We start from the raw sequence: 72089 nt of genomic DNA, 5'->3' as shown, positions 1-72089 counted from the left end.
AACGTTTGCCTAAAGAGTTACCAAATTCTTATCTAATATTTTTAAAGCAAACATTTTAAGATCAAAATTTTGCCTTTCAGGATTACTGCTGTTAAGGTAGATTCGTCTGGTGTTGTAGAGTATTTTGTAACCGAGGGTGAGGAGCTTGAAGGTAATCCTCATGTTGATGTTGAGGCAGAATTGGTGTATCATGTCGTGGGTGATGTGGCTGTAGCAGGGGACATTGAAGATCAATCAGGTGGAGGTGCTTTGGATTGGTTGTAGTCGTTATAGGTGTTTGGCTGGAATTCTTCTGTAGAGTGTGTTGCCACAGTGTAGTCTGTTTCTTCTTGTTATCTTTAGGATGTACTTGTAAATGTTGTGGAGAATGTGGAGGGTGTTATCACAGTATGAGGAAATGCTGTAGACTTGTTTACACTTGTAGAGGGAGGAGTTCAATATGAATCATAGGTTGTGTATATGGTCAGTAGGTGTTGGTACTGTTCACAGTGTAGTTGACCAGCAGGAGTTATCTGAAGTTAAGGGGGTGAGTTTGAGGATGAATATCTTCATGTTGTGTGAATTCATGTTTAAAGAGCTGCTCCTTACCCACTTGGTGATGTCCTTAATTGTGTTGTGGAAGTCGTTTTTTTGTGGTATGTGGCTCCTTGGTGAGGAAGAGGATGAGCTGGGTGTCGTCGATGTAGGAGCTAATGTTGTGGTTGAGTAGGTGGGCCATTTGTGTAAGGATGGAAATGGAGATGTTGAATAGCGTTGGACTGAAGAATGAGCAGTGGAAGACGGTGCAAATGATGTCAGTGGTTTTCGATCTGAAGGCTGGGAGGCAGACGCTCAGAGTTTCTATTGAACAACTTTAAAACTAAGAATTTCACACATACTATTTGGCCATGGGGAAAAGTACGTGAAACTCTTAATGACTTTTTGTTGTAAATTTTGACTGCATATATGTGTAAGTAATATTATTTATAATGGAAGAAAATTAATGATGGTGTTTTGTTTTTTCAAGATTGTTTGCCAAATCTCATAGTTACGTAAGAAATTGGTCTTAGAAAAAAACATTTAAGATTGTTATTGAAATTGTTGTTTTTTAGATCATCTTCTTGATTGTATTTTTTGTGCCTGCTGTTATGTGATGAGTACTATTAAAGTCACTGTTTCTAGTGAATTTCAATATATTCTGAGAACAGCAAAAAAGCATCTGAAATGCTTTACATTGATTTTGTGTTGTAAAAGATAAATTGTAACTGTATTTTTTTGTCTTCTACAGATGCTAAATTTATAATATATATATTTTTTAATTTATTATTTTGAGTATAACTAACTGGTAAAAATAATCGATGGGATGTACTTCTACAGAGCTGATGTAAGAGAACGTCCATGGTGTACATACGTTTGTAAAGACGGTTTGTATCTTTTAAACATTTTTGAATAAATGTAATAAAATATATACTAAGTGTACCTGTATTCTTTGCATTTAACTATAACACATCAACTACTTTGGAACTGGTAAGGTGAATAGATATTTTGTACTTTTTTAGTACTGCATTTTATTATAATAGCCTTAGTTTTTTCTTATAGTGATAAGGAGTGACTGGTTTGAAAATGTAATAACATTTTATAACTAAAAAATCATATAAGCAATTTTATTAATATGGTCTTTTAAAGTAGTTGACAATGGTATTTGTAAAATATTTTTTCAAGGGAAAATTAGTTGATAAAGTTAGTTTTGTATTAAGTATTAGGAAAAACAATAACATAAAGTGTTTATGTTTTTGTACAAGGAACAACAACCTTTAAAAAAATTACTATGGAAGAAGAGCAGAACTATGTAGAAGAAAGTATTGAAATTTCTAACAGTTTGATAGAGGAGTTAAATGTACCTATTATTGATTGTGAAAAGGAAGATGGAAATATTGCTGGAGATATAAGCTGCAATTTCTTCGATAAAACAATGGATGAGGATTTTATTGAAGCTTTAGAGGACATTGAGTTACATGAAAAGACTTTTGAAAGTTATAATGAAGAAAATGAAATTCAGACGAAATGTTGTTAGAAGCTCTATTAAATTATGAAATGTTACAGGAATAAATTTATGATTTAAAATTAAAAATGGTTTGAGAGACTCTTCTTGTAGAATTGTAATTATTCAGGTAGTATCCAAGTACTTATGGTGCAAACTAGGCCTTAGGACATGGACTGCTTCAAAACTCTATAGATTATGTATGCACTCTTCTATGCACTAGCAAAGTTGTGTTTTATAGCTTTTCATTCCAGGTCTATATTGCTTTGTCTCCCTCCCTCTGTTTCCCTCACTCTCCCTTTCTATTTGTCTCCCACGGTTTCCCTCTTTCTCTGTCTCCCTCTCTCTGTTTCTTACCCTTCCTTTGTCTGTCACCATCTATCTTCATCTCTGTCTGTCCCTGTCTTCCACACTCTGTCTCCCTCTCTGTCTTTGTCTGTCTCTGCCTCTATCTCTCTGCCCCTATCCTTGTCTCTGTTTCTATCTGTCTGTCTCTGTCTTTATCTCTGTCTCCCTCCCTCTCTCTCTGTCTCTCTCCCTCCCTCGCTCTCTGTCTCTTTCTGTCTCCCTTTGTCTCTCTCTGTTTACCTTCCTCTCGCTTGCTCTCTATCTCGCTCTTACTCTCCCTCTGTCTGTGTCACTCACTCTCTCTGTCTCCCTCTCTCTCTGTTGCTACAAGGTCGCAGAGGGGGAAGCCAGCATGTTTTGCAATCTTGTTCCAGCAAGAAACCCTCCCTTAAACCCAAGTGAAGTTGAGTTCTATACTGGTTACTACCCTGAAAGGGGTTTACTAGAGCCCCTTGCAAGAGCAGATGTCTGCTGTGTAGAGACCACTAACAAGAAAAGCCAAGCCTTGTTCCATACGCAGAGCAGTTCTTGAATAGGGTTTACTCTTGCTAAATTGTGCATAGTTTTAACTTACAACACATCATGAATATTCTACCATCAATAAATGAGAGAGCAAGCAGAGAGAACGTGCCTTGAATTTTCAGAGAGCAGCCATGGAACGTCTCTCTAATGGTTCTATGCAGAATAGCTCTGGCATGCACCAAAAGTGAAGATAAACTATGAACGCATGGACACACATTTTTAACTTGGCATGCATACTGTACATCCAGCTTCTCTGCAAGAGGCTTCGCTGTGCGCAGGCCGCAGAGGCCAAGGTTAAGGCTTTGTTCTGCAACTTCAAGACACCAAAATAATTTCCACAAAAGGAATTGCAGAGCCCCCATTAGGGCAAGGAGTTCTTCAAACCCCTATAGACTATGCACACACTGTTCTATGCACCTGCATGTTTGCCTTTTATATGTTGAATTCCACAGTCTCTATCCTTACACTTCTACCAAACACTCTGTCAATCTTTGTATACTTTTATAGTGACTCATTGATCATTGTGTAGTAAGGTATTCACTACATTAAAACACTAATCAGTAGTTGTACAATAAGTGGTATATCCCCATAGATATGCCAGTTATTGTGCAGTGTATCATCTCCACCATGGATGCACCGTATTTACAATGTGTTGCACTATGGGGCAAAAACGGTACAGATATTTGATGTATCTGTGCTGTGAAGATGGCACAATGCCTGACTTGTGTTGCAAGTGCAATGCAGCTCCAGCAATGCTGTTGGGGCCCTATGCTCATAATGCTGTGTCAATCCTTACACCTGCTTCAAGCAGGTGCAGGGTTTTGATTCAGCTGTTTTATATACCGGCAAATTTGTGTTTTATACCATCAATTCCCTAGTCTCTCTCCTTACACTTGCAGCAAACACTCTGTCATTGCTGTTTTAGTATTGTACTGAGGGATTCATTGGAATGTCCTTATGTATGCACTGTGGTAAAAAGGAAGCCGTTATAAATTCATTCATGCAGAAGTGTAATTATACAGTCAGTACCCAAGTAAATATAGAGAAAAGTAGGCCTTAGGCCATGGAGTGCTTTAAAACACATATAGACTATGCATGCAGTCTTCTATGCACCGGCACACTTGTTTTTTATACCTTCAATTCCACACTCTATATCATTATACTTATAGCAAACACTCTGACATTGCTTTACTTATCTATACAGTGTTGTAAAAGTGAAGAGAAAGCACTTTTCTACGGCAAAATCTCATAAATGAGGCCTATGTGAGTAGTCAAGTATTCATGGTGCAAAGGCATAGAGTGTTTCAAACCCCTACAGACTGTGCATTTAGTGTTCTATGTACCTGCCTATTTGCCTTATTTATGTTGAATTTCACAGTTTCTATCTTTTCACTTCCACCAAACACTCTGTTACTCTTGGTATAGTTTTCTAGTGACTCATGGATCAGTGTGTAGTAAGGCATTCACTACAATTAAAACAGTAATTAGTAGTTGTACAATAAGTGGTATATCCCCAGAGATATGACAATTATTGTGCACTGTGACATCACCACCATGGATGCATCGTATTTACACTGTGGTGCACTAAGAGGCAAAAATGGCACAGATATGTGATGTATCTGTGCTGCGAAGATGGTGCATTGCTTGACTTGCATTGGAAGCGCAATGCAGCTCCAGAAATGCTCTTTGGGCCCTATGCTCATAATGCTGTGTCAATCCTTACACCTGCTTCAAACAGGTGCAGGGTTTTGACGCAGTATAAGCCCAAAGTGACTGGATCAAGTCTTTTAGATTTCACGTAGTCACTTTTAGGAGGCGTTCCTGCACCAGAACACCCCCACCTGCGCAGGAAAGCCTCCTTCTGGTGCAGGCCTTTAAAATGTGACGCACCTTCCAATTACGTTATATTGTAAATACCATACATTATGGCACATCCTTTGCACCACCACTGCATCACAAATGTCATGCAACGGTTGTGTAAAAGAGGCACAAGGGGGTTGTAAAACCGCCCTTAATACATACAAATTCATCCAGGCAGTTTCACCAATAGTGCAAATTGAAGCATAGACTTGTAACATATTTATATGCATATGTTACATTCAAGTGCTTCAGAGGAACTACAGTATACTATAGGTAAACACCTTATAGATTTATGCTGTAGCACATCCTTATAGTTCTGCACTTTCACATTCACCATACACTACTAATGTATTCATTCATTCATTTATGAACTACACATTCATTCTGACAAACTTTTACAGACTAACATAGAAATATAGTTCTTTTTTTTTTTACCAGTAGCGGTAGTTCTGAAAAGAAATGTTTTTTATGTCTTTGTTGTTTTATATTTTTTTGTGATTTTTTAAACAAGTTTTTTTTGTGTTTGTTTTTTTAACCAGAAAAATTGAACTTTTGAAACCAAAAAACTGTGCACCAGAAATAAAAAAGTTAAAAGAAATATATTTCTTAGGGCAACAACGGTGCTGCTCTTGCCTCTTCACAATCAGGTCCACAGATTGCTCACCATAGCAAAGCATTTCTTTGCAATGTTTGCAGTGGAAAGTGAGCTCAGAGAACTAGGGAACAATAATAGGATGTGGACTGCTTCCAGGAGGTGGTGGTGCACTTGAGGTGCTAGCCACTGGAGGTGGAGGATTCTCCTGTAGGCTGCGCGTTGCCTCCCTTGCATAATTGTTGGGATGCAAGTTCTTGACGTGACGGTCCATACTTGCAGTACCGAAAGAGTACTTTTTTGATGCGTCACCTCTGGATAATGTCACGGCACAAATTTTACACGTGACCTTAGGTGCATTCGCCTTTTTTTGTCCCTCTGGAAAACTAAAACATTTCCATATAAAGGCTTCTTTCCTCTTCTTCTGAGGAGGTTCATTCAAAAATTCATTATCATCAGATGAATAGTCAGAAGGTGTTTGAGGAACACCGGCCATATTTATGATAATTGTTCTAATGGACTTCAGCTCCCAAAAAAAAGATCCTGCTCCTGACAAAGTCCAAGTAGAATGATCAAAATGGGAGGGGTCTTTCAACAGTTGGAGTAGGAAGTGTTATGAACTAATGAAATCTCTTCTTTTAAAGTCACATGGCTGTGCGTACTCTTACAGTGCACTTACGGAGCTCTTACGCTGCGCTTACGTTGCTCCTACGGAGCAAGTACGTACGACGTACCGTCGCGATGTTCGTGATTGCTTTTAAAAGTAATATACGCTTATTAAAAGTAAAAAAAAACAATTTTCATGATTATCCCAGATAATGTCTACCTTTAAAATTTACAACAAATACATAGATATATCGTTTTAAACATTATAAAACGTTTGTGGGGTACGCGCACGGTGCGTCGTACAAGTGTAGATGACATCACACGGAAGCGCTGATGCGCCACGTAACGTCGAAACGTATTTGTGACGTATGCACGCGTACTCGCTGAGTACGACTTCCCGTACAAAGGACGGTGAGATTACCGTACGCGTACGGTGCGATTATCCCCCAAAAAAATTTTACAAAATTATAAATAATTTTCTTTTTATATTTAAAAAAAAAATGTGTATTAAAAAAATTTATTTAGCTTTATTATTTTTCATTAAAATATGAATTAAAAAAAAGATGTAAATATTGATTATAAAAATGAAGAAAAAATGTATAAAAAGAAAGAAATTTAACAATTAATACATTTAACAATTATCATTTACAAAACCTTTGAAATTCACTGAAAAAAAAACATAGGTCTCAGCCACGTTATAGTTAGGAATTAGCATTTAAAAAACCTTAGAAATTCACTGAAAAAAACATAGGTTTCACACAAGTTATAGTTAGCTGGACATTTCACTCGTACAAAACCATTGAAATTCCCCCGTTATAGTTAGTTCAGCTAACTATAACTGGCGAGCCCGCAATGCACTGCTGATGACGTCACATATTACATCACTCATGACATCACCGATGACATCTCAAATGACATCACTGATGACATCATCCTTGTGAAAGAGAGGCAGACCTCCTCTCACCCTAATATAACCTTTGATACACACATTCAAAAATAGAAACTAAAATTCTCAAAAAAATGGAGATACCAAAACCAGTTACAACAACCTATTAGGTAATTCTATCATCTACATACACATCCACTCATTCACCAACAGTTCTATATAGTCACTCATACATGTACTCACTCATCATATGTACTCATACACCTATACATCCTGTTACACACCGATACTCATCCATAGAATTACTCACACACATACTCACACATGCAAAAAAACTATCAAACATCCATTTACTTGCATATACAGCTATACACACACCACTACACTCACTTCTACAGAAACGTACACATACTTACTCTCTTAAACAATCACTTATAGAAACACATACATATTTATACAGGAACTCTTCCAATGTCTCACTCTCACATATACTCACTTATATACATCAATACTCACATATACTAGTTTAAAAGATATGTAGTTACTCATAAAGATAATATTGAGACAGTCATTCACTCACTAACACACCCATACACACACTCATCCACCCATACAGTCCTGCACACATTCTGTCTTCAAAACACAACAGTGAGTTAGTCATTCATGCATCTGTGCGTTAAGTAATACCCCCACCAAACCATACAGACACTCATTCTGATACTCAAAAAATCAACTAATAACCCATATAGACACTCATGTAGCTACTCACCAACCCATGCAGCCACTTATACACAAAGTGAGACCCTAATACAGATATTTATATATTTAAACATTACTCGCTAATACATGTATTCACTATGATATACTTAATAAGTCCATTATACAATCAATTTTACAAAAAAAATCCATTTAGACACTTATTTACCCATTTATTCTTCCATCAACCTTTAGATATACATATATAAATAATATTTATTTTTCAGAAAGACACACATTCACTGGATGATGTCATCAGCGATGTCATCATGGATGTCATTTGAGATGTCATCAGTGATGTCATGAGTGATGCCACTGACCATGTCATGAGTGATGTAATATGTGACGTCATCAGCAGTGCATTGCGGGCGCGCGAGTTATAGTTAGCTGAACTTACTATAATGGGGGAATTTCAATGGTTTTGTATGAGTGAAATGTACAGCTAACTATAACATGTGTGAAACCTATGTTTTTTTCAGTGAATTTCTAAGGTTTTTTAAATGCTAATTCCTAACTACAACGTGGCTGAAAGCTATGGTTTTTCAGTAAATATATATATATATATATATATATATATATATATATATATATATATATATATATATATATATTTTTATACACACATATATATATATATATCCATCAAACATCCTTTGAGCATCGGAGCCCCCAACCCTTCAGGGCGGCCTCTTTAAACAACGGGCACGAGGAAGCCCATCAATTCACTGCTGTGACACAAAAACACAGAGGCCCATTTCCGGAGTCAGCGCATTTTAATCAAGGTTTAAGCAGCACCACATGCTTCCTTTTACCCTACGCGTTTCAGCGTTCTGCCTTGATCACGGAAGGAAACAGTTGGCCAAGTGCATATGTGCATGCATTTAATAGTCCTGGGTCACATGACCTGTGTGCAATTCATCTCCCACAATGCATCTTAAAGTTCAAATAGATGCAAGTATTAGGAAAGTTCACATTTTGTTGGCATAAATCGTGTTATTGTTTCTTTTTACTTTAAAATGCATTCATGTGAATAAAATCCCAAAGGAACACAGTCATGAAAGTTCTTACTTTCAGCATAATGCGTGATTATTCCGGTTTCCTTGATAAATGCCTTTCCTCCGGAACGATTGGTACAGAAAGTCATTCTCACCAAATCCCTTCCAAGCTGCTGCTGTTTTCGCTATGTTAGCATCTCCCGGTAGGCAAGTCAGCAGCTAGTGGGTCATGCTCCTGTATTAAATCCATCAAACATCCTTCGAGCATCGGAGCCCCCAACCCTTCAGGGCAGCCTCTTTAAACAACGGGCAAGAAGAAGCCCATCGATTCACTGCTGTGACACAAAAACACAGAGGCCCATTTCCGGAGTCAGCGCATTTTTAATCAAGGTTTAAGCTATGGTTTTTCAGTAAAAATATATATATATTTTTATACACACATATATATATATATCCATCAAACATCCTTCGAGCATCGGAGCCCCCAACCCTTCAGGGCGGCCTCTTTAAACAACGGGCACGAGGAAGCCCATCAATTCACTGCTGTGACACAAAAACACGGAGGCCCATTTCTGGAGTCAGCGCATTTTTAATCAAGGTTTAAGCAGCACCACATGCTTCCTTTTACCCTACGCGTTTCAGCGTTCTGCCTTGATCACGGGAGGAAACAGTTGGCCAAGTGCATACGTGCATGCATTTAATAGTTCTGGGTCACATGACCTGTGTGCAATACATCTCCCACAATGCATCTTAAAGTTCAAATAGATGCAAGTATTAGGAAAGTTCACATTTTGTTGGCATAAATCGTGTTATTCTTTCTTTTTACTTTAAAATGCATTCATGTGAATAAAATCCCAATGGAACACAGTCATGAAAGTTCTTACTTTCAGCATAATGCGTGATTATTCCGGTTTCCTTGATAAATGCCTTTCCTCCGGAACGATTGGTACAGAAAGTCATTCTCACCAAATCCCTTCCAAGCTGCTGCTGTTTTCGCTATGTTAGCATCTCCCGGTAGGCAAGTCAGCAGCTAGTGGGTCATGCTCCTGTATTAAATCCATCAAACATCCTTCGAGCATCGGAGCCCCCAACCCTTCAGGGCAGCCTCTTTAAACAACGGGCAAGAAGAAGCCCATCGATTCACTGCTGTGACACAAAAACACAGAGGCCCATTTCCGGAGTCATCGCATTTTTAATCAAGGTTTAAGCAATATATATATATATATATATATATATACATATATACATATAATATCCAGATACAAATTGTGGTGTACTGGCTGATTGCCTGATCGCTGGTGGTGCACAAAAGGTAGCACTAGCGCTGAAAATGTTAGAAAATATTCCCCAAACTTCTATGATTGAAGAGCCGGCACTCGAAATCATGGGTATTCTCCCGTTTATTGTATGATTACAATCCACATACGGACACCGCAGGGACGCGTTTTGGCACTGCTTCAAGGTTTCAGGAGTGCTTCAAGGTTTTTTACTTTCTGTAAAAAACCTTGAAGCACCCTTATTGCTAGTTTTACTATGTTGTGACCCTGTTTTCCAGTATTCGTAACTTTGCAGCATGTTTGTATTTTACAAATGCATACCCTCGAAATGTTGAAAAGGCATTCTTTATTTCTATTTTTATGAAATGTTAAGCTTTAAAAGAAGCACCAATATGGCACATGGCAGGTTGAGAAAGGCAGTAAGACTGGCGAAAGGCGTCCCTGCGGTGTCTGTGTGTGGATTGTAATCATGCAATAAACTGGAGAATACCCATGATTTCGAGTGCCGGCTCTTCAATCATAGAAGATAGAGGGATATTTTGATATATATATATATATATATATATATATATATATATATATATATATATATATATATATATATTTATATACACAAAAGATAAACGCCATGCGACACCTCCAATCGTCCAGATCGGCGAAGCAAAGGAGAGACGGACCACAGGATCTGGCTTCAATAGATTTTAATGTGCAGGTGAGGCAACAACAGCACGACGCGTTTCGGACCCGTGGGCCCTTGGTCGCATGTAAAGTTGTTACTATTTTTTTCCTTTTTTATAAATGCTTGTGAAAAACCCCACGCCCACTAAATGCATTAGTCACAGCAATCACCTGATCATAGACATAGAAGATAGATTATGGTAAACTGTCATTCGATCAGCAAAATATTCATTTTCCTTAATACCAGAACAAAAGTTGTTCAAACAGAAAATTAGGGAATAAGAAATTGAACTGGATCAATATGCAATATTTCATATAACATATATATATATATATATATATATATATATATATATATATATATATATATATATATATATATATATATATATATTACATATATATTACCTAATATCAGTGGCTGCTGGTGACATGTGAAAGTGGTGAGGCGTAAAATGTGTGGTGTAGCGCACTGCGGAGTACGAGTGTAGCAAGCGACACCGAGCAACCTAAGGGGGGTTCTCCCTATGAGAACATTTTGAAAAGAGAGTGGGCAAATGGTGCATTTTTAAGCAAATTAAAGAAAGCAAGAAGGTTATTAAGGCAATTGTGAAAGTGCAGTTATCTCTAACAGCTCACCTTTTGCACTAGTTTACATAGGCATGCAATGATTAGAACTCGGGCCTGTGTGGTTCGCCTTCAACAATTTACTTTACCTACAATATATATTATTAGTAATTATTATTAATATTAGCCTTTAAATACCAATGAGCAATCCAACAAGGCAGTTCCACTGCAGTTACACAAACAAGCCTAAGCACTGAGATTGTGAACCATGAAAAGCATGCACTTAAACTCTTTCAAGTGCAGATACATCTGAAGCAAATGTTTCTGCAGATAGGCCCTGCTGGCACGCATTTCTGAGAAGCATTGGTAGCATTGTGTATGCTTCTCAGAGGTGCGTGCCAGCACTCCCTAGCTTCAGAAACATCTATCTACAAGATAAAAATGTTTCTGAAGCTAGGCCCCGTTTGGCACTTATCTCCAGGGACATCTTAAGGATTTTGGGGCCCTGGGCCAAACGTATTTAGGGAGCCCCTGTTAGGAACAGCTTTGAATATATGATCCAGTTTCAGCTGTTTCCTGCCTCTTTTATCAGGTAACTGACAATGCACTGTGCCACTCGTCCAAATTCTAAATGTGTTTAAATCTAATATTAATGGTTAGTGGTGTGATTTCAATATCGCAACACAACAGCAGTTCACTAATATTAATGCAAAAATCTCTGTGACACCCTCCCATTTCTCATATGTTAGGTCCTGTTTTGATCTAAAAGAAACTTTTTTTATGGATGTTGCAGGAAACAAACACAGTTCTTTGCAAAATGTCTGTGTTAGGCTCACACATCACCCACATTAACAATAAATGACAGGAAAACGGTATTTTAAGAAATCTGTTTAAGAATTATTAAAGGTCATCAGGGCAAGACTTTGCAGAACAAAGCAGGCTCTGTCAGGGTGCCCCTGAAAGGCTGGACACTCTTGTTCCCAGCTGTCTGAGGACTGCTCTTAATCGTTATGTCCCCCACCTATGTAGATTTATGTAATGTTTGGCAACATTTGCCGTTACCAGCTGTGGGATAACGGGCAACTATTTGGCATATAAAGTACCACAGCCATGAGAATTTAATAAAATAAGCAAACTCGCACATCGATAGCTGCTCGTGTAAAAACCTGAGCAGTAACAATTATACTGTAATAAATAAAGATGGGAAACTGTACAAACATCTTATGACTTTTTCTGCTGCTGTAGTGTTTTCTGATCCCTTTCACAGCCAAGTTCCATTCTCACTAACCTTCTGCTTCCAGTTCCAATCCATGATCACAACACCAACACACAAACCCAAAAGGTACTCTAAAAGTGAGTTGTCCTGATTTTCTGTTCCTAGTACGGACATGTTGAAAAATTAGGCTTTTTATAAAAAAAATTAATTGCTTTGTTCCCGGAGCGACAGCCTTTTTACCTATGACTTACATGGGTAAGAGTTGTCCCTTGGCCCATCAAGGTTTTGTCGGGCAGATTGCTACTACGTTTCGGGAAGAAATTAAAATACATTTATTTGCCTAAATGTAGCCTGTTTTAATTTTGTTTTAGGAACCAGCAGCGAGGACGCCAACAAATAAAGTATGCTCGTACAGTGTACACGTTGAAACTATGCAGGCTCGAGGCATAGCTTTTCAGGTCTGCCCGGTCTGAATATGCCTCTTTACACCGCATACCATTATCACGCATGCTGTCACACCGCGGTCGTAACGACGACCGCGTTGTGACAACACATACCATTACTTGCGGAGTAATGGGATGCGTTGTCACAACACAGTCGTTATAATGACCTCGTTGTGACAGCATGCGGGGTCACGAATGCGGGGTGATGGTTCTTTATCGCCCGGTCCTTTCAACCAGGCCCTTTGCTTCATGCAGTTCAAATGAGCATGACAAGGAAAGGACACAATAATCTTGTGTTGTTTTTGCATCTGGAAAAAAATACGAGTGTCTTACCCTGCCTTTGAATATTAACTCCAGAGTCACAAAATGAAATAAATTTTTGTTGGCACAGCCGCACGGGGAGATTAAGAGATTTACCCAGAATCACAGAAAGTTGAGTGACGACCATGGGCGTCCGCAGACATTTTTCCAGGGGGGGGCAAAATGTTAACGTCATCACCATCCTCCGACATGATGTGTGCCAGGTGGAGCACAAAAAACACTGGGGCGCAGAACTGGGATAGACTCAATTAAATGCCAGGAATCCAGGACATGTGACTGACCCTACCACAGGCCAACAAACACCACCTGTAGGGAAATTACTAAACTTTCTGACAAGGTGCTTTATCTCTGTCTGCTGGGTGTGCAGACTTCCAGGACCTCGATCCAACACCAATCAAAGCTGTCTTCAGCATGATTCGATTTTTATCAGAATACTTTAAAACAGCCTATGATTAAAGCACCAGATTAAATATACTGTATGCACAGTGTAAGTTAGGGATTATTTGTAGCACACATATTTACCAATATTGGCTTCTTGGTGCTAGAATTCATGATAACTTTTATCCAAAGTTAAAGCACAACGTCAAAGTTAGTAATAAATATTGCATCAATCACACACGCTAGTGATTCGCCAATGGGTGCTCCCTTTACTAGAATTCCCTGGGCATTGCTAAATTTTACACACATTCACTTAATTTATACAAAATAAAATGTTTTATCCCAAATGTTAGCTATATTTTTTAAAAGAAACTTAGAGTCCCTCTACGTGTAGTCAATGTCAAACTGACAACGTGCCCACATTTAGGGATACAATAATGGCCAGCTCCCTTATGCGGAAGCCCGGCACCGTAAATGTGTGGCACATGTGGCGCCCGCAGCGGCGGCACATCACAGGTCCAGGGATGTTGAGTCTTACACAGTGGTCGAAGTGGGGGAAAAAAACTAGGGGAACAGTGGGCGGAGAATCAAAGGGCGGGAATAACCCAAGGATTGGATCTGTGGGTGGAGCCAGAGGTGTGGCCAGAATGCGCAGACATCCCGATTTTTAGTATTTGTTTGGCATTTCACTGCCCAGTTTAATCAACCAATGGATACACATGATTATTTAAGGTTATAATGAGTTATTGACAATAAAATATATTCACAAAGTGGGATATGCTTCTAATCACAGAATGTACCAAATACGATAAAATGTGGAAACACAAGCCATTTGTCTCCGAGCCATGGAGTTTCTGTCAACAGCACTACTCCCTTTTTCCACAACAACAGTTCAAACATGAATGACAAAATATCCTAGTTTGCAAATGTTGTCTCTAAAATTATGGCTCTGCCATATTTGCCTCAAAATGCAAGATCTGCTGCATGATCTGATCATTTACTAATAAATTGTTTGTAGCTCAAACATATCAAAAGTTAATATAAAATGTGACTTGTGTTGCTGCGGAGTGGATGGCCTATTGTAAAGGTTGACTGGTCACCTTCTCACTGGTGCGTTTGTATGTTACACTGGTACTAATAAGGCAAAATCTTTCCAGAGACTGTTAGCATGTGTACACACGTCAAAATAATAAAATATCTGAAAATATACTGCATTACGCTGCAGCCTTTTTTTTAATGCATAATTTAGTCAACACTACGGCATAATGTTGTCATCCTTTGCTGCATATTCAATTCCAGTGACCCCACAGCAGGCAGCACATGTTAAAAATGCTTGTGAATGAAGCCGGGTGACTGTAAGTTCGCGAACTCAGTTTGGTGTACGTGCAAATCGTGCATTGCCAATCCCTGGTGAGTAGCCACTACTACTGCTGAAACAAGGCCAATGGAGGTACCTTTGGGTGAGGCAGACAGGCCTCAAGGGCAGGGCCAGCCATAGCACTGGTGGTGTCCTGTGCATTAATGTTTGTAAGCGCCCCCCCAATGACCACCTCTGCCATGAATTCCCTCACTACCACCCTTTAACTGTGCCTCCCAAGTTTCCATAACAACTCTCTCTCAGTTGCCTTTAATTTGATTACAGCGCCACTCTTTACATCACACACATTACACAGAGACAATCAATATGTGTGTAAATCACTGTATAGAAAATGTAACATAAGACTAAGGACTACAAGGTGTAGGAGTCACATGACAACCATACTAGTAGCCCGTATAGTTTTATATTATAGTGCTTGGTCTGGAGAAATACCCGGAATTTAAAATGTAATACCATGGTTGGGGGTTCTCCTTAATGATCAGAATTGATTTCTGTCCAAAATAACACTTTTTGGGACATTAGGATAATCAAAAACTGGGGGGGAGGGGTCATAACGCTCTAATTTGTACCTTTCAGTTTGTATGCAGCTCTTAGATGACATTTAAGAGCCCACTGTTCTAAGTTAGGATTTTAACTTATAAACTGAAAGTAACAAAAGGATCTCTCTGACAAACGCAGTAGCCCACTGACCTATTTACATTATGGCACTTTGTGATCTGCATGGCTCATGTTCTTTGCGTTTTTAAAACCATAATATACTTGCAAACATGTTGCCTCCACCTAAAGTCAGCACCCGGTGCCGTCACACTGGTTGCACCACCCTAGAGCTGGCCCTTATCAAGGGTCCTGTGACCTCAGTGACTGTTGTTCTAGGGTGTGCTGCTTCATAGGCCTTCCCGCAAGACTGAAGGTGAACTTCAGTATGGATAGTGGTGGACAAGCCTTGAAGGTTAACCTACACTTGGAATGCTAGGGTCTACCTGCTGGTGTGAAGACACCAGGGCTTCTAAGGTGTTGCGAAGCCTTCTAAGGTCTAGCATGTGATTGTGCTCTCGCAGGAGAGTGGCCTGGTGGACTGGTTATTAAGGCTCAACCACGTTCCCAGTTCCAAATTCAGCAGCTCTGACCATAGTGCCACATCTTCTCCCCCACTGAACACCATACTGCCCCACTGATAAAAACTCCCACTGTCTTCAACTACAACCCAATTGTTGCCCGCTATAAACACCTGGATGCGGCTCAATTTAAATTACGCACTAGACAAGAGCAATATGCGGCCTACAAAAATAAAAGTAACAACATCCTGGAAAAAGCAAACACTTATAGGGAATGCAAAATTTAGCAAACCATGGGAAATGTAAGCAGGAACAACATGGTTACCTTAATGCTTTTTCACTCACTATTCAGAAATCAGTGAGTGCTTTTGCCTGAAAAGTTAAGGACAGGACTACAGGGCCCTGAATGGACCCATTTCAATGGCCATTGCTTATAGCCTTACAAAACGTAAGCAGTATGGTAAAAAGACCACATCCCTGGACGCAGAGCCGCAGCACACATTTTGTTTTCCAATCCAAACATTGCAGTACCTCCAGGATTGGTGCACTAGTTCCAAGTCCAGGGAAAACAAAGTCAAGAAAACAAAAATAGCGCTCCACTGGCAAACTGTAAAAGTGGCGCTAATGTGTTTCAGTGTGAATAAAATCAGTTTGGCCAGTTTGCTACCACTCTGTCTTACTTTATTTAGTTATTTATCTATTTTTCATATTTTTAGCCTTTTATTCCCAATGCTGCACTTTGGAATTAAAATTTCTGAAAAATATGACATTTCCAGCAAAAGCGTCTTTCTTTTTTGGATCCATTTCACAGGGAAGCAAATAAAAGAAAGGAGAGGAAAGAGAGTGACAACCCCGTCTTGAAGTCACGGTTTTCATGGGCATCCGCAGGGGGGGCAAGGAGGGTCGCTCCAGGGGGGGGCAAGCGCCCCTCCTTGCCCCCCCCCTGTGGACACCCATGGTGACGCCGCCGAAACTCGAACCTGGTTCCCCTCGGGTGAAGCAGGTTTGATTTTCAGCATTGTCGGCTCAACAACCCCTCCATAGTTGGCAGCTCTGTTCTGCTGCTCTAACCCTTTCGAGAGTGAGGCTGTAAGGGAGGATGCGGAATCCTCTCCCTATTACCGGGACGGTCACTCACGATTCATGATTTTCACTATCAGTATTAATAGACCATCTGGTGAAAATCATGAACCGTGAGTGACCGTCCCCGGCATAGATTCACCGTCTGATTGAGATCACGTGGGGGCCAGGGAAGAGGAAGACAGATGGGGCTGGCTGAAAAGTTTGCCACCTAGTTGGATTTTTGTATGCAGTAGCTTTCACTTAAAAAGTAAGGTACAATAAAATACAACTGGGCGGCAGGCCAACGCAACTATGCAAGCAACGCGGTCATATACTTTACTCACTAGTCTCAGCCTGAATCCTTAACCTGTGATCTGTATGCGTCTGAGGCAGGCTCTCATCAGAAAGAGTAGGGGGACACACATTGCCAATGCCAAATTAATGAAGTTGTGCGCGAGGCCTCGATTCAACTTAGGGGGCCACCACCACGACGAGGTCAGGCCAGCAGCTGAGAGCTAACTCTCGACTCTCTCTTTCTCCATGCTCTCCTGTGTTTAATGGTGTAAGCCTCTGCCGAAAGAGAGGGGAGGCAGAGAGAGAAGCTGAGAGCTATGGCAGATTGACCAATCACGGCACAGCTTCACAATGAAGCTGTGCAGTGACTGGTGAATATGCTGCCCACGCTCCGGGCATGGACATGTCCAGTCACAGGCTCTGAGATGCTAAAGCAGCCAATCATGGTGCTGCTAAGCACCATGATTGGCTGCTTTAGCGTCTTGTTGGGCTGGCCAAGGAAAGACACCGACCTAACCCGACATGCGCAGTTATTGTCCAAACTGCTCCTAAACCCACCCCCACTCCCCCTAAGGCCCGGCAGACGTAATTGAGGTGCGTCATTGATGATGATTGAAAGGAACTGGCCGGCAGCTGAGACTGCTTTCTGCCACGGGCTGAGTAATTAATTGCAAGTAACACTACACTTATTCAACACATTTTTTGTTCACACAGCACACAGCTGCCTGGGGCAAACTAATAAGGCAGGAAATCTGCCCTCTCTTCCATGAAGTGAAGCAGATTTCCTTTTGGGCAAAGGGAGGTGCATGTCAGCAGCTCCCCTTGTCCAAAAGCAATGCCTGCTCCCGCAGGATGCGGGGAGCCGGCTGGGACCGCGGGGGCATTGGGGCTCCGCCACGATGATCAACAGTGAAGCCATGCCCCAGGAATGGGGTCCCCGGAACCAAATATGGCCCAGGAGGGGGGCCACAAGGCTACCCTCCCTTTAAAAAAACTAAAAAGAATTGGCCATGCCCTGGGTGATGGGGTGCCAGGGGCTACATTGGCCTCAGGAAGGTGGGCGCAAGGCCCCCCTCCAATTTAAAAATAAAATTTAAAAAAGGGCAGGCCCTGGGGGATGGGGTCCCAGGGAAGGGGAGCCACGCGGCCCTCTTTCATTAACAGAAATAATTTTTTTATTTTTAAACTCCAGGCCTTGGGGGAGAGGGTCCCTGGGGCCAAAATTGGCCTGGGGAGGGGAGGCACAAGGCCCACCTCCCCTCTACTGATTTAAAAAAAAGGAAAGGCATAGCCCCGTACACAGCCTTGGGAGGGGGGCCTTGTGCCTTCCTTTTCAATAAAAAAAAGAAAAACAATTGCTCATGCCAAAAAGGGTTAAGGAATTGGGGGCCACACAGCTCCCCTTCCTAAACTTAAAAAAACTGGCAACTCGCCAGAGGCCCCGCCCCCTTCCTACGCAACTCTGCAAATGCACCTCCTGGCACGTTCTGGGGTTGGGGGATTAAGTACCCTTGAATCCTAGGGATCCGTAGGGGCCAACTAGCCCACCAGGACCTCCAGTAAGCCCTACACTGTGGGATTGCTGAGAGGTGGTCCAAGACCAAGACCCTTTTTACACCACTCTGCAAACGCACCTCTTGACGCACTGCTGGTGGGGTGATGAGGTCCTCTTGTGTCCTGAGGACCTCAAGACTAAAGTGGACTTCATTCCACAAGCAATGGTGTGCCAGGTGGCACTTTTGCAGAGTGGTGTAAAAAGGGGGTGTGGACTCTGACCACATTCAGCAATCTAGCTGTGTGGGGCTTACTAGAAATTACAGGAGGGCTAGTTGGCCCCCAGAGCCCCTCAGGAGGCAAGGGGACTTCATACCCCAACCAAGATCGCGCCAGTAGGCACGTTTGCAGAGTGGTGGAGAAAGGGATCGTGGCCTGTGGCCACTTCTTAGCAATACCACTCTGTTGGGCTTACTGGGGGTAACAAGTAGGCTAGTTGGCCCCTAAGGACCACCAGCAGTGAAGGGGGCTTTAATCCCCATCCAAGAGTGTGCCTGGGAGCGCGTTTGCAGAGTGGTGGGCAAAGGGAGCATGGCCTGCTATGAGAACTTACCAATCCTGCTGTGTTGGACTTACTGGAGGTAATAGGAGGAGTAGTCAGCTCTAAGGATGTCCTTGGAGGCCAAATACCCTCTCCTGTTACCTCCACTTAGTTCCACACAGTCGATTTGCTAAGAGGTCTTCGGAGGCCACGCCCCTTTCTCTGCCGCTCTGCAAATGCACCTCCTGGCAAACTACTGGATGGGGGATGAAGTCCAATTTCCTCCTGAGGGACTTTGGAGGCCAAGAAGCCCTCCTGGTACCTCCACTAAGTCCTATGCAGGGAAATTCCTGAGCACCGGTCGGAGGCGCGCCCACTCTCCACCTCTCTGGAAATGTGACTACTAGTTAAAGAAGCATTTGCAATGTAATGGGTCTCACATTTGCGAAAGTTAAGGCTGTTGACGTTGTAAATGTAAATGTTTTTACTAATGTTTCGGAGTGGTAGTTTGTTGTGTGTAGTGGAATTATGTGGTGTGTTGTGAATTGAAATTATGCGGATAGAATGTATGTGGCATTTAGTGTATAGGATTTATGTAGAGTGGGATTATGTGTTATGGAGTGTACTTATGTGGTATGGTGGTCTGTGTTGTGGAGTAGTAACCTCAGGTTTAGTCTTCCTCATTTCCATATAAGCTACACTATAAACTCAATATGACAAAAAAAAGGAGCCACTAATGAGCACTTCTGGACCTAGTTAGAACTATGAGCAGGGCCACTGGAATTATGCGACTGTTCGGCTGTACTGATTTTCAAATAATTAGACATTTTCCGCCTTTGCACATAATCCATCATCTGCTGCATAATCTGCAGATTTGAACCAAAAAAAACTAGTTTCTAGCTTAAACGGTTCAAACGTTACCAAAAATGCAGTGACAAGTGTTACAGTGTGCGCTTCTTTCTACACCTCTCTACCTTCTTTCTGCACCCCTCTTGCCTATTTCTGCACCTCTGTTGCTTCTTTCTGCACCTCTTTCTTCTTTGTGCACCTCTATTGCTTCTTTCAGTACCTTTCTTGCCTGTCTTCACCCTGTTCCTTCTTTCTGCACATCGTTTGCCTGTTTCTGCAACTCTCTTGCCTCTTTCTTCAGTTCCCTTGCCTCTTTCTGCACCTTTGTTGCTTCTTTCTGCACTTCTCTTTCCTCTTTCCTCACCCTTCTTGCCTCTTTCTGCACCTCTGTTGCTTCTTTCTGCACTTCTCTTGATTTCTTCCGTACCCCTCTTGCGTCTTTCTGCACCCCTTGTACCTCTTTCTGCACCCCTTGTTCCTCTTTCTGCAACTCTCTTGCCTGTTTCTGCAGTTCTCTTGCCTCCTTCTGCACCTCTCTTGCTTCTTTCTGTACTTCTCTTGCTTCTTTCTGCACCCCTTATGCTTGTTTCTGCACCTCACTTGCCTATTTCGGCACATCTCTTGCCTGTTTCTGCACATCTCTTGTTTCTTTCTGCAACTCTCTTGTCTCTTTCATTACTTATTTTGCTTCTTTCTACACCTCTGTTGCTTCATTCACTACTTCTGTTGCCTCTTTCTGCATTTCTCTTGCCTGTTTCTGCACCTCTCTTGCTATTTTCTGCACCTAATGTGCTTCTTTCTGCACCCCCCTTGCCTCTCTCTGCACCCCTTCTCCCTCTTCCTGTACCTCTCTTGCCTCTTCCTGTACCTTGATCCCTCTTTCTGTACCTCTCTTGCCTGCTTCTGTACCTCTCTTGCCTCTTTCTGCATTTCTCTTGCCTCTTTCTGCACTTTCTGCACCTCTATTGATTATTTCTGCACTCTTTTGTCTCTTTCTGCACCCTTCTTCCCTATGTGTGCATCTTTCTTGCCTCTTTCTATACATCTCACATGTAAGAGTGAGGATTGTGAGAGTGACTATATGGATGAGAGTGTGCTTGTGTCAGTGATTGTATAAGAGAGTAAGTATGTGTTAATATCTGTCTGAATAAGTAAGGTGGTGTGTGTATAACTGTATAGGTGAGTAAAATGGCAATGTGATTGATTCTTTGCCTGGCTGACTAGTTGTATGAGTAACTCTATGGGTGAGGGGCAGTGTGTGATTGTCTGTATGGGTATATGATTGCATGTTGTGTGATCACTGTTAATTAAAGGGTCACAGTAACACAAACAGTGTCACATTATGATTGACATCTCGAGAAGTGGGCATAGCCGTCAGTGCGGTCACTTTCAGCTCCTCCCAATGCACTGAGCCATCACACACACAGTGTAAGCTATCTAAAATTGACCACTTGCACTTTGCAAATGGAGTGCTTCTGCCCTCAGCAGTCAATACCCATTCAATGCCATGCTTCCTCAAAGAATTTGTGCATTCCATTGCACATCGCAAGGCATTCCCCAGGCCCTTGCAACTTCATTCCACGTCCCCTAGGCATCCCCCAGGCCCTTGCATCTCACAAGGTGTTTCAATGTTTTCATTGCAATCCGTTGTAACATTTGCTAATCACAATACACATCTGTGCACTGAGAATGGGAACTTTGCATTAGTGGAGTCAGTTGCATTGACTTTGCAATTACACAGTATTTGTAGTCCCAGGCCTCAAAATTGGAAGAGGGAGGTTGCTTTTTATGAAAAAAAAGCACTTAGAATATTATTAAAGCAGTAGCTAATAGCCATATTCTTTTTTAAGTTAAATAAAGTATTTACACTTCACATAGCTATAGAAATAATTTTTTTAAAGGGCGGTGCTAAAAATTACATTTTTCTTGTTTGTAAACCGTTGTAAACCAACATTTAAAATGAATCTATGTAGAGAATGGACCGGCAGCTATGATTGGACTGTAGCTGGAAATAAAATGTTAGACAAGCGTTCAATTCAGTGGCAACGTGAGAACCTGTAGTGATTGGCAGGGGCCCTGGAGATACATTTATACACGAGTAGCCTTTTGCAGACCTCAGAAACGTCACTGGCATATCTGTAGAAAAAAAAAATCATTATCAGAGAAATCAAAGCACACAGACTTGTTGTAATGGTTCTTTTGCCCAGAGGCAATTTCAGCAAGTTGTTTCCTCTCTTGTGGGAAGCTACGATAAATTATATGGGACAGTTGTCCCCAACACCAATGAGAAGGAGGAAAACATATATCGGAGCAGTCGCCCTTCAAAAATTAATGCCCAAGGCCAAAAGTTAAGACTTGAAGGAAAAAAACATAAATACATTCATTTGAAGGAGGTCTACTCATATGGGCCAGACACCCATCAATAAGGTGAGGGGCGCTCTAAAAATGGGTTCGCTTAATATTTTTTATTTTACCCAATATCTTATATTTTACATCTGAAATGAAATCCCATAATTACAACTTGTTTACGCAAAATGCAAGTTGATTCCCAGGTGCTTGAAATAGATCGCCACTTCTTGATGACCATAGATTCATACACTCACGCTAGTGGAACTTGAGGGACATGTATCCTTCTTGCAGTTTTGGACCTACAAGTAGCAGTGAAAGCCACTTCATTGAAGATATGACATGTACAAACCCTCATATTTTTGACTTATAATTATGGGAGGAGTCCCTATGTATACAACTGCAGCTTGCAACGAATACATAGGAGTGAGTTTGTGTGAATTAGAAATATGTAATTACTGCTATTTTCTTGATGAATGGTCAGAATGTGGCCACAAACAAGAGCATACAGAGCCTTTTAGGAAGAGAATACATCAGGGAATCCCCATGAAGTCGGTAGTATCTTGTTTTATAGTCTAGAGCTACAGAGTTCAGATGAAGGCTATAGGTTTGATTCACAGAAGCTTTTGAGTTTGAGAAGATGTACTACAGTTGTCATCTTTAATGCACTTTTACCTGCCTTTATGAATCGACCCGAAGCATCCAAAGCGCTATTAGTAAAAGTGCATATAGGACACAGTCCTTTCTGTCTGTACTAACTCTATATGAACATTTCCTGAATATTCCTATCTTATTCCAACTTTTAATGTTTTGGTGGTAATTAACAAAAGCATGTAAGAGATGTTAATAGTGCAACAGGAGTGCTAGATTTCTATTCCAAAACACCTCTGGGAACAGAGATCAATGCAATGGTCTTGCACGTTGAACCTGCACCATTTACAACTCTACTGGGCGTATATTTGTTCACTATGGGACAAATATACAAAGGCATCATGCATTGCAGTACAGCAAGTAAAGTTGCTGCACTGCCTTGAATGAACAGGAGAGTGCAGAGCAGTGCCATATTTACTAAGATATCGCACTATGCTATTTCCCTGTGCTAGCACACTTTTTTCAGCAATGCACTAATGCAGACACCTTTGGGCTATAGTGCAAGAGTGTCTGAGTTGTGGTAAGTATAGTTTTTGTAAACCCAACATAAAGTCTTAGTAAATGTGGGCCTATATTTATTAGATGATGGAAGCTTTTTGATCATGTCATCTTGCAGATAATACCTCAAATTAGCTTATAGGTTAAGAGAGAGCACAAGCATATCCTAGGATGCTTGCATTCACACTTTCATTGTTTACCATATCACAACAGTTTCAAGTAAACAATTCACAGCATGCATTGTTCAATTATTTTAAAGGAAAAGATGCCCTTGCTACAAATATGTGGCCTCACTGAAATGTTGCACATGAAATAGAAAGATATGTATTGTGGGTAGGGGGAGGGGATGGGAATGGAGGAGGTAAGGATACTGACTGGTATACACCCGAAGAGAGATCCTGATAGATAGTCTGGTTTTTGGTAGGGGACATATTTGGTGAGCACTTTCCCCAAATCATGAGCTGGTCATTAACCTATAGACTCACTTTTGCAGTTATAGGAGATCTCTCTTTCCTATCAGAGGGGACGACACTTGAGAGACTCCGTTCTTTTTGGTATATATTTTTATATGGCCATTTGTTATGAGAAAGTGAGATGGATGATATGATGACGACTGGCTCTGTTGGTTACACAAAGATTCGGTAATTCTTTTCTGTAAGCGGATTACCAAAAGATGGAGTAGGTTTGTCAAGTGAAATTATTTTTTAAGGTTGGACAAATACAGATGTCCAGTTACTTGGCAACTAGCACAATACCTAAGTGTGTGTGTGTAACAATATTAAATACTGGTAAACATCTTGCTTGTTCATCTAGGTTTTTGCAGGAACTTGGTACTGCCCCATCCTGGCACAAATGCGCCTCAGCTTCTTTTCAAAATGGCTTCAATAGTCACATCGTAAATGATGTTGCTAGTGAACATTCAAGATACTGACTATGAGAAATTGGGCTGTTAGTTGACGGAGGTGTGAGCCATGGTCAAGCAACAGCGACAACCTCTGGCAGAGTGAACAACAAAAAATTACAGCATTAACCTGTGCTTAACCCTGGGCAGCTTGGCACAAAAAGCAGTCAGGCTTAACTTAGAGGCAACGAGTAAAGTATTTATGCAGCACACACACACGCACACATGCACAAACACACACACACTAACAAACTAAACACAAAACACATAAAAACTCCCACAGCAATTCAGAAAAATTGAGTACATTTGTATAATGTGATATCAAAACAACAAAAATCCAATCAGTAGAACAGGAGTTGTGATTTTTAAAAGTTTTTTGTAAAAACTGGCACCTTAAGGATCAAAGCGCAAACCCCAGACATCTAGTTGCATGAGACCAGGTCAAAGTAAAAAAATATGGCCGGCCACGATGGAGCACAGGTGGGATTACATAAATGTATTGGACCCGCTTAGTGTTTACCTTCGGACTAAGATGAAACTTTTAAGAAAATGTTCTTAGAAGGGAAGATTAAGTAGAGCAAAGGCTAGAGGCGTTGTCCGAGGAGGGAGCACAGTGAAGATTTATACCTCCTTACTTTGTCACATTTTCGGAAGTCAAAAGTTTCCAGTGGGACGAGGCAGGAGGCTGTAGCAGACAAGAGTTCCATGAGGAAAATGTAAACTTTCTAAAAGTGACATTTTCAAAACTGTAATTTAAAAACCTACTTCACCATTAAAGAGGATTTTTAATTATAATTTCATAAACACCAAACACAAAATGCCTATCTGTCCCTAATCAAAAATTAGCACTTATTAAATGTAATAAGGCAGCCCAATATTATCCTATGGGGCAGGTAGGCCTTACAGTTGTGAAAAACGAATTAAGGAGTTTTTCACTAGCAGGACATGTAAAACTTAAAAGAACATGTCTAAACTTGTATTAACAATACACCCGGCCGATCAGCTACATTAGACCTACCTTTAGGGTGATGCATATGTAACCAAAGGGGAGTTTAAGGCTTGACAAGGGGGTAATATTGGTAAGTCGAATTGATAGTTCAGAACTGCATTCAGGATGCCATGGCAGGCCTGGGATATGTTTTAATGGGCTACTTAAGTGGGTGGCATGATTAGTCCAATAGTAACATTATATTTGCAGGCCCACTCTTCTAGGGACTCCTAATAAATTGAATATGACAATCAGGTGTAAACCAGTGTTACCATGCTTAGGGAATTGAGCATAAGCACTTTAGCACTGGTTAGCTGTGGTAAGGTTCACAGAGTCCTGAGGCCAACAAAAAAGAATTCAGCAAACATAGTAGGGTAAAGGGAACATTGGAGGGTGACTCTGCAGAGATGACCAGGTCCACCAATGATCCAGAGATTTGTCCAAATAGTCCAATCTTCAAACTTCTAGCATTTAAGTAAATTGAAAGGGATTTTCTTCATATGAATAACAGTTATTTACTGAAAGATATGCACTTTCCATAAGAAAGAGAGCTGCCCAAGAAGCACAAAGGTATTTAGAAGATTGAGCAGAGCTATAGGTAGAGTAGTAAATGGAGGGGAAGTGGTATTGTGTGAAGAGACTCACATATAGTATTATCCACCAGCTATACAGTCCCCAAAATAAACTCAGACCAAGCACAAAAATGAGGGAATATGGCAATGTCATTTGCTTTGCTAGCAAATGGAAATTCAAAGAAGGCTCTAGGACAGCAGGAACACATTAGGACATAGAAGGAATAAATATGTCAATCTCTTGACAATGTGTATGGTCTGTGCCACTGGTAGTTAAAGAAAAGAACCACCAAAAAGCTACTGAATACCTAGTTGTGCGTGAAAACAAGGGCATTCTTTAGTCTTGGAATGTGCAAGAAGACTTGAATCTTCACATTCAACATAGCTTTTACACTATATACTACAAAACAGAGAGCCAGTGCTTCCACTAATTGCACCTTTTTTCTGCCGTAGTGAATAAATAATGTCTCAAATAAAAATAACAATTTAAGCCCCTGCAATCCTGTGCATTGCATTGGCATGTGAATAAGGCAGTTTTGTATTAGCATCTTTCCTACTACATCTGTGGTAGGCCTAGATGAAGTCAGGAATTGCATTCAGGCCCTCATTCTATGTGGCCACTTAATTCTGATGGGACAGGAAATGGCTGTATTTCATCAGACTATCTACTGAACAATATCATGGGGCAAAATATTTTGTCAAAAATATCGATGACCCAAGTATTGCAATGGAAAATGTATATAGGTATGCCCAGGTTTACTATACTTAACTCCATCTATATGAACTTTGACTATATGTATGTTCAGGTTACATAGATGGGTAGCCAAGAATATTACATCTATATTTGCCCTTTATGCACCTACCTTCTCAATAGTTTGGTCCTCAATATTTTTGGAACAATATTTTGGCCCCACAATACTTTTGCCCACGACATTCTGTCATACAACCATTAATACTCTTAAACCCCTGTGCCTTCAGAGTTACAAGTACCTCTGGTATTGGTAACCCCTTGATGCAGTGTCTGGTGGCTCAGTGGGCTATTGTGTTCACTGTAGGGGCCTGTGTTTTACCTCATGGTCAAAGGTTCAAATCCAAGCAGGTCCACTCATCCTTTTGAGGTCCATAAAATGAGTATCATTGAGTTGATTAACAATAAATATGTGTTATTTAGCGCCAAGATGCTCACAGGTGAACATGCACTTAATAATTGGAGTCGACCTCTCCTCCCTGACCTCGCTGCTCCTGAACTCCACTCCGACCCTCTCTGGCCTTTCATTCGATTCTCAAGCCAAGGCTATCAATGCCTGGCTGGCCGAAGGCTGTGACTCAAAGGCTCCTCTGCGTCGCATCTCCATCCGACGACCTAAGGACTCTAACAGGTGGTTTAACGACAACCTAAAAAAGCTAAAACTGACCGTTCGACAGGCAGAGAGGCATTGGAGAAAAAATTATTGCCCCTCACTAAAATCCCTCTATCTCACATCACTTGCAGAATATAAAACAGCAATCCTCGCCGCCAAAACCACCTATTTTTCAACTAAAATAACGTCAGCCGAAAATAAACCTAGGGAGATCTTCGGTATAGTGAATGACCTAGCCTTTTCCGACAGAGCCTCACCCCAAATCCCCCCATCCCAGCTTCTGTGCGACCAACTAAACACCCACTTTCTGGATAAGATCGTAACCATCAAGGCCAACATTCCTCCTCCCTCGCCTGCCTTCATCGAACCTTCCCCTCCCACTGTACAATGTCATCTCACCTCCATTACCCCTCTCACTGAGGAAGCATTCCTGGAGATACTTCCCAAAGTCAAATCAGGCTCTCCGGCAGACATCTGCCCGGCACGAATCATGCAACAAATCTATTCCTTCTGTCCTGAACCCCCCATTACTTTCCTCAACTGTTCCCTAACGCAGGGAGTAGTGACCCCTGAGCTTAAATCAGCCACTATAGTGCCCATTTTAAAGAAGCCTGGCTCTGACCCGTCCATCTCAGCCAACTACCGCCCCATTTCCCTGCTGCCCTATTTGAGCAAGGTGCTGGAGCGCCATGTCACCGCGGTACTCAGTGCCCATGTAGAGGCAAATGGGGGTCTGGCTTTCCGCCAGGCCGGTTTCCGCCCTAGGCACTCGACGGAATCAGTTGTGGTTTCGGTCCTAGACAACCTCAGGAAGGGAATGGATTACAACAAACACCAGGCGCTGGTGCTCCTCGATCTCTCCGCCGCCTTTGACACAGTGGACCACACCATCTTACTGTCCCGTGTCAGGGCGGCTGGAATCGAGGGATCAGCCCTGGTCTGGCTTTCCTCCTTCCTGAGGGACCGCACCCAGGCGGTCCGGCTGGGAGACTTCACGACTACCTCTCTCCCTGTCACTTGCGGTGTTCCCCAGGGTTCCTCTCTTTCCCCCCTACTGTTTAACCTTTATATCTTTCCTCTCATTTTCGCTCTTCAGCAGCTGGAGGTCACCGTGTTTAATTATGCGGATGACCTCCAGCTCATCTTTGATCTATCCTCTTCTCCCCTCTCTGTCTCTAATTTCCAGTCTATTATGATTTTTATCAGGGACTGGATGAACCACAACCATCTCAAATTGAACCCGGACAAAACCGAGTTGGTTCTCACTGGTGGTTCTTCCAGTCCCTGGAACTCTCTTTTCTGGCCCTCTTCTCTTGGTCCCGCCCCCACTCCTTCTACCACGGTCAAAACACTGGGTGTCAAAATGAACCACCATCTCACCCTCCATTCACAAATTAGCTCTGTAGTCTCCTCCTGCTTCCTCACCCTCTGAACCATCCGCACTGTCTCCCGCTTCTTCTCCCCCCAGGCACTCAAGTTGATTATGGCCGCCCTGGTAATATCGCGGCTGGATTATGCCAATGCCCTATACAACGGCATCCCGGCATACAGCCTGCGGAGGCTCCAACTGGTCCAGAACCAGGCGGCCCGGCTGGTCTATGGTCTTCCACGCTACCACCACTCCACACCCCTTCTCAGGGAGCTTCATTGGCTTCCTGTTAAGGAATGCTCCCTTTTTAAAACCGGCTGCATGGTCTTCCAGGCCCGCCAAGGCACTGCCCCTGCCTTCATTTACTCGCTGATAAACGAATACGTCCCCACCAGAGAGCTCCGTTCTTCCTCTAAGTCTCTCCTTCAAATCCCACGTTTCAAACGTAAAAAGTGGGGTGGAGCCAATTTTTCTACCTTGGCTCCTATTTTCTGGAACTCCCTCCCCGACCACCTTCGCTCTGCCACTCATTATGTTTCTTTCCGCAAAGACCTAAAAACGTTCCTTTTTAAACAGGCCTTCTCCGTGTAATAGGCCTTTTTTGCCCTACGACAGGCTTATTTAGTCTCAGTTGCCGGACCTTTCACTAGCGCCAAGAAACCGTACGGTGAATGTTGCGCTTTACAAATGTTTTAAATTGGAAATTGGAAATAAATGCACGTTATGTTATAATGGGAATAACAAGCCCACATCTGTGGACATCTAACGTAGTTCTTATTGGGTCCCTTATGGATATCCGATGGACATGCCCAACAAGATCAAAAGGACAACCATTACAGAGAATTTATCATTCAACATCAAACTACATTATTACAGTCATAAATAAAAACGCTCTTTTGATGCTAAAAAAATAATGGGCCTTGTTGATGCCTGGTTTGCGCATGTGAAAAGGAGAATGGAGAAGAACGAAGCAGCAATGCCCTAGTCATAAGGGAGATAATTCACCACACAGCTCCCAGGCGGGTACATGAGAAGACTTCCTTCATGCGTCAACTAGTCTCCCTCCCACTGTCAGCGATGTCATAACACTCAAGAAGTCGGTGGACCATAACATTGGTAGGCAGCAGATCTATTTGTTCATAGAAATGTAAGACTGGTTAAATAATCCTTAATTAAGAGTTCAGCATTCACTAAAATTTCAGTAGAACTGCAACTCTGGACTTCCAGTTTTACATGCCCCATTTAACAAATTCAGCTCCCTAAAAAGTGTCTATTAAGTAAAGCATCAGTAGAACGCATTGTCATTAGTTTTTCTTGTGCCTCTTTTTTTTTTAAAAATCCCTTTGAATTTCTGGTGTTGCTAGTTACACTATTTTAACATCATGTCAATATTTTCTTAATCAAATGAAAACAAATTCACTAAGTTATGCTGCTAGCTGTTATTGTTTTTATTTTTTTTCAGTCCAATCTTGATTTCTTTTCCTTGTATATGTTTTTATTAATTTCCATTGAACAATATGCAGGACCTGATTCAAAGCAGGATGGGTTGTACTCTGTAAGGGGAATGGAGTAGAATTCCCCATCGCCTTGACGGAGAACCCTTCCTCCACATTTAGATATGTTCGCCGGCACTACGGACATCAGTAGTTAATGGCAGTTCCTGTCAATGTGTTAAAAGCTTGGCTGGCGGCTCCATCAAACAGTCACCTCTCAAGCTTTTTTTAATCAAAGCTGGAGTGTGTTTAAAAAAAAAGCAAAGACTAATGACCCTCTCACACGATAGGAATTATCTCGTAAGGTTTGTGGGTAATTATTTTTTCATTGTACCTCACTACGAGATTTTACCTCGCAGCGACAAACAGCAAAAAAAAATACAACTCTGTCCAATTTAAAGCGGATAAAAAGGGTTACATGCAAACCTCCAATGGTCCGTACTCCGTCTGGCAACCAGAGGATTATGTAAGTAGGCCTTGTTGCTGACATATGTAAGGTTCACCCACCGATAAATCAGGCGGGAGGACAGGGTTTTTTGAGAGATGGAGTACCCTTTCAGACAAAAACTTAATCAGACTCATAATAAAAACATTACAGAATCCATTCCCACTCCAACTCACCTCTTCATTAAGCATTACACATGTTGAGGCTGTAGTGTCTACTGACCAACAGATGTGTGTCCTTCAAGGTACCTTATATTTACAGCATCTTCTGTAGGAGTCTCACCAGAACACAACTCAATCCAATATCTTATTGTCTTCCTGCCTCTTGTGATCTGATTCACCCTGGCATTCCAACTCAGTCAATATTACTTCCGAAAGCCTAGCTCCTGTCTCTGTGCCACTCTGTTATTGTAGTCTCTTTCTTACTCCACATTATGGCATTAGCCATCTAATCATATTTGCTTCCTGCATTTTATATTCAGTATTTTCCTAGTCTTAAAGAGTAGTGCAATCCTACTTTTTGCTAGAACAACTCCTAATTCTCAAACCTTAGACACTACTATTCTTGATCTATTACAAGGTACTATGGCCAATAGGAACAACTTATTAGATGGCTATAGAAGCATGGTCATAAGGTGATTGTGTTTACTCACAGATTTCCACCACAAGTTCTCGGTCCCCCACATTCCCATAACATGTACATAAGCATGCCTGTATGGATTGTGTACATAGGGCAGCAGCTGGAGTTTTCACAGTCGATCCTATGCATCAACCGAGATATCCCATATGTTTGGTGTCTGCATTTGTAGTGGATAAGTTTAAACACAGCCCTCCTAGCAACTTTTTTTACAGTTCATAAATATCCTGCACCCTGTTTTTCTCACTATTTCATCACAGCTATCCAAGTTCTGAGCTTATTTCAGTCCACTCAGCCTCTTGCTATCTGATGTGAAGCATGCTTGCCATACCCGGATATCAGCTTCCTCCCCCCTCCCATGCAAATTATGGTCTGGTTCACTATGTGCGAGTCTGGTTCTTGTGGGGAGCCTGCTCAGTTTTCCCTGATCACAGTGTGAATCCTAGCATGAGTGAGGAAGTGGGGGTTATTCACGCCCCATTTGGCTCACAAATATGAAAATCCAAAAAGGTGCTCTCCCTCATAGCAATTCACTAGATTCCAGGGCAGAGATTCATGTCACACCAGGTTCAATAAACCAGGGACAGCAGGGGAGAGAGCTATATGCCAGATTCATAAATGTGGGACATATATGTATCTGTAGTTCACTATGTGTGTAATCTTGTTCTAAGTTCCAAGTATTGAGTATTGATGGTACAGGAATCTGGAGGGATCATACAACTTTCTTTATCGAGAGGGGTAGTGCGGACAAGGATCTTGGGTGCACCAATACCTTTGTAAGCCTAGTGGCTAAGTAGGACAATCAGGGTCAAACCAGGGAACCACAAATTGAAGTTGAGTTGCTTTGTAGTAGACCATGAAGTATGCACCTGCCTTCCTCATCTCTCTCATGGTACCTAGGGATTTCTATTTATATTCTAGCTTTGACTCCATGCCAGTATAACATCCTCATTAGGACATCTAGCTGGAAGCATGTCCTGGGTATGGACATTGGCAGGTGTTGTATCACATAGAAAAATTGAGGAAGTACTATCACTTTGCATATAGCTATATCCCCATCAGTAATATTGGGTATTCAAACCAGTGGTGACCACTGTCAGTAAGGCCTCTACATTTATTATGTATTCCAATTCATAGTCATGGCTGATATGTATATCAAAGTACATAAATGATGCTGTGGTCTGCTGTCTTGGGATTTCTCTCGGTTGATCCAGGTCTGTTCCCGGTAGCAGATACATAACTGATCGAGTCAGATTAAGCTTAAATCCAGAATGACAGCCTAATTCTGACAATGTCATCTCCATCCTTCCCCTCCTTTTGTAGGGGCTTGGAATAGTCTGAAAAATGTTGCTGGCATATAACGATATGATATGCCTCATGTTTTCAACTGGATCCCCAACCTCAACATATCTATACCGGATTATTTGTGCCATAGCTTTATTTATCCAGGATCTTGTTGTTGGCGTTGATCAGTGAGAGTGGCGTGTTATGTTTCAAGGAAGGCCAAATACTCATGTTTGCCTAATCTAATTTGAGCTTCCTATAGGTCAGGGTTCTCCAAAGTCGTTCCTGGAGGGCATATCAATGCCAGATTTTGAAGATAACTACATTTATCTAAATGGAGATATGTTAACATTCTGGCATGGATCTGGCCCTTCAGGACCTACTTTGGAGAACCCTGCTCTAGGCAATCTAACTTCTGTTCATTATATCATTGTACCTGTCTCCATCTACATTATGATGGTCGAATTCTTTTTCTACCCGGGTTATTGCTGCTCCTCCTAATTGTGATTTTGAAATCTTCCCATAGTATCCCAGGGGAATCTACTAAGCCTTTCTTATGGGTGAAATATTTTTTAATGGCAACCCTTAATTCTCTCCTATAGCTGCGATCCAATAGTGCCATCATTGGCATTTTCTACTGTTTCACTGGGTCCTCACTCATCCCCTGTTCCAACTCGTCATTACATTAAGCAGGCATGGTTTGACAGTGTACAGTCTGAATATTCTGTCATGTCTAAGTCGCTGAGGTGTTCTGAGTGTATTCAGAAGACATAAATTGTTGAAAATAAGTCAGACAGTGGGAGTAAAAAGAATAGCCCATCTATCCACATATTGCACCCTTCACAGTTCTGTGAAGTTCCGGTGGTCTATTGCAGCACAAAGACCACATAGGGATGGCCTAATGCCCTTTTGTATGACCTACAATTATTAAGGCATCTATTAAGTATGCAATTGAAGTCACTTATCCATAGCTATTTATATTGGACATATGGATTGAGAAGTGCAGCTACATCCTCATAGAAAGAACAGGCGTCTATATTTGGTGTGTACATGTTCAATACAATGGCCACCCCATTGGAAAGCGACCCCTACGTGTCTCCTGTTTGCATCTCTAAAGACTTTTTCTGCACAGAATGGTATGTAGGGGCCACCCAAATACATCTTCTTACTGATGAACTGTATTCAGCATGCTGCACTATTCTCCCATTTCAGTTGCAGTTTCATATGTTCGGCAGGCATTACATTTGTTTCTCACAAATATCGCTCGCTGTGTGGTCCTCCTCCTAAAATAGGACTGTATCCTTTACCGCATCCTATTTATGCCCTTAACGTTCCAGTATATGACAACTTTGGATCCCTTGTGTAGGTACTATTGAAATCTATCATCTGTGGGCAGTCTATCCACCCAGTGGCTTCCCATGTTTGAATGAATCTTGCAGCTCTCATGATTACATTAGCTCCACCTTGGGTTCATAAAATGCATCACAACCCCAACACTGAACCATAATTTTACATTCTAACAGCCCCATGTGAGATTGTGCTGTGTCCATCTCCCACTAAAGGGTGAAGAGGTGCTTGCCACATTATAATCCTCTGTCTCTTAATCTCTCTGGAAGAAACCATTAAGCATCATCTTGTTACCGATTATGTGTATGTGGCCCCCCTATTTACAATAGTGCATTCTCAGGCGGTGCTTCAGTTATACATTACTTACTCTACCCTAAACCTTCAGCAAAGACCATTGCTTCACCTGGCTATTCAAACAACATTTACTTTTACCCTTAACATCTATATGAAGTTGGACCAGCTTCAGCAGTGCATACAGGATATTCAGTTGCTTGAACTTCCATGTAGCTTCACCAATAGACCTTCTTTTCTTTTGTGTAATCTGACCAAAGACTGATTAGAAAGTGATGTGGTTCTCAGTGTTCCTGATTTCCTGTTGTTGTCTCACTGCTGATAATAACTGAGTCTTGTCTCTGAATCCCTGCAGCTGCATCATACTCATCCTGGCAGGGGCTCGCTGAGGGGTTACTGCAAGGGTGATCCATGTGCTCGGCCCATCACCAGCTCAGCAACCAGCTCTGTCTGTGTGAAGGATTCTGGGATAAACCTCTCTCTGAACAGTTCCATTTGGTGTCTCTCCATTCCCTCAGCTAACCCCAGTATGCACACATTATTATGCCAGGATCTGTCTTTGAGATCATATAGTTTGTCTTAACAGCACTTCGTTATATGTTTCATTTCTGTGAGCAATCTGATATGACATCCTGTGGTATCTTTCAACATGGAAATCCTATGCTCTGCTTCTGACTTCCACTCCCGCATTTTGTCCATGTTTTGCATCAGCTGTATGGTGCTTATTGCCAGGCCATTGATTTTCTCAGTGATAACCTTATTAACTTTCATTCTTAACTTCTTGAGTTCAGAGTTAGAGGTAATCACATCTTGATGTGCATCTTCTAGTGGGGTTTACCCCGCTCCACTCAACAATTTAATCTTTGAAGTCCCTCCATTAATTATGTTCTTGCTACTGCTGAATTTCATAACCCCTTTATATTTTCTCAGCATTGGCCCACTGCCTGCATGCAGCTGTGCTTGTCTTGCCCCCTTGTTGCTCAGTGCTTGTGTCAGGTGTGGATTATTTGGTGTTACATCTGACCCATCTGCTGGTATTTGGCTAGCAGTAATAACAGCTGGATAAATCGCCCAAGATAATGTTCCCAAAGCCTATAATACTGCTCTCCTTTGTGTAGTGGGCACCTCCTGATGCTACCCTATGACTCTGTAATCCTGCTATAATCCAGGTGCAGTCAGCATACATGTCTTTTCAGTCAAGTACACTCTTGGCGAGCCATGACCACCAATGAATTCGCTGTCTCCAGAAGCAATTATGAGAATGAAGAGGCAAAGGCACTACACTGTCTAGTTTTATAGCAATGCGTGGTAAGTAAGAGGATGGAAGGAACCAATACTAGGCATAATGCGCCTCTGCACATAAGTAGTATAATTTAGGTCTAGTGCCTTTATCCCCTGCTTAGTGGAATTGTCAGTAATTGCTGCTTGATCCTTGCCTGTTTTTCAGCCCACTTCAGCCAAATCATAGAGGATTTAAGCACCTGAAAAAAACACTTTTAGAGGGGATTGCAATGTGCAAAAAGAGATACAGCAGTTTAGGAAAGATGATTGTTATCATTAATGCTATTCGCCCAGCCAGTGTAGCAGGTAGAGGAGACCAGCAAGTGATCCGATCAACCATTTTCTCAAGGGCGACCTCATAATTGTCTTTATTGATGAGGCTAATGTTATAGTTGACACACAAACCCAGGTTTTTATTTGAGCTCTTACATTACTTTAGCAAGAAGTATGGCACAGACTTATCTATGTTGTTGGTGAGAGGGAAGATTTATGATTTATTCCAGTTTATAGTGACTCCCTTGATCACCTGGTAATGTCAAATTACCCTCCCATCTCTCTTCTCCATCTTTTCATCAAAATCACAGAATTCATTGTAAACAGTCAGTTTACGAGTTTCTTAGAGATGCACCCATCCCTTCACTCAGCTGATTGGGGTTCAGGAAAAGTACAGAAACCTTTCTGGCCAAAACCACTGCTGCAACACAATTATGTGAGAATCACTAGAAGGGTTTCCGCTTTGCCCACATATTGTGAGCCAGAAATACATGTTTTGATTGGGCAGAAGTTCTGTGGTTCTACAAAAAAGTGCTTGCCTATACAACCGTGATCATTTTGTATATTTAACCAACTAACTGACCTTGGACATTAAGGGGTGCACAGGCATAACATTGTTATGGTAGTAATGGTATTAAAGTGTCATTTATGGTGTTTTTCTCTGGCAGCAGCATAGATGGGAGGAATGCAAGCATTGACCTACATGGACATTTAACTCTAGCTGAACAGCGCAACTGACACCTGACCTCCTTATGCCTCTTCCCACTTTCTGCACCTTTTACACTCTCCATCCTTATGCCTTCAGACTCCTCTTCATGTCCTTTCCTTGTCCCTCACCACATCTCACATTCGCTTCTCAACCCTGTGGAGGCCGAGATGTTCATGTACTCCGCACTAACTCATCAGTGCAGACGATGTAAACTTGACATCCACTCACCAAGAGAAGGGGACATTTTTCACACTAAAAGGAATCTACTTTTTAAAAACTTCACGCTGCAAATAAAAAGCTCCTCTCACTGGCAGTTATTTTTTTTACACTGTGTGATGTTCAGTGCGTACACCCTTCTGACAACATAAAGTGTGAAAGTGGCATCAGTCGGCACCACGAGGAGCTAGCTGCTTTCATTTTGATTGGTGCTTGGGGACATATCTCAGCGCTCCGAACACCAATCAAGACAGGAGAGATAGCTTTGGAAAGGGGACATTGTCCCCTTTTCATCACTAGTTAGTGAATCACTGCATGTGGATAACCGGATGAGAGCAATCCCGAAGCAGGGATCCTTCCACTAACCACCAGAGATGGCTTTGTGGGGGAGAATGGACTTCCAGCCATCGAAAATTGCGCCTACTAAAATTATAAATACAGTTCTTGTGCCCCACTGTGTAGGGCAATTGCAGAGTTTACCCCAAACTGTCCACCATGGTGGCAGAAAGACCACTGAACTCAAGGTTATTTGTTTAAAAAAAAATTAAGGTGTGTGGTATTGGGCCATGCCTTCCGGTAAGAGACACCAAAAGTGTTGCTGTTCCCCCTGGAAGGCTGATAAGGGTTTCCCCCCTTGTTTTCTCCCTGGCAGGAGAGGGGTGGCAGAAAGCCTGTGAGATACTACTTATCAAAATGTATATAAATAAGATATTGAGTAGCAGCCCTCCCAGGCATCAGGCCATAGTACCCTGACCCCTGAAGACTCAAACAGTTTAATGCCACCTGGAGAAGATTGGGGGTAGGAGGTACCCATAATTTGCTTTTACATGGGTGCAGAAAGTCTACTAGTGCCAGGGACTCTCTTTTCTCAAAAAATGAATGGGGTGGGTATAACCCATCATAGTATAGGGTTATGCTTCTACCCCTAAAGGCACCTACAGCCTTTTATTCCACCTAGTAGATACATTTTTTACCCAATCTGCCCCCCAGTGGGACAGAAAGTCCAGTAGATGCTAGGGATTTTCTATTCTTTTTTAACAAAAATTATGGGGGTGTTCAAAGGAGCCACTAGCCATACTCTCATCCCTAAATGCCCCAAAAGGCTTTCTGCCCCTAGGAGACATATGGGGATTTACCCTCAGTCTGCCCTACTACAGGTGTAGGAAGAGAACTACAACCAAGGATTTTCTTTTGTTAAAAAGAGAACAGGATGGGAATGACCCATCCTGGAACTGGGCCATATCTCAACCCCTAAAGGCACCCGTAGTCATTTCTGTACTATTGGGAGAGCTAACCCTCAGTCCCCCTTCTGTCTCCCCCAGGTGGCAAAACAACTGTTTGGTGCTTGGGGCGATGCAGTGCAGTGCGAGTAAACCCCACCCCTATTCTGCTTCTTTTTTTATGATGGTCTGACGGATACAAGATCTCCCGCAGAGACCGCACCAATGGAGTCGGAGGAGGAATCGCCATCGTCCACAAGAACACCATCAAGGCCTCCACAAATACCAACGACACCCTCACCACTGCCGAACACCTGCACTTCAAGATCCACACGGACCGCAAGACCATCCTCAGAGGCACCCTCGTCTACAGACCGCCTGGTCCGCGTCCCCAATTCTGCAACTCCATCGCCGACTTCGTCAGCACGCACGCTCTGACCTCCACCAACTACATCCTGCTCGGCGACCTGAACTACCATCTGGAGAACAAGAACGACAACAACTCTTCCACCCTGATCGACAACCTAGCCACCCTCGGAATGAAACAGATAGTCACCACCCGACCCACATCGCCGGCCACACGCTCGATGCTATCTTCTCTTCCAGCCCCCACGTCACCTTCAGCCATGCCTCCGAACTCACCCGGACCGACCAGCACTGCGTCCACTTCACCTTCCAGAAGCCCGTCACCCACCACCGCACCCTACAGATCCCCCGCCGACGCTGGGGCAAAGTCACCAAGGAACTACTAGAAACTCACCTCGCACTCAACCCACCAACCAGCCCCATCGACCCAGATAAGGGGGCCCCCACCCTCAGACTCTGGATGGAAGACTGCGCCAACACCATAGCACCTGCTAGGCTACCCACCAACTGAGACACCAGCCAGAGAGCCAGCTGGTTCACCCAGGAACTCCTGGCCACCAAGAGCACCTGCAGAAAATTCGAAAACACCTGGCTCAGCGATAGAACGCCCGCCAACCGCGCAGCCCACAAAGACGCCATCCGCAACCATCACCACCTCATCAGGACCACCAAAAGAGCCTCATTCACAGACCGCCTCGACAACAACACCCACAACAACAAAGAGCTCTTCAACATCGTGAAAGAACTCTCCAATCCCAACTCCTGCTCCAACGACATCCCGCCTTCACAAGCCCTGTGCGCTGCCTTTTTTCACCGCAAGATCACCGACATCCACGACAGCTTCAACCCCCGGCTGAACCCTACGGACCCCGCCACGACAAACACTCTGATCCCCACCCACCATGACCTCCTGACCACCTGGACCGACGTCAGCACCGAAGACATAATCAAGACCATGAACACCATCCACTCACGTTCCCCGTCTGATCCTCTTCCCCACCACATCACCAACAAGGCGGACAGCCTCATCGCACCCCACCTGCGTAACATCATCAACCTCTCCTTCGGAACCGCCACCTTCCCTGAGAGCTGGAAGCATGCCGAGATCAACGCCCTGCTAAAAAACCTAAGGCGGACCCGAGCGACCTCAAGAACTTCCGGCCCATCTCCCTGCTTCCGTTCCCAGCGAAAGTCATCGAAAAGATCTCAACTCCCAGCTCACCTGCTACCTAGAAGACAACAGCATCCTAGATCCCTCCTAGTCAGGCTTCCGCAGCAACCACAGCACCGAGACCGCCCTCATTGCCGCCACAGACGACATCAGAATCCTACTTGACAACGGCGAGACGGCAGCCCTCATCCTCCTGGACCTCTCCGCCGCCTTCGAAACCGTCTGCCACCACACCCTCCGCACACGCCTCTATGACGTAGGGATCCGAGACAAGGCCCTGGACTGGACCTCCTCCTTCCTTACCGACAGAACCCAGAGAGTCCACCTCCCCCCGTTCCATTCCGGAACCACCAAAACCATCTGCGGCGTCCCGCAGGGATCCTCCCTCAGCTTGACGCTTTTCAACGTCTACATGGCTCCCCTCGCTCGCATTGCCAGACGACATGACCTCAACATAATCTTCTATGCCGACGACACCCAACTGATCCTCTCCCTCACCAAGACCCCCCTCACCGCCAAATCCAACCTGCACCAGGGCATGAAGGCCGTCGCCAACTGGATGGAGGCAAGCCGGCTCAAGCTGAACACAGACAAGATGGAGATCCTCATCCTTGGGCCCAACCCACCAGCCTGGGACGACTCCTGGTGGCCTGCATCACTGGGAACTCCCCCGGCACCTACCAACCACACATGCAACCTAGGGGTCACCCTTGACTCCAAGCTCAGCATGACCAACCAAGTCAACGCAGTCTCCTCCTCCTGCTTCCACACCCTCCGTATGCTCCGCAAGATCTACAGATGGATCCCTGCGGACACACGGAAAACTGTCACCCACACCCTCATCAGCAGCCGGCTCGACTACGGAAATGCCCTCTACGCCGGAGCCCCGTCCAAACTCATCAACAGACTCCAAAGAATCCAGAACGCCTCTGCACGCCTGATCCTAGACGTCCCATGTCGAGACCACATCACCCGGCACCTGAGAGACCTGCACTGGCTCCCCGTCAACAAAAAAATCACATTCAAACTCATGATCCAAGCACACAAAGCACTCCACATGAGCGGCCCAGCCTACCTCAACAGCAGACTCTCCTTCCACATGCTCAACGGGAAACTCCGCTCCGCCGACCTGTCCCTGGCCTCCGTCCCACGCATCCACAGAACCAGCGCGGGGGGCTGCTCATTCTCCTATCGCGTCGCCAAAACCTGGAACGCCCTCCCCCACCACCTACGACAGACAGCAGACCTCCCGGCCTTCAGAAGACTGCTCAAGACCTGGCTGTTTGACCACTAGCCGCAGCCCCCCCCCCCATCCCCAGCGCCTTGAAACCCTAACCGGTAAGTAGTGCGCTTTATAAATTCCCTGATTGATTGATTGATTGATTGATTGATTGATGGGTGATCTGACCTCCCTTTGATGGGCATATAGGTGTTAATTCCCCCCCCCAAAATCTGCCCACCCAAGGACACTCAAAGCCTGTCAGACCACTACAGAAAAAAAACAAGAAAATTAACAGAGATGGGTTCCAAACTACCTTGGTGTCTGCGACCTATGATTACAGAATCCCTATCAATTTGGGGACTACTTGTTGGCAGCTGACCAGCCTGGTCCGTTTTAGGCATTTCGTCCATTTTCAACTCCTTCAGTGGGCGTCCTTGTTGTTCTATTGTGGTAAGTCTCACTGAGACTGGGTGCAGGTTGTTATGAATGCCCTTCCCAATTCCTATTTAATAAGAACCGCCAGTTCTGACTCTGGGCTATATATCTGGTCCTTTTACAGAATGGCTGCACTTCATCTCGTGCCGGCGATCGTTGCCATGGATATCCTACCCTGAACATTTATTAACCCCCGCAGTGCCTGTGAGGTGTTCCTACTGCGACGCTTCTGTCGTTCTGAAGTAAGTATCAGCCTAGCATATTGGGGTGTTTGGCCTGTGGGAAGCTCAAACCCAGAGGTGGAATTTTAACTCTTTGGCCTTCAGGATGCAAATACGAGTGTGTTAAGGTAGTTCTATGTACCTTATGGTAGCTTGATATCCTGTTTTCTATTTTTCTTTTTTTTCTCCCTTCCTCCGTTTATGACAAGAAAGTGTGGAATATGTATGTATATGTTAGAACTTCATGTTTTTGTATTATTTGTGGATTCCTGTTTGTTTTTGTAATTGTTATATTATGATTATTATGATTTTCTTTGCAGTATTTTGAGCTCACTGGTGCACCGCCAGATAAAGATTTAAATCACTAAAAGAATATAACTTTGATTAAAGTGTTTTACATATTTTTTTTTTATTGTGTGAATTAATGTGGATATATAGAAACATGTATTCAGAACTGAAAATGCGTTTTGCTTATTGCAGACTGTTTGCTGTTGCTTTCTTCGTGCCCGCCTCCCCTATCTTGACTGCCCTGATGAAGGTGTGGCCGTAGACCTGGCACTGCACCGAAACGCGCGTTCGCGTTGTTTGGCCTGTCCTGCTATTATGCCATCTGGTCTCCCTCTCTGAATTGGGAAGACTTTTCAGGACAGATGAAGTGTGCTACATCTGAATCTCATAGAATGATGAGTGGTGAATATGTGATGGATGTGTGGGTATGACTCCAAGTATGGTATTCGAGAGTGTGTAGAAATTGTATACGAGCCGTTCAGAGTGAATGAAGGAATGTTGGGTTGTGTTGGGCTTTTTTGCTATGATCCCTTTGTTTCTATATTATCTGTCTCGCTATGAAATGACACATCTATTTTGAATTAAATGAATACAAATATTTTATATCTTTCTATTATGTTGTGATGTTAATGATGGTGTCTGGTTGTGGGTTTCAGTGAGCTAATTTCTGCATGTTATAATTATTGGACTCATTTGGAGCCACTATATTAATTAGAGGGGGCGGACATTTTTGTGTTTTGAAGTATCTGTTTCTTTCCCCTGCCTGTCTGCCCATTATTAGTTCCCAGGGGGCCCTTCTTTTTTATTAGTTGTCTGCCCCAATTTCACCAACACCGTTTAGTATTTTTGACCCAAGGGGAAGGCAGAATGGAGGATTACTACCTTTCTGCATTCCCATTCGTCAAAACTAATCCCAGTTTCTTCTCACGGGCCATGGTGAAAGGCAGCACTATTTGGAATCTTGATCGGTCAGCAGCCAGCAAATACAATCCTGGGCATTTCTGAAATATAGGAAGACAGGGAAATTCAGGGTTGTGTTTAGCAAAGATCCCAGCAAATTGCCCTGCAAATGACAAAGAATGATTCAAATAAGTTTCCCATATTTATGTATCATAAAACTTGGGTCATTTCCAGCTAATGGCCGAATATTACCATCATACATTCCCTCACTTATTCTGATTGAAAGGCTGTCTCCCGTGTGTGGGTGGACCTAACACATGTCTTCGGAATGTACTAGAGCAGTAACCACATGAAAGACTTATTGACACCACATTGACTTCACACAGTCCAGGTTTTGACTGTTTCCTGTCCCAGATGATAGGCCCAGCACACAAGTGGTGTTTTTATCAGCGGAAATGTGGAAATGCAGGGTGGTAGGAATTTTGTGGGTCCCGCGGGTTCTGAAACTATACTTCTTAGAAATGTGAAGAAAATCTGTGTTTTTGTGCTAAAGTTTGGCATTTGGAGAGCATTCTGAGTAAGAACCCATATTGGGATCCTTGATGGTCAGACCATCCTTGGCTCACATGGATGTTTAGTTTACAGAAATGTCTAGGGTTGTAGGTCATCATGGATGTTCGCCGAGCCCAAGCCCAAATACCTCTGCTACCCCATCGCCAAAATGGGTAATTTTTAAAGGCAAGAACATGATGTTTCCTTGTTGAGTTCTGGGGCCTTTATTGTTGCAAACATAGGCCCAGGCACATTAGGCCCAATTATTATTGGGAGAAGTGTTCTGAAATTCTGATCAAAGAGCTTTCACTGAAGGGATGGGAAAGTGCCAAATTCCGCCACCCTGCTTGAGAATTTTTTCCACAGTTGGTGAAACCTTGTGAAACCCATGAAAGTCCCCCCACCTGCCCTTAGGCATCTTCTGAAAGGTTGTTTCACAAAACACCTCCATCATTTCCAGATGGTATATGCCTATGTAGCGTTATACTTTCATGTAAAAATGGTCACAGCTTCAATGAGTGCATATTGAATAATTTTTTCAATGTATTGCAAAATAAGTAAAGGATTAGCTATCAGTTACAAAGAAAACATTTCAGAAAAGCTATTAAAAATGTTTCTGCAGAAACTTGATAAAGCAGGGCAGGTGGCAAGCATTTAAACGATGCTCACCGGACTGTGATAACAATTTGGATAGGATCCATTACCTAATTATTCTCAAGTGGTAACTTTTGAATGAGTAATGTACAAGCCTATCAGTGTTCTGAAATGTTGGCATTTGAACATCATCTATGTTGCAAGGTGAAATTTGTTTTGTTCCCCATTTGTGCTATGAAGTCAATGATAAATGGGTGATGGGTAAGAGAGGTATGTTATCCTTTTTGGTGATTTTTAATGTCCTTTTTGGTGATTTTTAATAGCATCATAATTTAGGATTGTCAACTTTAGCAGGTCTCACAGGAAGAGCACTTGACCCCCAATTTTATATCCTGAAATACCTTTACCCACTTCGGCAAAGCATGGGGAGTGGGTGGAAGGCCTTATCTCACCAAACAAACATTGGCAATGCCAATCAGTAGTAGATGTGTAGAGAGCTTCTTGTCACCCTTGAGGGTATTCAGGCCCTGGCAGTGCCCAGTTGATTAGCCAGGCCTTCAGGGACTTTTGGAACTCTTGAAGAGATGGAGATCTGTTGATGAAATGGTAGCTTGTTCCATGGCTTCGCTTCTAGGTAGGAGAAGGAGCAACCTCTGCATGGCTCCATCAGATGCAGGGGGTGAGGGTTTCAGAAAAGCACACGGTAGAGGTGTCTGGTGGGCTGATGGAAGTTCACACAATGGTACAAGTAGGAAGGTCCACAGTTGTGTAGGGCATTGTATGCATGGGTCAGGAGCTTCAATTGGCATCTTTTCTGTACAGGGAGCCCGTGGAGTTCCCTGAGGTAGAGGGGTGATGTGGGCTTGTCGATGGAGATCCAGGCCGAGACTGGCTGCTTTGTTCTATATAGTATGTAGTCGTTAGAGGAGGTGAGCTGCGATCTCTGCATAGAGAGCATTGACGTAGTCCAGTCGACTGGATATAAGGACCTGGGTGATGCGACTCATTGTGCTTTGGGGTAGCCATTTGAATATCTTACGAAGCATGTGAAGGATGAAGAAGCCAGTGGCGGTTTCTGGGGATGAGCGGAGGGGCTCCGACCTTCTAATCACAGGTGAAATAGATGGTAATTGCAAAGGGCAATTTCCATCCTATTTACAATATAATAAATGCACCAAGTGCCTTAGCCTGCCTAGTCCGTTCTCCAAATGTCAGGCTTGCTTGCTTCTCTCACACGCACTATACTTCATTCATTGCTCTGACGCCCTACCACTTTCAAATTCCAACAGCCGCCACTGGAAGAACCAAGAGGAGGACACAGAGTTGACCTGAGTCAGGTTCACAAACAAAATATCAAAACCCTAAATATCGTGGTAAAAAAATATTGTGGCAAAAATATTGAGAAAAATATTTTCTCTGCCTCATGCTGGCGAAAAGAGACATCGCCCGGGCCTGGAAGGTTGTGTCCCCACCCTTGCTTGTGTTATGGAAGAGAGGTTTGGACTGTTGTATGGGCCTAGAAATCCCGATCTTTGAAGAGAGGGGGTGCCCCCGGAAAGACTACAAAATTTGGAAAAGGTGGGCTTATTTTAGGGGACTGTACCTGGAGCCTCCTCCCCCTCCATGTGATGCTGAAGAACCATCGCTATGTATCTAGTTATGTTATGTTATGTTTTGTGAATTTTTAGAGAGCAACGGTTACCCTGAGGTGTCCTGGCGCTATGCACTGCCTACTGGTTAGCGGAGAAATTATGTCAATGAGTGAACAGCCATGTCTTCAGCCCCCTTCTAAAAGAAAGGAGATCTGCTGCATTCCTTAAATGGAACAGCAGATCATTCCAGGCCTTAGATGCGCAGGTGATGAAACTCTTACCTCCCCAACTGGCTTTTTTAAATGTGGGAACTTGGACCGAAAAGTCCTACCAGGAACATACCATTTGAACCTTTGCCTCAATTGCTTTGGCCTATTCCATTAAGGGCTTTAAAAGTCGTACAGAGGGCCTTGAAGCATGCCCTTTGTTTCATGGGGAGCCAGTGTAGTTGAGACTCCCCAGATTTTTTGCTTCCCGGGTAGGAGCAGGGCAAATACCCAAATCTTCTGCCCACCAGTCTGGTGTCCATAGGTGTGGGTTATTTCCGAATACAATGACCTCTGTTTTGCTTGAATTTAGTTTTCAACAGTTGGTCGACATCCACCCTGAAATAGCTATCATACAGTCGTAAGAGCGTGCCCCAGTTTCCTTTTCCTCCCTGTTTCTAAGGGATAACACAATTTTAGTGTCATCCGCATAGGAGGTGAGTTGGTAACCAAAAGATCTTATCAAACCTGCCAAATATATCACGTACACATTAAAAAGTGTCGGGCTTAACAAGATCCCTAAGGCTCCCCACAAGGTAGGGAAAAAGGCTTTGACTTATTGTTGTCCAGATCAACTGTTTGTGTTCTTTCAGATAGAAAAGACTGCAGGAGGCTCCAGGCAGCATCCTTTACTCCTATTTCAGACAATCGGTCCATCAGAACTTCATGGTGGACCGTGTCAAAGGCAGCTGACAAATCTAACATAATCAGTATTGCCTTACCTCCACAGTCCAAAGCCTCCCTTAACTCCTCTATAGATTTAATTAAGGCCATCTCCGTGCTATGATCTGCTCTAAACCCGTATTTAGATGATTGAGTATATTATTAACTTAGAGGAATGCACTGAGCTGGGTATTCATAGCCTTTTCAGCAATGTTTTCAGGGAGCAGACGCCGTGAGATTGAACTATAACTGCTTGGGTCCTTAGGATCCAGAGTCGTTATTTTTAATAAGGGAAGGATAGAGGCCTTCTTCCAGTCCCTGTGAAATATCCTGGTGGTAAATATGTTATTGAGCAAAGGGGATGTTTCTAGCAATAATAATTTGTCTAATACTGGTGTAGGGTTAGATCTGATAGGATCTTTTTTCAGAGGCTGCATCCTTCCACCCTTCTGGGCTGAAGTGAATGTGGAGAAAATGCATTCCACCTTTTGGTGGAAGAAAGTAGACAGTTTTTCGCACAAATCTGGGCTACTTAAACTCTTAGGGGCCATTGGTGAGGCAAGTTTAGCAACAGTTTTAAAAAGTTCTTTAGGATTAGACTTAGCTTGAGAAATTTGTTCTGAAAAGAACTTCTTTTTTGTTTCCACCCGTAGTTCCTTATAGAGTCTGAGACTATGCTTATAGATTTCTCTATCCTTGCTTATATACCCTTTCCTCCATGCCAGTTCTAGTCATTTACAGGCCAGTTTCAGTTTCTTTAGATCGGCTAAATACCAGGGGGTTGAGGGTTGGGCCCATCTAGGGGTCCATTGTTTTATCGTAGCTAATTTATTGCATGCTGCGTCTATCCAGTCTGTAAAGGCTGACGGTGGTCTTGTCCACCCCAAGGGGGGAGAGGGCCCAAGGTTGTCTTCAGTGCCCCTTCTAATTCTCCAAAACCTAAGTCTTCCCAGGCTCTTTTTGCAATCTTCCTTATGGACTCAGGTTGAGGTTTGAGGCCTTATGACTCATTCAGTTCAAATAAAATGGCACTATGATCGGACCATGGCAGTGGGAGTATTACCGTGCAGGTCAGATTTGGATTATTAGAATAAATCCCATTTTACGTATGCCCTTTAAGGTGTGTTGGGACTTCAATCATCTGCTTGATTTCCCCGGCCTCCATCATTTGCTCCAGTATGATGGTATCTGGATCATCCGGGGCCTCAAGATAAAAATTTAAATCCCCTAGTTCTGTAAACGAACCTTAGCATAATCTTTCTTCAAGTAGAGTACCTAACAAATCTAAAAAGCCACATCTAGGGCCTGGAGGGCAATAGAGTAATATCCCTTTAAAGGTATTGTGATGCTCAGCATTGAGGCTGAGTGAGAGAGACTCGCAGGAAGCGTTGGAAGCAGAATGGAAGACAGGCCTCAATGAGTCATGATAAATAACTGCTAGTCCACCCCCTCTCATAAAAAGGTCCGTCCAGGGTATGACAAAAGAATCCTGGGGGAGTGGCTTTGGCTAAGTCAGGTCCAAAGGCATGGTCTGCCCAAGACTCCATTATGAATGCCAATTTATTATTTTCTTCCTCAATAAACAGTGCACACTCTGTTTAATCAGAGACCTAGCATTCAAAAAGTGCACACTTAAGTGGAGGTCTGTTGTCTAATTTTTCCCTTCTACCACGCCTTTTGTGAGGGCCAGTGGCAGGTTGATCTAATATAAGGAGTACGTGTAAACCACAATTGGAACACACCCTTGTTGAGCAGTTGCGCAAAGGCTCCATAAGGAGCCATGGGCATCTTGAAATCCCCCCTCCTGGGTTTAGCTCAAGAAGCTCCTGCCTTGTATAAGTCTTAGTTTCTTTGGGCAAACGACCAGGGGGACAGACCCTGAGCCCGGTCCGAGCGCGGACTGCTGCACACGGGCATGCCTTAGGCGCGCCAGCGGGGCGCCCGCTGCGCGCGTCAGCGTGCCGCTTAAATAGGCTGCGTCTGACAACTGGACTGCTAACGCATAGGATGGCTGCCCACTTGTGAAAACAAGTAAGTGCAATCAGATATTAAGTGACCCCACTATTAAAACCAGCAAAGTATTAAAATCACAGGAGAGTTAAAAACACGCTTTCAAACATAGTTTAAAAGTGTGAAAACCTGTCAGGCAATAGACACAGCTCCGATCCAGGCCTGGCATTGCTGCACGTCTGCGTCAGCATGCCGCTTAAATAGGCAGCGTCTGACACCTAGACCGCTAATGCATAAGATGGCCACCAACTTGCGAAAACAAGTAAGTGCAATCAGATATTAAGTGACCCCGATATTAAAACCAGTAAAGTATTAAAATCACAGGAGAGTTAAAAAACATCTATCAAACACAGTGGACTGGAATGTGCGTAGTGCACACAGTGGATGTGGATACGAGTGGCAAAGACTCTCCCTATATATGAGACGATTCTACTTGTCAAACAGAGGCAATGTGGCACAGTTGTTTGTCTTTTTGTTATCATTTTTTTGCAATATGTTCTTGGTATGACAGATGTTGTTGGTAAAAATTCTGATATACATATCTGCCAATTTTTATGCGTAGCTTGGGTACCCTGCGAGGCATTCTCTCTGTGTCTGCTGTCAACAATAAAATTATGTTGTGAAAGAAAAGATAATATATTGAGAAAAATATGTTGTTCTTCTATACTTATAACGTAAATGACACAAATAATAAAAAGCAAAATCACATTACACTAATATCAAAAAGTAAGTACAAAGATAGATATATGTATATTTATAGTTAAACATAGTAAACATTAAATATTTTAATACATAACAGTAATATAATGTACATTAAATATATTCAAAAAATATAAAAATATATAAATATATACTTAGTCAAATAAACATTCACACTTATATATGTATGTGTTTATGTTTATTTACACATATAAAATGTAAGTACGTAACTTTTAATATAATTTGCATATCTATCTATCTATCTTACTACTCTATCTATCTATCTAACTATATGTATATATACATATATATATATATATATATATATATATATTAACTATCTTACTACTCTATCTAACTATATATATATATATATATATATTACCTACTGGCGGTCGCCAGTAGGTATATATAGTTAGGATTTTTTCTCTATGGGTTTTTTGAAAATTCTATGTCTAATAACTTTGGCGTTTGTGGACGGAATTGGCTGAAATTTTCAGGAAAATGGCACATTTTGTTTCTGAGCAGCCCTTGAAAATTTGGGGGGGGTTCGTCAAGGGGGGGCCGAGAAAAAAGGGGGGTCCCAAAACGTGTTTTTAACATTGAGTTTTCCATAGGGCGGTTGGCCTCACTTTTAGCCCGAACGGCTGAATGGATTTGCACGAAACTTGGCAAAATTGTAGGGACTGGTAGCCCGATGTGCCTTTTGTAGGTCTCAATATATGTGCTCCAGTGGATTTTGAGAAATTAACGTTTAAAAAAAGATATATATCTGTAACAGCGGACCGGGCAGCGTCCTAGGACGCGTACTTTTCGCGCAACGGAGCTTTGTGAAGCGAAGCTGATTGGTTCTCCGGCGTCTGTCAACATTCCAAACAGTCCGTAGCGGCCGCCATCTTGTCTCTCGGTAGGATCGAGAGACAAGAGGAGGCCAAAGCGAAGGGGCAAATGACCATAAGGGGGAATAGTAGATCCTCGCTGACCCCCTAGGTTTGATGTGGAGGTTTTAAAAGGGCCCCGCGGGGCAAAAAAAAATAATAATAATAATAATCGAACACCTGAATGGATTTGCACGAAACTTGGCAAAATATTAGGGACTGGTAGCCCGATGTGCCTTTGCTAGGTCTCAATATATGTGCTCCAGTGGATTTTGAGAAATTAACGTTCAAAAAAAGATATATATCTGTAACAGCGCTCCGCTTCGCGTACTTTTCGCGTTACGGAGCTTTGCGAAGCTGATTGGTTCTCCGGCGTCTGTCAACATTCCAAACAGTCCGTAGCGGCCGCCATCTTGTCTCTCGGTAGGATTGAGAGACAAGAGGAGGCCAAAGCGAAGGGGGAAATGACCATAAGGGGTCATAGTAGATCCTTCCTGACCTCTTAGGTTTGATGTACCATTTTGCCAAGTTTGGTGTAATTCCGTTCAGCCATTCAGGCTGTAGACGTATGTAAATGTCCTATGGAAAATTGCATGGGGAAAACACATTTGAAAGTGTTGAAATTTAGAACCAATTAAAATGTTACTTTGGTTTTGTATTTGTGTGTGATGAAAGTTAATTGGTTATGTATATATGTCAAATGAGAGGAAACCACAGCCATTTTGTGATACTACTGTCTGAGGTACATTTGTGAGGAATTTTTGGTGGTGAATTTCTGGTGTTTGATTTACACAGTACTAACACTTCTGCTACTTTTAAAAAGGTGAGTTGTTAATTTGTAAGGGGAACTATGTTGTACACTTGAAGATAATTTGAAAAATGTTTTCTGTTATTTATTTGCAGTCCTTCTGTTATACTAAATAGTTGATGAAGTTAGTTTTATATTATGTATTACTAAAAACGATAAATGAAAGTGATTATTTTTTTCTGCAATTTACAGCAAGCAATTTCAAAATAAAATGGCTCACAATGAAGAGACCGTGGCAATTTCTTTTGAATTGTCCACTACATTGATTGAAATTGAGAGCACCAATAATGAAATATTGTCACAAGGAGGACATGACTTGTATGATTCCATTAGATTGATTGAAATGGACAGCACCAAGAATGAAATATTGTCACAAGGAGATGACTTGAATGATTCCACTACATTGATTGAAATTGAGAGCACCAATAATGAAATATTGTCACAAGGAGGAGATGGCTTGTATGATTCCATTAGATTGATTGAAATGGACAGGACCAATAATGAAATATTGTCACAAGGAGGAGATGACTTGAATGATTCCACTACATTGATTGAAATTGAGAGCACCAATAATGAAATATTGTCACGAGGAGATGACTTGAATGATTCCACTACATTGATTGAAATGGACAGCACCAATAATGAAATATTGTCAGAAGGAGGAGATGACTTGAATGATTTTTTTGATCAATCTCTTGATGGCGAATTTATCGAGTGTTTGGAGACCATAGAGTTACAAGAATCATCATTGCAGACTTTTAATGAGGAGATTCCAGATGAGATGATTGAAGAGGAAATTACTGATGAGGACATGTTACTAGTTGTTTCAAATTTAGAAAATTTTGAAGAATAAATTTATATTTAGAAATCAAAAATTGTTTGAGACATTATTTATTTTTATTTTTAATTTATGAGGTTGTAGCGAAGTGATTGTAGTATAAAATGAGACTTATAGTATAGAGTGCAACATTTTTATGTTACATGGTAAGTTTACTCATATTTACTTCCCTTCTGCCACTATATTATCTCCAATGTGTATTTGACATGTCTTCTTCATCTCCGGCCTCCTTTCTCTCACTGTGTGTCTCCGATGCATCTTATCGCTGGTATTTTGTGTAATTACAGAAGAGAGTAAAATAAAATAGTTCGGAACGTGAAAAGGGGGCAAAGTAGAGTACTCCTCACCCCCTAGGCCTTTTTAGGCGGTCCCAAAAGGATCAGTTTCTGCTTTCCTGAGAGATTATGGTATGAGTTCCATATACCACAATAACTTGCATTACAACATGCAAGATATCTATCTCCTATTACCAACTTTTGGAGATATTCGCGCTAAGCGCGAATATCTCCAAAAAGTAACACCTGCCCTGAGCAGTTCTTAGCCATGTTATCCAATGGGAGGTGGATAACATGGCTAAGAGTATTAGCTCGGTAATGCATGAATATCGCTGAGTTTTTAGCGATATTCATGCATTGCGGCCGTTTATTATCGCATTTGCGATAAACCTTGATAATAGTAAGGTTTATCTTCGATAATTTCTGACGATGCTTAGTGGTAAAAAATTGGTTGGTAAGCATCGTTAGCGATAAATATCGCTTAACTTTGGTAATATGCCCCAACGTCTGTTAACGTTCGATTCGAAGGAAATGAGGAAGTGTTGAAAAACATTGTCTGCGCCATCTTGCCTTTTTTGAAATGCCACACTTTTGTCGTGCACGGCAGCCATTTTAGATGTCTTGACCAGACCCACTCTCTGCACGCTGTCGATTCGTAGCATGGCTCCTCACCCTCGCAAGCATCTTCCCCAGGCACTGGTCACCCCCGCTCTCTGTCTTATGCATGGGCAATAAACCTCCCCCCATCTGCGCTGCTCTTCCCTGAGAATCACACTGTGCCCGCCCGACACCTCCCTTTCGCCCTATTCACTACCGCACCCTGTGACACTCCTCTTCCTCTGTGTCCGATTGTCCAGGCTATCAGCTAGCCCTGCAGATGTAGTTTATGGCCCCAGCTGTAAAGAATCACCCCTCTTCAAAGGAGTTATAGTAGATCAAGGCCCACACCCGATGAGATCCGTCACACCACACGTGTTCCTACTATCTGAAAACTATCCTGTATTGTGATTGGGGAGGGGACCGAGCCTGAAGCGGAAGATTCCAGGAATGACTCTTTGTACATCAAAGTTTTTACAATTATGTGTCACATAAAAAATATATAGCACTCCAACAAAGTAGTAGGAATATAAAACTTTAATAACATATAAATATATACAACAAAACAAAAACAGTAATAGATTTATTGAAATTGACAGCACCAATAATGAAATATTCTTGTCAGTAGCGGTCTGTTGTGCGAATAGTTCCAAGGCAGCAGAACGCGCTGAAATCTGGATGTCACGAAGGTGATGTCTAGCAAGTTGCCGCCCAGCAAATAACGGCGTGGGGCGCCGCGGGGGTGAGTGAGTCCAGTAGGCACCACAGCTATTCTTACCGGCATTGCAGAATTACTGCTGGGGACAATGCCTGTGCTGGAGCAGGGTCACAGCAGAAACAAAAAGGATTCTGTTGAAGATGTTGTTGGTTTTCAATTTGAAAACAGTTCTGGTGTCAACTGCTATGCTAATGTAGTGGTTAATGTTTTGTTTTCTCTAGAAAATGTAAAAGAGGGGGAGGCAGTCCAAAGTTCCGTTAAAAGGGCAAAGGAAAGGATCGGTGGTTTGAACTATCAGTCAAAAAGGGGAGGGGGTGCAACAATTTTTCCTACCGGGTCACACTGTGCTTTCACCGGAAGTGAGGTCTGCAGGATTCTAGTAATTCAAAGTGAGGCTGGCGCCGACGTCCCGCGGATACAGTTTCGTCACTCCACGGGTGATCATGGCAGTCATTCCCCATCGGGGGTGGGAGACTCCCGCGGCTCCTCTAGAATCTTCAAGGTCGTGGAGGACTACGGTGGTGGAGTCAACCAGTGACCGGGCCATTTCTTTATGCTGGGCCCGCTCTTGCCAGGTCGACCGCCATTTTGAGAGTTCGGTAGCTACTGGCGATCGCGGGGTCAAATGAACGGACGGGCTCCACCCTGCCGGGCGAGACGTTGCAGCATGGCCACAGTGGAAGAACTCTTTTCCGGGCGCCTGGACCGCTGAGGGTGCAGCTGGGAAGCCTACACTGGGGAGGCGGGAGAGGCCTGTTCGCACCGTCTCTCCCTCCCAGTGCACCCCACGGCGTCTCGCTTGAGATTTGTTATGGCCGGACCAGGCGATGAGGACGAGGGGGGGGTCGGAGGCATGTGCAAGACATCCCCCCCCAGTGTTGTCGCAGCCATTATAAAAGAAAGAAGTGTCCCGTCCGTCTTCGGGCCGGGCTTCCGGTGGATGTCGGCCGGACGCCCCTGGCTCTGGCCCCATGAACGGGTTTCTTGGTTTATCGGCTGCAGCCGGATTCCGTCGGCCTCGGCCCCCCGACCGTTGGTGGCCGGACCGGAGGAGCATGTGGCGGGACTACCTGCAACTCTCAAGGGCCACCGCGGCCGGACTGGGAGAGAGAGGGGAGGGTCGAGGAGACATTCCCCCCCCCCTGCAACTGTTCAGCGTTGTAAAGGCAATCCCCTGGCCGGGTCCCGTTGGTCTCGGCCTCTCCTCCGGCTACACCCTACGTTAGGATCTCCTGGCCGAGGCGTGGCAGCAGGACCTGCCTTATATGGGCTGCTCCCGGCTGGGCGTAGCCGGAACCCTGCCCCACCTTGGAAGTTTCCAGAGTGGGGGCGGATGTTCTACTGACTTGCATTTTCCCTAGTCTATCGATTTTTTTGGCGTGGCAGGCGGTGGGACAGCGAGGGGTGATTTGGTTTCTCTTACTGTTTTTCTGGTCTCTCACCACTGGCATATTTTAACGTTTTCTTGTTTCTAGGACATTAATAGGTTTTATCATTACGTTATGTTATCGTTTCTTTGTTCGTTGTTTAATAAAAGTTCATGTTCATCAGTGGCCTACTGATTTTCGTTTTCCTATTCTTTTCTTTCCAGGTTGTTTCATGCTAAAGTTTCTGTTAACAGGATACAGTGATCACTTCGTTATTATTGCATATGTCCTTTTCACTAGGGGTGCTCTCTGGTCGGGCCAGATGACGTATGTCTAGTAAATGGTCCGGGTGAAACAGGTGCATCAATCAGTGGGGATAGGCATGATAGATTACAACGGGGGAGAAAGGTCCGCATTACGTACCCTTTCACTACTTGCAAAGATTTTCCTACGTTTATTTGCAAACAGGGAATACCTCCAAAAAGAACTAATTCCCAAACAGTCAATGTTCGGACAATCAATCAATCAATGAGGAATGAAATAGGTACGACGTGTTAAAGGCTTGCGTTACCTACCCTTCACTATCTGCAAAGGGAGAGAGAATATTCCTATTCTTCCTCGTTTGCAGGTAGAGAAGATCCTTAAGAGAATTAACATCGAACAATTCAATGCTCGATTGAAACAATCAACAAGGGGTACTGTGAACACAAATGAACGCCGCTTATGTACATACGCATTGCTATTTTCAACAGGTTGTTCCTAATGTTTCTATTTTAGCGAGGTCAAAAAGAGATCCCATTAGTGGCCTACTGATTTTGCTCGATTCCTTTTGTTTTTTTACACGATTTTTCGCTATCTGCAAAGACTAAACAGAGTATTGCGACTCTGTGCTTGTTTGTAAATAGAGAATGAACCAAAGAGAACAATCAATCAAATGGAGAGAGAAGCAGGCACGACGGATTACAAAGGGGGAAAGGGCTGCGTTAACTACCCTTCACTATCTGCAAAGAGAGAGTACTCCTAATAGAAATGAGGGGTGGGGGGCAGCAATCAAAGCAGATCAGTGTGCATAAACACGAAAAAAAAAATTCTTACCACGTACTTGACATTCGACAGCTTATGATATTTGCTATTAAAAAACCATTGAAATTCACTGAAAAAACCATAGGTTATAGACCATATATAGTTAGGAATTAGCATTTACAAAACCTTGAAAATTCACTGAAAAAACCATAGGTTATAGACCATATATAGTTAGGAATTAGCATTTAAAAAACCTTATTTTACTCACACAAAACCATTGAAATTCCATATATAGTTAGTTGCACTAACTATATATTGCGCACCCGCAATCCACTGCTGATGATGTCACATATTACATCATTCATGACATGGTCAGTGACATCACTGATGACATCACTGATGACATCTCAAATGACATCACTGATGACATCTCATTTGACATCAATGACCACATCACTGATGATATCATTCATGTGACAATACAATGCATCTCCTCACATTTTAATATAACCTCTGTTTCACCCAGTGTTAAAAACAGAGTATAATTTTTGAAACCATTGACACACCAATACTAGTTACTACATACGTACTCACTGATTCCTACGTCTACACACACATTCACTCATTCACCCATACAATCATTCATACATACAATCACTCATGTTTACAACACAATCATATGCACTCATACACCTATACAGACACTCACACTCTGCCACTCATCCATGGAGTTACTCACACACCTAGTCAGTCCTGTAAAGAATCAATCACACTTCCATTTTCTACTCTATACAGTTAAACATAGAGCACCTTACGTTTTCAACCATATACTAACACATACTTACTCTCTTATACAATCATTGATACAAGTACACATTGATCTGTACAGAGTCACACACCTCCCATCCAGCCACACACACACTCAGTCTCCCATGCAAATACTTGGGCAATCAATCAATAACCCATATAGTTACTCATATAGCTACTGATCAACACATGCAGCAGTTTACAGAACAACAGACATAATGATGCACAAATTAAGACAGTTTAGTCACTAACCCATGCACTCAGTGAGACACATTTAATCACTCACTCATACATTCAGTCATGCACCTACTAAATCCTTCGTCCAGACACTTATACATCCACTCATTCTTCAATATGTAAGACATATTTTAACTTTACAGAAACATAGTCACTGGATGTTGTCATCAGTGATGTCACTGACCATGTCATGAATGATGTAATATGTGACATCATCAGCAGTGGATTGCGGGTGCGCAATATATAGTTAGTGCAACTAACTATATATGGAATTTCAATGGTTTTGTGTGAGTAAAATAAGGTTTTTTAAATGCTAATTCCTAACTATATATGGTCTATAACCTATGGTTTTTTCAGTGAATTTTCAAGGTTTTGTAAATGCTAATTCCTAACTATATATGGTCTATAACCTATGGTTTTTTCAGTGAATATATATATATATATATATATATATATATATATATATATATATATACCTACTATATAGTTAGGATTGTTTTCCATAGGGAAATTGCAACATTCTATTGGGAATAACTTTGGCGCCGGTTGAGGAATCTTCCTGAAATTTTCCTTAACTTTGCCTCCCGGCACTCCACTCCTTCCCTGAAAGTTTGGGGGGCATTCGTCAAGCGTGGGCCGAGATAAAAGGGGGTCCCAAAACGTGTTTTCCCCATGTTAATTTCCATAGGGCGGTTGGACTCACTTTTAGCCCGAACGGCTGAATGGTTTTCCACCAAACTTGGCAAAATTGTAGAGACTGGTAGCCCGATGTGCCTTTGCTATGTCTCAAGATATGTGCTCCAGTGGTTTTTACGAAAATTAACTTTGAAAAAATATATATTGGGCTACATTCGGATATATATATGTTAGAGCCCAAATGTAGCCCAATGTAGCCCAATGTAGCCCAATGTAGCCCAAAGATGGCCACCAGAGACAAAAAAAACAAATGTAGCCCAAATATCAGCCAGATGTAGCCCAACTATAGCCCAATGACAGAATGTCCCAGAGTGTTTTAAAGAACAACTAGAGCGCTAACAGTCTTACTTATGACAAAAGTATGGCACACTTGAAGTCATTTTGATTGGAATAAAGTGTTAACACTTAAAACATTTAATTTGCGGGGTTCATTTTGCCATAGAAATTATGATTAGTGCTGAAGAAAGAAAAATTAGGGCACATTTTGAGTGACTTCTCAAATCCTCTTATATTTCATTAAAAAAATTCTGATATGGGGGGCGTGGCTAGCAGCCAACGATGGCGGCCGCAGCTTAGGGAGGCTCCTGGGCAGAGGCGGCTTTCCGCGATTATCCGCATTATTATCCTGATCATTGCTGGCGGAAAGGGGCGGACCGGACCCGGGGTCCGTGTGGCGAGCAGCGCTGAAGTTCCTGGGAGCGGCGGCGGCCGGAACGGGCGAAATCCCACGCTCGAGAGGCGGAGGAGGAGCTGGGCCTGACTGCGGCCGGGAAGCCGCGGATTGCCGGTGCCCTTGAATCCGGCCGGAAGTGTCCAGCAAGCGGGGGTGAGTGGCAGGAAGCGCCGGCCCCCCGGACACGACACCCCGACAGCCCCGCAAAGCTTCCCTCATATCCGCCCACGCACAGGGCGCACTCAGCGACGGCCCGCTGGCTTTCCCCGGCCTCACCTGCACCCACCAGCGGCGAGACGGGAGCGGCGAGGGCTCGACCCAGCGACGCCATTACCCAGCCACACACGGCGGAAGACGCCCGACCCTGGCAGCGGCCGGCAAGGCCATTCAACGGCCGGCTGAGGTGTGCGGCAGCCGCAGCAGACGGGGGCTGCTGAAATTGTAGACTCTCCGGCGGGTGCACGGGGGGCCATACTCGCGTGGCGCCACCAGCGAGACAAGGGCCTGGGCAGCGCCCACATCGAGGGGACACTGCGGAGTGGCATACTGTGGCTGCCCCGGCCGGCGCTAGTCACAACCTGCAGCGCACCGCCGGACGCCCTCAGTGGAGCCCGGTGCCGGGGGGAGACCCGGCGCATAGCCTGCACGCACTCCTGAAGTGTCGCACCGCTACGCAACGGCGGGAAGACGCCACCCCCTGCTGCGGAGACCATATACCTCGACGTAACCTACCGCTGGTGCGCACAGGAGCAGCTCATCACAACCCGCGCACGATTACTCTACCCGCCGGCCTGTTCAATTCACGAAGGCGCCATGTCCAACAGGGGCCCCAGGAACACCTCCACCCAGGCCAAATTGGACAAATTCGCATACGAGCGGCACTCGCCGCCCCATGACCAACGCAAGACTGGCGGAAAAGCGTCTGAGACGGAGGGGGCGAAAAAGGCCACGCTTGACGATGTCCTGGCTGCACTAGCCCAAGTGCAAACGACGGTGGGGGCCACGGCAACGGAAGTCACCTTGATAAGGGCGGATCTACAGAAGATGAATGAAAGGGTCAAACAGGTCGAGGTGGTCACTAAATCACTGGTTGAAGATGTGTCCGGATTGCAAATAGCGGTGGAACGGCTGCAGGCCGATAACAAACTGCTGAGGGACAAGCTGGACGACCAGGAAGGGCGCTCCAGACGCAACAATGTCCGAATTTTAGGGGTGCCTGAATCAGAAGACACGGGGGCACTGGACCTCTATGTGGAGGACTTGGTCAAGACTCGGCTCAAGCCCAAGGGACTCTCGCACTTCTTCTCCATTGAAAGGGCGCATCGCGTCCCGGGAGGAAAACCCAAGTCCGGGGCCGCACCGCGACCGATATTGGCCAGGTTATTCAATTTCCGTGATCGGGATGCCATTCTGCAGGCCGCAAGGGTGGCACCGGCCATCCAAATCCAGAACTCGAAGATTGCCTTTTTCCCAGACTATACGGCTGAGGTGGCTAGGAGAAGGAAAACGTTCCTGGAAGTAAAAAAAACCTCGAGGGACCGAGAGCTGCCGTACTCCATGCTGTTCCCGGCTAAACTGCGGGTGGTAGCGGACAAGAAAGTGTGGATCTTCGACTCCCCTGAAGCGGCCCGGGACTGGCTGGATGGTTGGCACACCGTTGGACGACAGCGCAAACCACACAGACCGGATAGAGCCCGTGGAGGGGACAGCAGAGCGGGCTCGCAAACATCGGGACGAGCGGAAGGAGAGGGACACTCGCCGGCTCATGGGTTCGAGGGAGGAGGCGAGGAAGACTGAACCCGTCCCTGGACCCAGAACACTAAGCAGTCGCCGAACGCCGAACTGACATTTAATTTCCACAGCTGCACGTAGACGCCGGCATGGCTACCCCAAAAGCCTTCAGGGAAGCCGCCTGCCTGGGGAGACGCTCTCCCCCCTACAAGCAAGTACTCTGGTTTTGGGATGGGTAAAGCACTCTGCTAAGTTGGGGTGGCGGGCAGTTGGAGGTCCGTTAAGCAGGGGGGCAGGGAGGGGGGTTTGTTTTGAACTGTTAATGTTAGGAAGGCGCATAATGGGTTGCAGACAATGTTTCAGTACCTATGGGACTCAGCCCACGTTGCTGGGAATGAACAGTGATGCTATGCCCCCATGATGCTTCTGAACACTTTGCTGCGCAACGACGCAGCCGATGCACTGATTACATCTCTGGGGGTCTACATCATGCGCCTCATGCCGCCCGATGGCTAACAATCCCGCACCGGCAGAAGGGGTGACTCACTCTGACGCACAATGCCCACCTCTGACCTTGATGTCCTGGAATGTGAGGGGTTTGGGGGACAAAGTTAAGCGGGGATTGGTGTTGACGGCAATTAAGCGCCTGCGACCTACTGTGGCCCTGTTGCAAGAGACACACCTAGTGGGGGGGGCTACGAAGGCCTTGGATAGGCGTGGCTATAAGATGTGGGCTCATTCTGCCTTCACGTCCGGCTCCAGGGGGTCCGGCGTTCTGGTACAGAAGAACTCCCGTTTCATGCCCCTATCAATTAAAACGGATGATCAGGGCTGCTTCGCGGCTGTGCAGGGACAGTGGGAGGGGAAACTCTTCAATTTGGTATCAGTGTATGTGCCACCGGCTTTACATTCGGTCCACCTCCCAAGACTAGGGGACTTCCTTTTGACTCTTCCAGAGGGTGAGACCATAATAGGGGGGGATTTTAATGCGGTCGTAGACCCACACCTAGACAGGTACCCCTCCCCCAACCTGACAGGGGGGGAAACATACTTCCGAAGATTTACCTCAGCCATGGGCATGTCAGACATCTGGAGACACTTACACCCGAGCACGAAACAATACACATTTCACTCCGCGGTGCATGGCAGCCTGTCACGTATCGATTACTTCCTGTCACTGGGGGAGGCCCTTTGTCTTGTAGACGCCCTGGAGATTCACCCTCGGGGCATTTCTGACCACTCACCGCTCATACTGACGCTCTCTCTACAGACGAGGGCACGTAAGCGCCTTTACCCCATGCACGCAACATATTTCAAAATCCCACAGGTTCGCAAAGCAATCAAGCAGGCCACAAACCAGTACTTTCTCGAAAATACCCATTCGGTGCGCTCCCCGGCTACATTATGGGAGGCCTATAAGACGGTTTTACGGGGTCAGGCCATTAACACTATCTCCGGACACAAGAAACAACAATCTCAGGAGCTGGCCGACCTGGAGATTACGTTAAGAGAGCGGACAGCGACGCACGAGTCACACCCTTCTCCCACTGCCCTGCACGCACTCACACTCCAGCAGCAGCTATACAATGATCACCTGCGGAGGATGGTCAAGGGTCTCTTAACCGACACTCAGAATAGGATCTACGAAGTGGGGGACAAAGCAGGGAAAATGCTGGCGTGGCTCGATAAACGTGAGGGTAGCTCCAGGGGGGTCCGATGTCTAAAAGATGAACAAGGGGAGACACACACGGATCCAAGGCGCATAGTGGACCTACTCGCGTCCCATTTTGAGCGAGTGTACACCCCGACTAGCACGATTACACCTGAGAGTGCCAGGGCGCTCCTGGCGCCAATTGAGGTTCGGACCCTCTCACCGGAGGTGTCGAGCGAGCTAGAGGCAGACATCACCGCCGACGAGATCCAACTGGCCATTAAGGCGCTAAACCCGGGCAAGGCACTAGGACCGAATGGGATACCCATAGAATGGTATCAAGTGATGCCGGACACCCTCAGCACGCATCTGCTGGGGATGTTCCAGGACTGCTTGGAGAGGGGTTCCCTTCCACCGGACCAGCGGGTGGCTACCATAATACCTATCCCCAAGCCGGGTAAACCCCCGGAGGACTGCTCCTCCTATCGGCCAATTTCATTATTAAACGCGGAGGTGAAAATCTTGGCCAAGCTTCTGGCGCAGCGGATCCTGCCCCATCTGTCCTCAATTATACACCCGGATCAGTCCGGGTTTATGCCGCACAGGAACACAGCGCTAAATTTGCGGCGATTGCATGGTATCCTGTCCAAAGCTGACACCATCACCACACCGGCGGTGGTCCTGGCTCTTGATGCCAAAATGGCATTTGACCTGGTGGAGTGGGAGTACCTTTTCGAAACACTGACGCATATGGGGTTCGGGCCTCGCTTTCTAGCGTGGGTAAAACTGCTGTACGCGGCCCCGATGGCTCATGTGGTGGCGAACGGCCACATTTCCCGCACTTTCCCGCTGGGTCGAGGCACGCGGCAGGGGTGCCCTTTGTCGCCCCTGTTGTTTGCCATCTCCTTGGAACCACTCGCGACTCTCATACGTGCCTCCCCCCTCCTCAAGGGTATACCGGGGAGCGGGGGCTGGGAGGACCGCCTGTCCCTCTACGCGGACGACATGCTGTTGTATCTAACAGACCCTGGGGAGGGAATACCGGCCTTGCTACGCATTTGCGATACATACGGCAGGATCTCGGGCTACACGTTAAATTGGTCTAAATCAGAGCTTTATGTCCTACGGGGTCCGGCTCCTGACTTCGGCGATACTTGCCCGCTGCGATTGGCAGGAACGTCCTTTAAATATCTAGGCATACACGTCACTAGGGACCCGGCTGAATTCGTGGACAAGAATCTGAAGCCGCCCCTGGATAGACTCAAGCGGGATGTGGAATTCTGGTCCGGCCTGCCGCTAACGCTTCTCGGCAGAGCGGCGCTTTACAAGATGATGGCGTTGCCGCGCTTCCTTTACGTCCTTGACAATTCACCCTACCCGGTGCCGCCCAAGTTCTTCCAGAAAGTAGCGGCTCTGGTTTCCACCTTGCTGTGGGGCAACCTCCCGGCACGAGTGGCACAATCCAAGCTGCACAGGGACTGGTATGACGGGGGCATTGCGCTACCGAATCTGAAACTGTATTACTGGGCCGCACAATTGAGGCCCATTAATCATTGGATACACGCACCACATACCGAGCCGGCATTTCACTCGGACAGGGAACAGTTGGGCGCTGACAGTCTGCTGGGTCCGCTATATAATTACTGCAAGGTGCGTACTCTAGTCGGCCCCACCAAGTTAACGGTGCAGATATGGCATGCAGCTACGGCGGCTCTGGGCTGGAAGGGGAAATTCACAAAGATGACCCCGCTGTGGGACTCTCGCGCATTAGGTAACCTGCGGAACACCAAGGGATTCGCACAATGGGACAGGATAGGCATCTCCGTGGTGGGTGACCTGTGGGAGAGGAATGAGGTGGTCCCCTTTGCCCGACTGAAAGAACTCTACGAGCTCAACGACAGGGAGCTATACAGGTACATCCAGGTCCGTCATGCACTACTCGCAGCCATTCCCGCAGACACCCAACTCCCAGAGTCCTCGCCCTTGGAGGATCGCCTACTCACGGAATTCATGCTAGAACGGGCTACGTCCCTCATTTACCGTAAGCTCCTCAATAATGGCCCTGATCCTACGTTACATCTGAAAGAGAAGTGGGAGGGGGAGGTTGGCGACATGGATGACCATGACTGGAACGCAGCTCTTGGGTCACCTAAAGAAATAGGCATCTCGGCACGCATGCGGCTGGTGCAATTTAAGATCCTGCACAGGGTTTATTATACAAGGACAATGTTGCATCGCATACATAGAGCGCCCCATCCCTATTGTTTGCGTGGGTGTGGGGAGGAAGGCACATTCTTTCATACTATATGGGATTGCCCCAAGATCCAGGAATACTGGAGACGAGTACTCCGCACACTTTCGCAGGCGTTAGATCACTCCATATTGCCAGACCCGAGGAGGTGCCTGCTAAATATTTGGGAACCTACCGACTTGACCCGGTACGAGCAACTTTGGGTCACGGCGGGGCTAATGGTTGCCAAACGCGACATAGCACAACGATGGGGGGCAGCTGAACTCCCAACCAAGTCCCAATGGTGCGTGAACATGGATCGAGTGATGTTGACCGAGCGAGCGGTGTACGTCAACCGCGCCTGCCCCGGGAAATGGAATAAGATATGGCTGAAATGGAATGAGTACAGGGGGGACATCTGTGAACCCTTGCGAGAGGATGTGGTGGATGATTCTGACGATGAGGGCGGGGAGGGCTGAACACGGGCGGGGGGAGGGGGAGTGGAGGGAGAGTGGGGCGGCTGCGGCGGGTTACCTCTCAGAACCTAGACGAATGAGTCCGAGGGGGTGGAGGCGGGAGGGGTGAGTTGAGACATGTGCGCACTGGGTGGGCTGTTGAGATCCCAAACTTCCAAGAGACGCTAACGAATTGTGGCGCACTGATTCGTGGCTGACCTTACCGTCCTTCCTAACGGTTGTTGTTTTATGTTTGTTGTTTTCCAAAACAAAAAAACGAAAAATTTCCACCAAAACCTTAAACTACTGCATTGGATATTTGCTCAATTGGCACTTTATTGTTTCAGCTCTCTACATCAAGACTTTTATTGATAATGTGGTTTGGTTGTACCTTTTTGCTGAACATCTCTGTATGCAATGATCCTGAGATAGCGGCCGGCCCTATGGGTTGTAGGCATCCCGCTGTGTGCTCTGCAAAGTGAAATAAAGGTTTTGGAAAAAAAAAAAAAAAAAATAAAAAAAAAAAATTCTGATATGCAGTCTCCCAAGATGGCCACCAGAGACAAAAGAGCCCAAATATAGCCCAAATATCAGCCAGATGTAGCCCAACTATAGCCCAATGACAGAATGTCCCAGAGTGTTCTAAAGAACAACTAGAACGCTAACAGTCTTACTTATGACAAAAGTATGGCACACCTGAAGTCATCTTGATTGGAATAAAGTGGTAACACTTAATACATTTAATTTGAAAAGGAACAAAATGAGGGGTTTCATTTTGCCATAGAAATGTTATATATATATATATATATATTCACTGAAAAAACCATAGGTTACACACCAGTTATAGTTAGGAATTCGCATTTAAAAAACCTTTGAAATTCACTGAAAAAAACCATAGGTTTCACACCAGTTATAGATAGCTGGAAATTTTACTCGCATAAAACCATTGAAATTCCCACGTTACAGTTAGTTGGACTCACTATAACTTGCACGTATGCAATGCACTGCTGATGACGTCACATGTTACATCACTCATGCATATATTTAAATATTTAAACATTACTCGCTAATATATGTATTTACTAAGAAACACTTAATAAGCCAGTTAACCAATCAATTTTTTTTTTAAAAACACTGAAAAAACCATAGGTTTCAGGCCTTATATAGTTAGGAATTAGCATTTAAAAAACCTTTGAAATTCACTGAAAAAACCATAGGTTTCAGGCCTTATATAGTTAGGAATTAGCATTTAAAAAACCTTTGAAATTCACTGAAAAAACCATAGGTTTCAGGCCTTATATAGTTAGGAATCAGCATTTAAAAAACCTTTGAAATTCACTGAAAAAACCATAGGTTTCAGGAGTTATATAGTTAGGAATTAGTTTTTAAAAAACCTTTGAAATTCACTCAAAAAACTATAAGTTTTAGGGGTGTTATAGTTAGCTGGACATTTCACTCATACAAAACCATTGAAATTGCTCCTATATAGTTATTCGTACTAACTATATTTTGCACACCCGCAATCCACTGCTGATGATGTCACATATTAGATCATTCATGACGTGGTCAGTGACATCACTGATGACATCTCAAATGACATCACTGATGACATCACTGATGACATCATCCAGTGAATATGGTTTGCTTCGTTATTTAAATATGCATTATATATATAGCAATTTGCATTGAAGAATGAGTGGATATATATAAATAAATATTTGGATGGAGGATTTAGTAGCAGTGTAATTGACTGTTTACTTGACCAATTTATAATGTCTCACTAACTATAGTGGATAGTGACTAAACTGTGTGAATATCTGTATCACTTTGCCAGTTGTTGTGTAAACTGATTCTACAGTTGGTTACTAGCTATGTGAAAGTCTATATTAGTTATTGATTAGTTCACTGAGTATTGTATGGGAGTGTGAAAGTGTGTGTGGTTCGATGGGGTGTCCAAAGATGTGTGAATAGTTGATTCAGTAGATATATGAAGTTAAAACTACATGTTCTAACAGTTTGGGTGAGTGAATCTCTTTATGGGTGTGGTGATGAGCAAATATATTTCTCAATGGTACACTTCCAACAAACTAGAAAAATTAAAGGCAGTGTGTGCAGTTGTTGTATATAAATAAGTATACATAAGACCCAATGATTGTGTGAGTGACTGTATGGATAACTGTATACTTGTAATAATGATTTTATAATTCACTAAGTATGACTTACTATCTAAATGAATAGAAGAAGTGGTGTTTGTATAAGTGTTTTGCTAAGTAAATATGTAAGTATGATCCATTGTTTGCATAAGTGAGTAGGATGACTTCATATGTGAATAGGATGCGTGCTGTTGTTTAATGTCGATATAGGTGTATAAGTATTTTTGATAGTGTTCAATTGTTCATTGACAGCATGTATGAGTGAATCCATAGGTAAGTGATTAGATGTGTGTATACATCTATGAATCACTGAGTGGATTTTTAGATACTTGTATTGCTGTGACAATGGATTCAAATATGATACTCTGTATTTTACAAAGAGTGATGAAAAATTGTAATACTATATGAAAAGGTGTATGTGATTGTCACGTGGATGATGTCATCAGTGATGTCATCAGTGATGTCATTTGAGATGTCATCAGTGATGTCACTGACCATGTCATGAATGATCTAATATGTGACATCATCAGCAGTGGATTGCGGGTGCGCGAAATATAGTTAGTACAACTAACTATATAGGAGCAAATTCAATGGTTTTGTATGAGTGAAATGTCCAGCTAACTATAACGCCCCTAAAACTTATAGTTTTTTCAGTGAATTTCAAAGGTTTTTTAAAAGCTAATTCCTAAATATATAACGCCTGAAACCTATGGTTTTTTCAGTGAATTTCAGAGGTTGTTTAAATGCTAATTCCTAACTATATAAGGCCTGAAACCTATGGTTTTTGCAGTGAATATTTATATATATAACAATAACTCCCATCCACGAAAGAAAGGACAGAGGCCAAAGGGAATTCCAGGGAAACAACCAGCTTTAATCAGCAAAATACAGCAATGTTTGGCGAATGCATTTCGGCGTAGACCTTCTTCAGCGCCCTGCATTGCATGTTGAGCCTCAGCAAAATGTCCTGATACTGCCTCTCTCCAAGTACTGGTCTGGACGCTCCTCCCCCAAGCTCATCGGGCTCACCTGTTGATTGCCGCTTGACTGGACGGACTTCAACTCCCAGAGTGCCATGTGTCAGTGTTTCTGGGTCTGCGGTGTGGGGGAAGCCGGTTGTGTGGCAGGAGACTTGTCCGGTGAAGCAGGTAGGTGGTGGGGCTGTACAACAAAAATCACCAATGTCCACAAGCCCCTCCCTGGGTCCCTCGTGCCGCTGCTGCCCTAGAGTACAAGTCGGCAATGTAGGCAGGGACAGCCGTGGGCCACAGCGTCCAGTGGAGGTAGGTACCTCGTGCCGCCCGTGCTCTCCTGAACTTGAAGGCGGACTCTGGATCTCTCGGTACCCTGAGCAGAAGATGCAGCTGTAAACAGTGCAGGTGTGCCAGTTAACGTCCAGGTCGCTTGTGCAGCAGGGCCGTCTGAAATGCTCCTCTGGCTGGCGCATAGTACATAACAATAACTCCCATCCACGAAAGAAAGGACAGAGGCCAGAGGGAATTCCAGGGAAAGAACCACAATTGGAACACACCCTTGTTGAGCAGTTGCGCAAAGGCTCCATAAGGAGCCATGGGCATCTTGAAATCCCCCCTCCTGGGTTTAACTCAAGAAGCTCCTGCCTTGTATAAGTCTTAGTTTATTTGGGCAAACGACCAGGGGGACAGACCCTGAGCCCGGTCCGAGCGCGGACGGCTGCACACGGGCATGCCTTAGGCGCGCCAGCGGGGCTCCCGCTGCGCGCATCCGCGTGCCGCTTAAATAGGCTGCGTCTGACAACTGGACCGCTAACGCATAGGATGGCTGCCCACTTGTGAAAACAAGTAAGTGCAATCAGATATTAAGTGACCCCACTATTAAAACCGATTCAGAAAAGGGGGTGGTGATGAACAGAGTGTCTGAATTAAGCAGACCACTCTTACCCAGTCCAAAGATCAGGGCTTGATCCATCATCGTTATTTAGCTCACTGCCCCATCCCAGCTCAGAACCTGGCTATATGCAAATTAGTCTGTCCCTGGCCCAGTGCATCATGGGAACAGGGCAGACCAAACTACCAAGCCAATTCTTCACCAGAAAGGAGACAAGCTACCGGGGACCGGTTTCTGGCATTTCAGCCTCGTCGGCCCGGCTTGCTTGAATCCTGATGGAGCAGTGAGCAAGGGACTCATGTCTGAGTATACCCTGCCACACCTATAGTGGCCAAAAACGATTCAGAAAAGGGGGTGGTGATGAACAGAGTGTCTGAATTAAGCAGACCACTCTTACCCAGTCCAAAGATCAGGGCTTGATCCATCACTGTTATTTAGCTCACTGCCCCATCCCAGCTCAGAACCTGGCTATATGCAAATTAGTCTGTCCCTGGCCCAGTGCATCATGGGAACAGAGCAGACCAAACTACCAAGCCAATTCTTCACCAGAAAGGAGACAAGCTACCGGGGACCGGTTTCTGGCATTTCAGCCTCGTTGGCCCGGCTTGCTTGAATCCTGATGGAGCAGTGAGCAAGGGACTCATGTCTGAGTATACCCTGCCACACCTATAGTGGCCAAAAATGATTCAGAAAAGGGGGTGGTGATGAACAGAGTGTCTGAATTAAGCAGACCACTCTTACCCAGTCCAAAGATCAGGGCTTGATCCATCACCGTTATTTAGCTCACTGCCCCATCCCAGCTCAGAACCTGGCTATATGCAAATTAGTCTGTCCCTGGCCCAGTGCATCATGGGAACAGGGCAGACCAAACTACCAAGCCAATTCTTCACCAGAAAGGAGACAAGCTACCGGGGACCGGTTTCTGGCATTTCAGCCTCGTCGGCCCGGCTTGCTTGAATCCTGATGGAGCAGTGAGCAAGGGACTCATGTCTGAGTATACCCTGCCACACCTATAGTGGCCAAAAACGATTCAGAAAAGGGGGTGGTGATGAACAGAGTGTCTGAATTAAGCAGACCACTTTTACCCAGTCCAAAGATCAGGGCTTGATCCATCACCGTTATTTAGCTCACTGCCCCATCCCAGCTCAGAACCTGGCTATATGCAAATTAGTCTGTCCCTGGCCCAGTGCATCATGGGAACAGGGCAGACCAAACTACCAAGCCAATTCTTCACCAGAAAGGAGACAAGCTACCGGGGACCGGTTTCTGGCATTTCAGCCTCGTCTGCCCGGCTTGCATGAATCCTGATGGAGCAGTGAGCAAGGGGCTCATGTCTGAGTATACCCTGCCACACCTATAGTGGCCAAAAACGATTCAGAAAAGGGGGTGGTGATGAACAGAGTGTCTGAATTAAGCAGACCACTCTTACCCAGTCCAAAGATCAGGGCTTGATCCATCACCGTTATTTAGCTCACTGCCCCATTACCAGCTCAGAACCTGGCTATATGCAAATTAGTCTGTCCCTGGCCCAGTGCATCATGGGAACAGGGCAGACCAAACTACCAAGCCAATTCTTCACCAGAAAGGAGACAAGCTACCGGGGACCGGTTTCTGGCATTTCAGCCTCGTCGGCCCGGCTTGCTTGAATCCTGATGGAGCAGTGAGCAAGGGACTCATTTCTGAGTATACCCTGCCACACCTATAGTGGCCAAAAACGATTCAGAAAAGGGGGTGGTGATGAACAGAGTGTCTGAATTAAGCAGACCACTCTTACCCAGTCCAAAGATCAGGGCTTGATCCATCACCGTTATTTAGCTCACTGCCCCATCCCAGCTCAGAACCTGGCTATATGCAAATTAGTCTGTCCCTGGCCCAGTGCATCATGGGAACAGGGCAGACCAAACTACCAAGCCAATTCTTCACCAGAAAGGAGACAAGCTACCGGGGACCGGTTTCTGGCATTTCAGCCTCGTCGGCCCGGCTTGCTTGAATCCTGATGGAGCAGTGAGCAAGGGACTCATGTCTGAGTATACCCTGCCACACCTATAGTGGCCAAAAACGATTCAGAAAATGGGGTGGTGATGAACAGAGTGTCTGAATTAAGCAGACCACTCTTACCCAGTCCAAAGATCAGGGCTTGATCCATCACCGTTATTTAGCTCACTGCCCCATCCCAGCTCAGAACCTGGCTATATGCAAATTAGTCTGTCCCTGGCCCAGTGCATCATGGGAACAGGGCAGACCAAACTACCAAGCCAATTCTTCACCAGAAAGGAGACAAGCTACCGGGGACCGGTTTCTGGCATTTCAGCCTCGTCGGCCCGGCTTGCTTGAATCCTGATGGAGCAGTGAGCAAGGGACTCATGTCTGAGTATACCCTGCCACACCTATAGTGGCCAAAAACGATTCAGAAAAGGGGGTGGTGATGAACAGAGTGTCTGAATTAAGCAGACCACTCTTACCCAGTCCAAAGATCAGGGCTTGATCCATCCCCGTTATTTAGCTCACTGCCCCATCCCAGCTCAGAACCTGGCTATATGCAAATTAGTCTGTCCCTGGCCCAGTGCATCATGGGAACAGGGCAGACCAAACTACCAAGCCAATTCTTCACCAGAAAGGAGACAAGTTACCGGGGACCGGTTTCTGGCATTATTAAAACCAGCAAAGTATTAAAATCACAGGAGAGTTAAAAACACGCTTTCAAACATAGTTTAAAAGTGTGTCAGGCAATAGACACAGCTCCGATCCAGGCCTGGCATTGCTGCACGTCTGCGTCAGCATGCCGCTTAAATAGGCAGCGTCTGACACCTAGACCGCTAATGCATAAGATGGCCACCAACTTGCGAAAACAAGTAAGTGCAATCAGATATTAAGAGACCCCGATATTAAAACCAGTAAAGTATTAAAATCACAGGAGAGTTAAAAAAACATCTATCAAACACAGTGGACTGGAATGTGCGTAGTGCACACAGTGGATGTGGCTACGAGTGGCAAAGACTCTCCCTATATATGAGACGATTCTACTTGTCAAACAGAGGCAATGTGGCACAGTTGTTTGTCTTTTTGTTATCATTTTTTTTGCAATATGTTCTTGGTATGACAGATGTTGTTGGTAAAAATTCTGATATACATATCTGCCAATTTCTATGCGTAGCTTGGGTGCCCTGCGAGGCATTCTCTCTGTGTCCGCTGTCAACAATAAAATTATGTTGTGAAAGAAAAGATAATATATTGAGAAAAATATGTTGTTTTTCTATACTTATAACGTAAATGACACAAATAATGAAAAGCAAAATCACTTTACACTAATATCAAAAAGTACGTACAAAGATAGATATATGTATATTTATAGTTAAACATAGTAAACATTAAATATTTTATTACATAACAGTAATATAATGTACATTAAATATATTCAAAGAATATAAAAATATATAAATATATACTTAGTCAAACAAACATACACACTTATATATGTATGTGTTTATGTTTATTTACACATATAAAATGTAAATACATAACTTAATATCATTTGCATATCTATCTATCTTACTACTCTATCCATCTATCTAACTATATGTATATATACTTATATATATATATATATATATATATATATATATATATATATATATATATATATATATATATATATATATATATTACCTACTGGCGGTCGCCAGTAGGTATATATAGTTAGGATTTTTTCCCTATGGGATTTTTGAAAATTCTATGTCTAATAACTTTGGCGTTTGTGGACGGAATTGGCTGAAATTTTCTGGAAAATGGCACATTTTGTTTCTGAGCAGCCCCTGGAAATTTTGGGGGGTTCGTCCAGGGGGGGCCGAGAAAAAAGGGGGGTCCCAAAACGCGTTTTTAACATTGAGTTTTCCATAGGGCGGTTGGCCTCACTTTTAGCCCGAACGGCTGAATGGATTTGCACGAAACTTGGCAAAATTGTAGGGACTGGTAGCCCGATGTGCCTTTTCTAGGTCTCAATATATGTGCTCCAGTGGATTTTGAGAAATTAACGTTTAAAAAAAGATATATATCTGTAAGCGCGCTCCGGGCAGCGCTCCGGTCCGCGG

The sequence above is a fragment of the Lissotriton helveticus genome, chromosome 8 (assembly GCF_964261635.1).
Source record: "Lissotriton helveticus chromosome 8, aLisHel1.1, whole genome shotgun sequence".
NCBI lineage: Eukaryota > Metazoa > Chordata > Amphibia > Caudata > Salamandridae > Lissotriton > Lissotriton helveticus.
The sequence above is the reverse complement of the archived record's forward strand: the minus strand, read 5'-3'. Positions refer to the sequence as shown.